The sequence below is a fragment of the Hakea prostrata genome, chromosome 5 (genome assembly GCF_041222555.1).
Source record: "Hakea prostrata isolate BN-2017 chromosome 5, UWA_Hpros_2, whole genome shotgun sequence".
NCBI lineage: Eukaryota > Viridiplantae > Streptophyta > Magnoliopsida > Proteales > Proteaceae > Hakea > Hakea prostrata.
Window position 1 is genome coordinate 1,003,419 of NC_142604.1, and position 72,089 is coordinate 1,075,507.

General features: G+C 39.3%; 2 protein-coding genes and 1 long non-coding RNA gene across 3 annotated transcripts; 2 read left to right on the forward strand and 1 right to left on the reverse strand.

Moving 5' to 3' along the window:
- Positions 1–325: 325 nt before the first annotated feature.
- On the reverse strand, positions 326–35,287 carry LOC149014277 (uncharacterized). Its single transcript, XM_089157022.1, has 8 exons — positions 34,818–35,287; positions 31,283–31,407; positions 24,840–24,877; positions 11,801–11,911; positions 11,627–11,706; positions 1,303–1,339; positions 925–966; positions 326–793 (listed from the first exon to the last, which is right to left on the reverse strand). The coding sequence occupies exons 1-8, from the start codon at positions 35,139–35,141 to the stop codon at positions 714–716; spliced, it is 837 nt and encodes a 278-aa protein (XP_089013148.1). The 5' UTR covers positions 35,142–35,287; the 3' UTR covers positions 326–713.
- Positions 35,288–62,177: 26,890 nt separating this feature from the next.
- LOC149014278 (uncharacterized) lies at positions 62,178–67,734 on the forward strand. Its single transcript, XR_016173399.1, has 4 exons — positions 62,178–62,639; positions 64,950–65,069; positions 65,167–65,226; positions 67,369–67,734. It is a non-coding gene; the product is annotated as an uncharacterized LOC149014278 (long non-coding RNA).
- A 999-nt stretch (positions 67,735–68,733) lies between these two features.
- Positions 68,734–70,758, forward strand: LOC149014279 (histone H2B.9-like; the record flags this gene model as incomplete). The annotated part of the gene is made up of 1 exon (XM_089155231.1): positions 68,734–70,758. A coding segment is annotated over one exon (453 nt), but the record flags the coding sequence as incomplete, so codon positions are not given.
- Positions 70,759–72,089: the final 1,331 nt, after the last annotated feature.

Genomic DNA, 72,089 nt, shown 5'->3' on the forward strand with positions numbered 1-72,089 from the left:
AAAGGCAAGAAGAGTCAAAACTCAAGACATCAAGAGCTCGCAGCACTTCTTTTGATGATTGTAAACTCGATTTCCCCTATTAAAGGTATAGGGTATTCACTAAATACCATTCTCCACAAAAAGCAAAGGCTCACTCCTGTTTTCTACTGGAAAGCCAATTGGAAATCCAGCTTCCAAAATCGACCATTGGTTATATTTCAAACCCAAACTCAGGCTTGGGTATTCTCGCAGTTTAGCTCACAGTTTGAGCGGGTTCACAGCTGCCCAAATGGGTTTCTTGGGCTGACAATGCCTCTGAACAACCCAATAATATTGTCACATAGAAATATAAACCAGATAACACCAGAAATGATACCAATCCGAATTTCTATATGTAATAATATATGTTATAAGGTTTTTGTTGAAGCTCGTTTACAGGCTTTACCCAGAATCAACCTAGCACAGCTTCAAAGTTGCCCAAAGTATCCAAAGTATACTTTTCTTTCTGGTCATGGTTTTATTGTAACATCTCTACTACTCATTGCAGTGGGGAAGACTTCTATTGTGAGCGTGGGCCAATCATGGGGTCAACAAGGTTCGACACTCCAAAGGCAGGTGAGTCAAACCAGTAATTCAAAATAACGGTCGCAGGCATGCTACTGGGTCAGCTATCCATGTACAGGTGATCCTCATCTTGTCTAGAAAACATGAATGGCTTAGATCATAAAAAGAGTTCACCTATTGCCCAACTTTGAATTTCTTCTTTTTGTGATCTCAGCCGCCCATTTCTTTCCTACCTCTGTTTGGAACTTCCCTGCAAATCAACAGACAACAAAACTTGAGGTACCGCAAGCACACAGAAAAACATATTGAAGGGTTGGGTACAAAAGTAACGATAGCTGAAACAGTAATACCACCAAATGTACTTGATGAAAGTTCAGGTACCTGCTGTAGATAGAAAAAATTCATCAAGCACCTTTCCATGCTCTGCCATGCAGAAAATAAAAATACTCTTAGGGACAAAAATAGCAAATACTTAAAATTAAAAAAACAAAAATTCAGTGTGCAATTCACAAATAGTTCATACCAAAATATCCAAATGTATGACAAAAAAATCTATTTCTAGTACATATTTTTTGGACATCCATGGAATGGAGTGGGTAAAACTAACCACATACACTGAACAACAGCATCATACCACTGAAGCATATTAAGGCATAATTTTCACTAGGATAGTTAAATTTTATCATTGATTTACTCGCATCCTCCAATTCTAGTCTTGAAGCACAAGGGCATTAATTGTTTCATGGACAAGAAGCTTACCCATTTCATATTCCAACGCTTGCAGAATCATTTCAACCTGGCCAGAAATGAAAAAAAAATCGTTAGAAGGCTTCTATTGGATGGCGCCAAACAAAAGGAAAGGCTATAAAATAAAAATAAACTGCAAATGAAATCTATCTGTGGGTCAGTGGGTGTTGGTATGAAGAAATTTAAAAGAACCAAAAAAGAAGCATCAAATCATTTTCCAGCACTAAGAATGGATTAAATTAACTAATTAAGGAAATATTAAAAGACCATTAAAGGATCTATTGTAAGCTTACCCAAGCTGTAAGTGGCAGAAGCTAATCTGACACCCACCAATGATGTCTTATCATCCGGCAACATTACCATGAAAGCCACAGAAACCTCACTGAACTAGTGACAAACATAGGATCTAATAATATTCATCTGGCAGATTTACCATGTTGTTAGATCATTAAAACCATAATGTGTCGCAAATCACTTATTATGTCAGGGGGTTTGCCGGACAACACAGATTAAAAAAGAAAAGATGGGGTTGGTGTTTGAAATGAAAACTGAACTAATATTAAGCAACATTTTAACAGGATACACTTTCTGCCTCAATATGAAGGAGACTGCTAATGGGCACTCAGGTAGGTTTACCCACACTGCCTGAGTGTAACCTGAAAAATAACAAGGTAGGGCCTGTCTTTGGCCTAGGGTAGGGACAATTGGATGAAGTAATGGGTAAAGACATCGGCTGTTATAGGATTTTTGGTTGATCTTGATGGGGTTTTTGAACTTCTTGGATGGATCGTGGGCCATTTCTCTTCTTTCTTTTCTTTCCATCTTTCTTTCTTCTTTCTTTCTTCTTTCTTTGTTTTCTGAATGTTTTCCTTTCTTCTAAATCAGCCGCAAGATCAAGAAGAGGGAAAAGAAGGTGGAAGGGAGAGGAGGAGGCTGGGGAAGGGTAGCCGCAAGGGTTAGGAGGGGTTGGGGAGGGCTGCGAGAGGGAAAGAATGAGTGGTAGGGGTGGGGGCTTGCAACCTCAAGATTTAGGGGGGGAGGGGGGAGGGGTTTGCGATGGATAGGGAAGGGGATTGGGGTTGAAGAGGGGGCTGGGAGTGTACTTTCTGGTTTTAGGAAGGTCTGAATTCTGAATTGAGTTGAAGAGGGCTGCCACCGAGCTTGAAAAGAATGAAGAAAAAGCTGGACTTGCAGACACCGAAACACTCAACCCAGGCCGTGGGCTAAGCTTCCCACGACTCCCAAGTCTTCAATTTTATTATTTTTCAACTCATTTTTTTTAAAAAGGAGGGGACTTTAAATAGCTTAACAATTGGAGGGAAAAGACTTGGACTAAAACATGGAGACCAAATTGGGCTCAACTAGGGAATCCTTTATAGACTAGGATCCCCTTCACAATTCAATAAATAAAAAACCACTAGAAAGGAATCTTAAAAACACAACTTGCAGAATTATTAACTAATTATCTAAAAGGAATCTCACTTTAAAATTGATTCCAATTGGGACTACATCTCTGACTAGGACTCTCAATAATAAATTAAAAAAATAAAAAATAGAAGTATATATAGACCCACAAAAATATGAAGAAAATTACTAGACTATTTTACTGTCCACATGAAGTGGGAAAAAGACCAATTTACCCCATGTAGGGTTTGGCCTGCCTACTTGGTGCGCCAATGGGCTTGGTTCTTGGGCCCAACTTACTTATTCAGAAGGGGGGGGGGTAGGCTTGCTTACATCATGCGGTTTCCATTACGAGAACTTGTTCAAAAATAGAGGAGATGAAGGAAAGAGATCTCTTTCACGTTTTGCAAAAATACACATTTAACCTGTGATATTAGTAAGGGTGAATAACCAGATAAAAGATCAGATTCAAGTGCAACTCAAACTTGATGTTCCAATTCCAAGTCCCGTTCTAACTTTGATTTTGTCTTTCTATATGAAAATGGGAGTTCTTTTATGTGTCTATGTTCAAGCGAGATCGGCAACAAGAAGATACACAATGCCTATTGTTGAGAAACACGATATCGGTAGAATGGCTTATTGATCAACGATCTTAAGCCCTCTATTTATAATTAAGTGGAAAGTACACTATTACATAAATATCATTACTTGAGTAACAAGAAATAGAGTTTTACATAAATACAAACTCTAATTGAACTCCTAGTAGAATCCAACACTCCCCCTCAAGTTGAGGTATAGATATTAGTCATGCCCAACTTGCCTACAATAGGAAGAAAATCTCTTTTTTTCAAACCCTTAGTGAAAACATCTGCTACTTGGTCTCCAGATCTCACAAAAGGCATACAGATAAGCCCTTGTTCCAGTTTTTCTCTGACAAAAAACTTGTCAATTTCAATGTGCTTAGTTCGATCATGTTGCACCGGATTATTAGCAATACTAATAGCAGCCTTGTTGTCACAATATAACATCATAGGGTTTCGAACTTGGACTCCAATATCTTGCAGCAAGCCTTTCAACCATAGTAGCTCACAAACTCCACAAACCATAGCTCTATATTCAGCTTCGGTACTAGATAAAGCTACTCTATTTCTTACTTCTCCAAGTAACTAGATTACCTCCAAAAAAGGTACAGTAACCTGTAATTGACTTCCTGTCTGGAGATCCAGCCCAATCTGCATCAGTGTATGCTTCTACTTTTAAATTATCAGTGGGTGACAAAAGTATTCCTTTTCCAGGAGTTCCCTTCAAATACTGTAGTATTCTGGTAATAGCCTTCATGTGAGCTAAATACGGATCATGCATGAATTGACTCACTATCCCCACGGCATAAGCGATGTTTGACCTGGTGTGGGACAAGTAAATAAGCTTCCCTATCAGCCTTTGGTATCTTCCTTCGTCCACTGGTTCTCCCTCTTTTTCTTTAAGTTTAGCTCCAACTTCAATAGGGGTATCAACTGCTTTACACCCTAAAATTCTCACTTCTGATAATAAATCTAGGACATACTTTCTTTGGGATAGGAATATACCCTTCTTTGATCGAGCCACCTCAATCCCTAAGAAATACTATAACTTCCCTAGATTTTTAATCTCAAACTCTCTGCCAAGAAAGTCCTTCAACCTTTGAATTTCTTCACCATCATTCCCTATGATGACAATATCGTCTACATAAACAATGAGAAGTGTGATGTTAGTCCCTAACTTCTTGACAAATAGTGTATGATCAGCATTGCTTTGCTTATATCCAATAGAAGTCATTGCCTTCAGGAAGCGTCCAAACCAGCATCTAGGAGACTGTTTTAGCCCATAAATTGACCTCTTCAACCAAAAAACTTTCTCTGCAGTATTGTCATTAGAGAAACCATATGGGATTTTCATATAAACTTCTTCCGCTAACTACCCATGTAAGAAGCCATTCTTTACGTCTAGTTGGTGCAAGTTTCAGTCTTTGTTCACAGCTACAGACAACAAAACTCTGACAGTGTTTAGTTTCGCAACAGGGGCAAAAGTCTCCTGATAATCAATTCCATAGGTCTGGGTAAACCCCTTTACAACAAGTCTAGCTTTCAACTTGTTGACTGATCCATCCATATTTTGTTTAACCACAAACACCCATTTGCAGCCCACTGGTTTTTTTCCTGGAGGAAGTGTAACTAGCTCCCAAGTGTCATTTTTCTTCATTGCCTTCATTTCCTCTACCATAGTTGCCTTCTATCTCTTATCAGCATAGGCTTCCTGCCAACTTTTAGGAACAGATACAAATGACAGAGAGGATATAAAAGCATGGTAGGAGTCAGACAAAGAGTTATAAGAAACATATTTAGCTATGGGATGTTAAGTACAAGATCTGACTCCTTTTCTAACAGTAATAGGAAGATCAAAAGAAGATACCTTAAGGGGAACAGTAGGATCTGATTCTGGAGCAGGAGACTGAAGTGGTAACGTGTCACCTTTCTCCACCTGCTTTAGCCGGTTGTAATTCTTCCTCTGATAAGTCTGCACCTCCTTATTCTAGGCAATTTGATTTTGAAAGACCTCAATAGTGTGTATCACAGGAATGGTCTTCCCCTGGCTAGGTTCTTCACATGGTTCAGAAAATGAAGGGGGAGTATTAGAGTCCTCAGGTATATTGGCCGAAGTCTCCCCCTGGTCAGGAAACTCTTCTTGAACTCTTAAGTTGTGTTGGTGTGTGATAGAAAGATCTAGAGTTAGAAAGAACACCTCTCCTCTAGGACTCTCCCCCTAGAGAGGTGTATAGTAAGGGCAAGACTCATTAAAAATTACATCCATAGATACAATAGTTTTCTTAGAAGGAGGATGATAACATTTATACCCTTTTTGAGTAGCAAAATACCCCAAAAATATGCAGCGTAGGCCGTGGGGAGCCAGCTTACTATGGTGGGCTATGATTCTAGCATAACACACACATCCAAAAATCTTTGGGGGAATAATAAAAAAAAGGCTCCCTGGAGAATCTCATTAGGACATTTAAAACCAAGTATCCTACTGCGCATCCTATTCATAAGGTAAGAAACAGTGAGTCTAGCATCACTCCAGTATTGGTCAGGTACATTCGTAGCAATCATAATTGAACGGGCTATTTCTAAAAGATGCTGATTCTTCCTTTCGGCAACCCCATTTTGGGCAGCCATATCAACACAACTAGTCTGGTGTATTATGACAGAGTCAGAGAGATATCTCTGAAATGCACCATCTATATACTCTGTGCCATTGTCACTGCGAAGGATCTTCACAGTGGCATTAAACTAAGTTTCAATCATATTATGAAAGTCACGAAAACATCGAAAAACCTCATTTTTTTTGTTTTAAAAGATAAATCCATGTAAAACAAGAGTGACCATCAATAGAAGTAACAAAGTACCTATAGCCAGTAATAGACACACGTCGGCAGGGACCCCACACGTCAGTATGAATTAGCATAAAAGGAATATATTTTCTATTATGAAGAGAAGATAAATAAGTAGCACAAGTTTACTTCGCAAAAATGCAGGCTTCACAAAAAAAATCATCCTCAGTACAAGAAGAAACCAAATCAGGAAATATTTTCTTAAGAGTTCCTAGAGGGGGTGACCTAGCCTACGGTGCCACTGATGAAGCTCTGATATTACCGAATGGACCTGATTAGAAGATGTAGTCAGAGCAGAAGTAGATCCTCCAATTGGCTCGAGCAAATAAAGTCCATTGTCTAGTTTACCATGTCCAATCTCCTTCCCCATGACTAGATCCTGGAAGACACAGTAAGATGGGAAAAAATCACTTTACAATTCAAGTCATGTGTAAACCTACTGATAGAGAGCAAGTTAGTAGAGAAAGAGGGAACATGTAAAACTTTAGACAAAGAAAGTGATGGAGAATGCTGAATTGTCCATTTTCCAGCAATGGAAGAATAGGATCAATCAGCAATTTGAACTTTATCATTTCCGGAAGTTGGAGAATATTGTAAGAAAAAGGAGGATAAACCTGTCATATGATTTGTGGCTCCTGTATTAATGATCCAAGGAGTAGAAACTGAAGAAACTTTAAAGCCTGTAAAAGTTTTACCTAAAGTAGCAAGGTAGGAGTTGGTACGGGTAGTAGAGGAAGCAGTGGTAAAGGCTGTACCGGCAGTAGAAGACTGCAAAATACGACGCAGAGTAGGTAACTCCTCCTGTGAAAAACCAACGTCTGCAGAGGGTGTTGTGGAAACTATCTCAGAAAGATTGGCCTTTGGTTTTCCCTTTGTTTGTGCTCTTTTTTTCTCAAAATCAGCAGGTTTCCCATGCAATTTCCAACAATTGGCCTTGATCTGATATGGTTTATGACAATGCCCACACTTGACAATCTCCTTAGCCGAATCAGATTTAGTGCGAACAGACTATAAGGTTGATTTCTCCATAATAGGAGTATGAAGTATGGCTAATCGACGACTTTCCTCACACTGAACAAGAGCATAAGACTCTAGTGTAGGAAAGAGAGAACGACTTAATACTTGCACTCTGATATGATCGTACTCCACATTCAAACCTACCAAGAAATCATATACCTGAATCTTATCAATGTGCTTCCTATAAGTAGTCACATCATCTAGGTTAGTGGGGTGATAATTCCCATAATAATCCAACTCCTGCCAAAGAGATCACAATGCGGCATAATATTGGGCTACATTCAGTTCCTTTTGGGTAGTCTCATAAAGCTTCTTTCGTAGCTCATAAACCTATGCATCATTCCCCAACTGTCCATATGTTTCAGTAGTAGCCTTCCAGATTTGGGCTGCAGTATCAAGTAATAGATATCCACGGGCAATATTTGGAATCATGGAATTCAAAAAAAATGACATAATAAGAGAGTCATTCGAGATCCATTCATCCTGTAAAACACATATGGTAGTAGGTTTGATAGTGGCGCCTGTAATGTGTCCAACAAGTCCTCTTCCGGCAATAGTCAGGTAAACAGAGCAAGACCAAATCAAATAATTTGGTCCATCAAATCTCACTGAAAGAGAATGAAGAGTGGGGTAATGTTCGGAGCCAGTGGGAGCAGGAGTACCATCAATAGTTGTCATATTGACAAAATTGTTTGTTGTTTTTCTGTCTTCACCCTTTCGAAGTAACAAAAACATCGCAGAATGCAATAGTCGAACAGCCCAAACAATTCAAAAAATACATATAAGGAACACCTTTTTTTTCTTTTTTTTAAGGTGCAAAAACTATGAAAGAAAAAACAAATAAACCAACCCTTGAGACATCAAAATATGGTTCGGTCAAAGGATGGATGGTCTGGTCTAGTGCACTGGTTTTTGGCTAATAGAACCAGAGAAAAAAATCTGGTCTGGTCTACTGGTTTTTGGCTAATAGAACCAAAGAAAAAATATATATGGTTATGGTCTAGTCTATTTCATGCGATGGGTTTAATAGGATTTCAGAAGCAGAGTAGGTTTACCTGTGAAGGACGATGACAATAGGGATGGAAGCAGGCGACGGCGATGGCAACAGAAGCAGGCGATGGGTTCTGGAGAGAAGTCTCGGCAATGGAGGTAGGTCTTCCTCAACGAGAATTTTTTTCTTCTCTTCCCTTCTCTAATCGAACCTAGGCTCTAATGCCATGTTGAGAAACATGATATTGGTAGAATGGCTTATTGATCAATGATCTCAAGCCCTCTATTTATAATTAAGTGGAAAGTACACTATTACATAAATACCATTACTTAGGTAACAAGAAATAGAATTTTACATGAATACAAACTCTAATTGAACTCCGAGTAAAATCCAACACCTATCTCCCCAAGGAACTCGTAAAAGAGATTCTTCTTGAACTATCTACTAAATCTTTGGTGAGGTTTCAATGTGTAGGTAAAGAATGATTTATCTTGACCAGTGATTCTCAATTTACAAAATTGCAACTCTAACAATCCCTTCCTATAAGTGGGTTCATCTATGAACGAAAAAAACCAGGCATCTTTACCTACATTAATGTAGAGCAAGGAGGGGAGAAGCAAATCAATTTCAATATTGGAGAACTCCTTAACGAGAAAAAGAAAGTGACCCTTCTAGAATTTTGCAATGGTCTCCTTCTCTTAGAGACCTCTGCCAAGCAATACTATGTTTGTAACCCCCTCACACATTGGTATTTGAAACTTCCTCAATTCTCCCTTGGCAACAATGTTTACATTTTTTTATTTTTTTTTTTGGTGGGGGGGATGAATAAAATATCATTACCAAAACCCCGAGAATAGGAGAGAAAGTGTGCAAACAGAGAGAGGGAAAGCGGGGCAAGAGAAAAAGAAAATGGTCTTTAGCTACTAGACCGCAATGTGGAACCTAAACCTCAGGTAACAACAATAAGCCTAACCTTGGGGTATCGCCAACAGGGGTGATGGGAGATAAATTGCAATTTAGAGGAGTTCTAGTCATCACCTTCAATCCAGTCATTTCTCCTGGAATTTTTGCCACGGTCAAATTTTCATGCCATGATTAGCATCACAAACAAGAGGGTAGGATCTGTAGTATCATTGGCAAGGTTTGGTTTTGACATCAAGTTGATGCAGATCAGGTGGATGGACTAATGTGATGGGCCAAATTGATGGAAGAAAAGAAATTTCCTTCAGTGATAGGCAGTTTTTTATAGAGTACCTAATTAAACAAACTGTTGAAGAATTTCCCAAAAGTTGACTGACTTGGAGTGTTCCAAACCAGTCCACTATTTCCATGAATAAATAGATAAAAAAATCCTAAGACTTAGATTGAAAATGAGGTTTGAGACCTAGAACCACAAGCATTTTGGAGATAAGATTTTCCTGGAATGCCGAAAGAAAGCTTTAAACCTCTTCAAATGGGTCTTAACAAATCTCAATTTTAGGAAATCCGGAAGATAGGAGACGCAAGCTACTTGAAGATCTCCAACAGGTCTCACAGTTCTTGGCCTGCAGGTTAAAGTTTGAAACCTGTAACCACAAGAATTTTGGAGATAATAATTGTTGATTCCCTAGAATGCTTAAACTATAAGAAAGCTTTAAACTCTTCAAATGGGTACAAATCTTGATTTTAAGGAATCTGAAAAATAGGAAATGCAAACTATTTGAAGATCTCCAATGGGTCTCTCAGTTCCTAGTTTGCAGGTCTAAACCTTCATTGGGCCATAAGCATGGTTTTGGACCAGAAAAATGACCCAACCAGAAACATGATCATTCTACTGCATTAAAAGCCATAGAGGTCAACATAATATCTGTGTTATGTCTAAGTACTCAGATCTAGAAATTCCCTTTAAATAAAATATACCTTAACATTGTAGTTCTAGATTGGATTCTTGGAAGCAATCCAACTAGAAACTAGAAGCCAATGACCAGGATCTGGGATGAACTAGTAGTTTCTGCTAGGTCAAGAATGGGATTTTATGTCAAATTAGGGTTAGGGTCTGGAAGTACCTTCGGCTTAATGGAACAACTAGGATCTGTTGACATAGGGGAGAGTCTATCAGTGAACATTATGTTAAATTTCAAACATGAGCCGAAAAGTCAGTTAAATTTTGGCTACCCAAGAAACCAAGATGGAACCATGGGTTAGTTCTAAACATCTCAGCTTTCGACAAGTTTTTGACAATATTTAGAAAACTTTAATGGTTTCAACCAATATTATGACATTTTTTAACCAATTTCAATCAACCTAGTTTCATTAGTTTCGTCTTCTTTCAACATGTTTCAGTAGTTTTGACAACTCTCGATGGTGTCAGCAAGACCAGTCCACATGCTGAGTTTCACTCCCAAGATCCCCAGTTTTGACCTGGTTTCAAGTTTCAACCATCTTGACCATATCTTTGTTCTGACTGGTCAAAAAACCAGCCTTGAAACTCAGATCTTGATCCTTGACTTTAACAGTGGAAGTGTGATCTTGATCCTTGGTTTTAACAGTGGAACTATGACCTTGATCCTTGGTTTTACCAGCGGAAGTGTGCTTGAATTCAATTGCATTAAATTAGAGTGTGGTTTCTGGGTTTTAGAAAGGAGAACAATGGTGAATCTAGGGTTTATGATTGGAATCCCAGGCACAGGTGTGGGTTAAGTACTTCCAGGGCTGTAAGGGCGTCGGTTCAACCATGGTGTGTCTCTGATGGCTGGATAGGTCAGTGTAGTATTTGGGTTTGTGAATGAAGCTTAGAGACAGGAGGAAAGCTAGGGTTTATGATTTAGAGGATTAAGAGAAGAGGAACTATTAAATTTATTGATTGTTTATGACCTTCTTGAACACAGCTTCAATGGTTGAAGTTTTCCTTGATCTTGAAGAGAATGTCCAGCAATTTAAAGGAGATTTTAAGAGATCAAACAATCAGAATTAAGTTGTAGAAGAAACTTGATGGAAGGAGAATGGGGACCAGAATAGCTAACTCAAGAGTCAGTAATGCTCAAAACAAACTCCCATTAAATAAATCACGGGCTCAACTGAGCAACTGAATTGCATTTATAGCCACAATGGTTGACAAAGAATTCAAACTCAAAATAGAGCTAGGACTCAAAATAAAACTTGAACTCAAACTAAAACTACAATTCAAGGGAAATCCCAATTAAGACTACATTTTCGAAGGTTTTTCCACAAGTGGAGTCCGGGGGGCAATTTCCATATGCAGTCTTACCCCTACAATTTTTGTTGGGAGGCTGTTTCGATGCCTTGACCTCGAGGCTACAAAGTAAAATTAAACAATCTTAAGATACTCCCATGATTTTAGTGCTGGCATAGAGGAAATCCCTACACCTATTCCTATTGTAGAGCTGGTGTGGGAAGAATCCCACACCTGTGTCTGTTTTTAGACAGCAAAACTATTTCATTTAAATATTCAACAAATGCCTTTCCAAATTGTTAATATCACAAGAATTCAAGAAAAGCACCTTATCAAAATCTTTAACAAGATTGGCTTCTAAAGATGCATTATTCTCATACTCTGCCCAAAGTTCTTGTATCTCCTCAGCTGCATGTAGCTCAATTATATCAATTAAGGTTGCCACAGAAAAAAAAAATACAGATATTAAAAACAAACCCAAAATATAGGAACAAATTGATACCTCTCAATCCTCCACCAAGGACTTCACACATTTCATCTAAAGCTGCTTGCTCACGCCTGCTCTTTTCTGCTTTAGGCACACCATCTGAGGGTGTGATATCTCCAACAATAGCTATAAGAGCAAAGGTTCATCTCAAACTCGGATCAATTAAGCTACCAAATCTAATCGTACTTACTTGTCAGTAAAAGGGAAATTTGGCTAACAATTTTTACAGATGAAACTGGTCTTGAAAAATAAATACTACATTTAAAGCAAAATCAGTAATGTTAATTCTTGTTAACAATAGTATAGACATACATTGTACCATATATTTCCTAATAATAGGCAAGCACTCTTCCAATAAATACCCTATCTTGAAACTTTATCCCAAATTAGTTTAGGCAGGTTCCACAATTACCTGGAATCGGCTTCCAGGGAATCGTGATTCTATAAAAAAAAATCATTTGGTTCCAAGGTGATTTGAAATCCAAGTGGTTCTATAGAATCGGGTGATTCTACTTTGTAGTGTAAAATTGTGATTCTCTGGAAACCACATATTGAGGTGGTTTCCAAATAGAATCACCAATTTTGGTTCCTCGTATAAATAGACAAGACTCGACAGAATCACCCGTGACTCCTTAGAACTTGAGGTTTCCGGTCTGAGATTCAAACGATACTCGTCCAAACCATAGTCGCAGATCTTGCATCTCTTCGAACACCGCTACAAGTCTTCAAACTCCGGTGGCCAGATCTCTTCGAACTCCCGTGGCTGGATCTATTCGAACACCAGTGGCTGGAACTCTTCGAACGCCGGTGGCTGGAACTCTTCACCACTATAAGTTTTCGAACACCACTGCTTCGAAAGCTTCATTCATGAAAGCTCCTGTGCAGAATTGAAACCAGATGTTGTGCGTCTTCTGATTCCCCAAAAAGTTGTACTTTTGTTCCTATAGAAAAGTCGAAGTCGGTTCCTATCTCCCACCTTCGCCTTGTGATCATTCCATCATCCTCGCATCATCACCTAGTGGAGTTGACTCTAATCGAAGAAGAAGAACAAAATTTTAACAAAGTGCCAAACAAGAAGACGAATCTATGAGGTAATTCCAACTGCAATCGAAATTTGTGTTTTTCTTTGTTAGGAAAAATTTGGAAATGCAAGCATTTGTTCTTGTGCTTCAGACCTGCCATTTTTTCTCCTCTTTTCCTTTTCTGTTCTAGGATTCTGATCTGTGTCAACTTCCCAGCAATCATCTCGTTTGGTTTCTGTTGTATGGTTTCGGATCTAATATCTCCCTGTTTGCAGCCAATGTAACTTCAATTTCATTGTTCTCGTTTTTAAATAAAGTTGATTTGTAATGTGCAGAAAATAATTGGATTCATGGTTTGGTAAAAGGTAATCACACCATTATGACTTATCTGCTTTATCAGTTTTCTCCTTGAATGGACCTAGTTGAACCTAGTTCTGCTAATCTGCTTGCAACTTCTCTCCTTTGGAACTGAATTTACAATATTTATACTGATGGAAAATGGTTGAGGTTGAAATGTTATTTTTTGATAGTGTAGCTTGACAGTGTGCAAGGTGAAGGTGTTAAGAGGGTTTTTTTTTTCCAGTCAAATTAAGAGGGGGTTACTTTGATTCTATTTTTATTCTCACTGACCTAATTACAAGTTGGATCGATTATAAGTTGGAGTTCACTTTGGGATTAGTTGTTTAGTAATGCAAATTTCAGTGATCAGCATGGTTAAATTTCAGTGATCAACATGGTAATTTCTTATAGCAGGGGTGGTTCTTGATAATTATTTTCTTCCCTTTAATGCTTGAATGACAGGTTGCATGAATGTAAAGTTATTTCATTTTTCCATTTTGTCGAAGATATAATGATAAGCCCCTTGTTATTCAGGTATACAAACACAAGGTTAAACAAGGAAAATGAGTATTACTTACAGCAGGGACAAGGGAGAACATAGCACCACTAGCATCTGAAGCAGGGGAGGGGACAGGTGGCAACTCTTTATTAGACAATAACCATGAGTCTGCTGTAGCCAGAGCTGCAGAGCAGACATCCCAGCTGGCAGAAGACGATTGGATAGAAGAGTAAAAATTAGTTAGAGTTTGTTAGGTGAAAGGGGCAGTATAAAAGGGGGAATGAGGGAGAGAGAAAAGGGGAGGAGAAAACAGTAGTTGCAAGCACAGCTTGCGGGGGAGAGGGAAGACCTCTGGGAAGCTCTGGGTGTGCAGAGGTTCTGGTTCTGGTTATCAGGGAGTGAATGGTTCTTGCTTAAGGAAGGAGAGCAGAACAGCCAGAGTTATGGATTGAGGCTGGTAACATGTATCGGGTGTGATTCTATTGTTCTGTTATTGTCTTTTAATTCCAAGAACTGCATCTCTTCTTTAGATATCTGCTGGTTAGCTGTTGAGGAAGTTTACCAGGTTTACTAAATTGTTACATATCTGTATTGATTGCTGTATTTGCTGTTTCGGTGATAATGAATGAAAGATTACACTGTTGTTAGTGAGGTTCTGAGTAGGACTCCGGACAAGGAGTTAGGACTTTGGGGAAGGTATAAGAGGGTCCTATCATATAATAGCATTTAAGGTTACACATGAATTCCTTAAGCCTCGATGGTACTGAACCTGGTTCTCCTAGGATTCAGTCAGTTGAACAATTCATCTGATTCATAATGGCTGTAGCAAACTGAATATTGAATGTAGAATCGGAAATTCTTTTCTTGGTTGGTTTTATTTATGTTTTGGTTTATTTTATGTCCAAAAACAAGGATTTTGTCCAACTTCACTTTGCACATCAATGAGATCATTGGGTTATGTTGTTGGCATCTCAAAATGGTTGTTCTTGACTGCATGATTTGCTCCATAAAGTTCCTTGGTTTGGTTGGTGATTCAAACTCTTGTTGTGTCTGTTGTAGATGATTTGTTTTGTTCAAAATGAATCCATAACTCCTTTTTATCTGATCTGAGGATATTGGATTTTATATATTGCTGCTACTACTACTAATTTTATTCATGAAACACAAATTTACATCTACTTTTCCAAGCGGATGATGCATTTGATGCCTTCTCCATTCAGCATATAATCAAAAGCCTTGTTGATGTTTGAGAATGAGACTTCATGGATAAGAAACTTCTCCATCTCAAGTTCTTGCAAAAGATCCACATTTATGGTTTCTCTGTTTCTGTAAATTTAGATTGTCTGCATTTCTAGTTTTTGCTTGGAAGATGGTTTACCTTGTTCATGTAAATTTTGTTTGAATGAAATACATCCCTCTTGCATTTATAATCCTTGCTGTAATTTTTTTTGTTGAACTAGATAAATCACCACAATTTGATGAAATTCATCTCATTTATAGTAATCCATGTTATTTCTTATTGCATATCAAATCACTTGAAAACAAGTGAGAGGTTTATTGCTATAAACAAATATGTCATTGTATTTTTTCCAAATCAGCCTTAGCACATTGGCCATATGTTTGACACCAGAGTGCAGCTTTGTTTTGTGGAGTTACAACAAACGAAAATCACAACTGTGGAACCTAATTCAATCACTTTGGTAAGCTTGGTCTCTGTCCCAGTTGCTGTGGGATGTTATCTCCTTTCTGTTAGCATATCCTAGTTTTGCTCTTGGAATAAAAACTGCATCTTCTATTCAAGACAAGAAGTTGGAAAAATGTAGCTGTATAAACGGTAGGACCTCTCACTCTTTCATTGGCTTGGTTATTGGCTTGCTGATTACATCTAGGAGCATATAAAGTCTAGGCTACCTTTCCCAACCTTCATTGTATATAATTATTTTTTCTGCTTCTATAACCTTACATGCCTTCTTATAAGATGATATTTGGTTAAACATATATATAGAAACCATGCATGTCTTAGGTTATTTCTATGTTTGAAAGTTACTAAATGTAAGTTCACTTGTCACTTGCAGGAAAGTCTCTATACCAAAAGGGCTCGACCAGTGGGACCAAGTGAAAGTTCCTGGACTCCATGCCTCTATGTCTATGAGTGATCTTGTGAAGCACATTGGACATTAACTGTCAGAGCACATGAATTTTGGCAATCCTCTTTTCTCTGATAAAGTTCTCAAAGAAGGCTAATGTCCAGGGTTGATGTAGGGAGTGTAAATGGTGTTACTATATGGTGATTAAATGTCATACATTTCCTCGAGTCAGTTTGTGTAGGTTGATTCAGATGGATTTTGTTAGTGCTTGCTTTTGCTTTTGGTCTTGTAACTAAGGATACCAATCAGTCAGGTTGGAATGTAATAAAGTCTGACAACTTTCTTTAATATAAATATTTTCATGTAAGACCTCTCTTCAATTCCTCTTAATTGATTAGTATCAAATCACTTTCTCGATTGATCCCATTTAATTTCACTTCTTTTCTGCACACTTGTTGCAATGCCAATAACAAAGCATGGACCCTGGATTTATAGCCAATGGCAGGTTAGTTATAAATGGAAAGAGATCCAAGAAGTTTGTCATTAGTCAAGTGCATGAAAGGGATCCTAATTAAACTGGGTATACATTAGAACTTTTATCTTCAATTATAAGACCAAAAGACATTGGACCCAGTACGTCAAGTTGTTGGTGGTGGTTTGTTTAATTTGGTACTCTCGCAAATGCAATATGTCAATTGTCAATAGGGGCTGCCATATATCATGTATGTGTGAGCTAGCAGCTAATTCAAAGTTTTGGTCTTGTCAGTTTTATATTACGTATTTACACTTATATTAAATTAATTGTTTCCCTTAACAATTAGGGGGAAAATAATCCTAATTAAAGAAAAAAAATTCTTACCCGACCCAAGAAAGGGAGAGAAAAAAAGTTCTTCCTCTTCCTCACAATAGCCCTCAACCCAGTAATTACCCCATGTATATATATAGATATCAAGTCGCTATATATATGATACAATTTATTAATCAGGTTGAATCCACTCATGGGGTAAACAAATGGCTTTTCAAAGTGATTTAGGTTGAATCCACTCATAGAATTAGGATAACCAAACAATTTTTCAAGTGATTTAGGTTGAATCCACTCATAGTATTAGGATAACCAAACAATTTTTCAAGTGATTCAGGTTGAATCCACTCATAAAATCAAGGTAACCAAACAGTTTTTCAGACAGATTCACTTTCAGAATCACAATAACCAAATGGTTTTTCAGACAAATCCACACATTAGAATCAGGGTAACCAAACAGTTTTTTTTACGAATATGATTCTACAGAACCTAACTCCACAGACTCATGATTCCCTAGAAACATGATTCTGAAGCCGATTCTAGGGAATTGCATAACCAAACACTGCCTTAGATTTTGAAAGAATATGATTACCTTAGCCTCTCTCTCTTCTGCTATAGTTTTTGCTCTAAATGGTTTCTCAGCAGCAAAAGTCATTAACCATTGACATATGGTGGTACAAAGATTTACTTACAAGAGGTTGCTTGGCAGCTGGATGATATGGTAACTCGTGATTATATTATGCAAGTCATGATTATTGCAAGTCTTGGACAGTTATACAAAGTTATTAGCAATGGAGAGGGTGCAGTTTTGTATGGATGAATTGAGGGGAAATTGTAGAAGCTGTTGGAATGGGAAGTGGGAACTCGTGACATCCAATTGTACACGTATTTATTGATGAATGACGAAGAAGAAAGGAAGACTTGAAATCCTTAACGTAGGCTTCCTCACCCAAGCCAAGATGGCAGAAATTGTTTGTAAAGCCAAGTTTCTCTATTTTATCTCCTATTTCTTATTTATATCTTCTTAGTTTCCTTTCTAACTTCTTTCCCTATTTTATCTCATCTCCTTGTTATGTTCCACTCATTTAGTATTAGAGCCAATGGATTACCAGATGCTATGTATAAAAACTTAAACAAGATCTTTGATATTCAAGCAAGAAATTTGGCTTCATCCGATGAAATCATGAAACTGATGCTAGCATGGTCTGATATTATTCAACTCCTCCGCACAGATGAATAGACCAACTGAAGAGGTAGCAATCAATGCGACTTGAGTTCTACCAATTGAAGCCCCAGAATGGTGCACCCAGAGCAGCCAACAAAGAAGAGGACGAAGCCCAAGCAATGCAAGTTGTGCACCACTTCCTCCAAGGTGATACCGTCCTCTACAACAAGATCAACATGCCATAAGCATTATCCAAAGACTCGCCAGGATCTTGGAAATATTTGTAAACCTGAGATGAGATGGGGTAGGGGCTAGGCAAGACCTAGGTACTAGACAGTACTTTTATGGATTGATGTATCAGTATTAGGGCAAGTGACTCAAGTGAGAGTAAAAGAGGAGTCAATGAGGTCTATGTTAGTATTGATGTATTTAACATTTTTTCTCTTACTTATGTTATTATACATTAATTGCATTCTTCAATTGCTTTCTGTTACTGGAAAGTCCTCATACAATTACGTAATAAATAGGCACACGCCTTGTCTCAGAAATAGAAGCTCTTTTGGAATAGAAACTAGCTGAAATAGAAACTCTTTTCTAGAGACCCAAAATTCAAGGTCAGATCTCTACCAATCTAACCATTTGTTGTAATGTGAAAAATTGCTCAGAAAAGTATATGATTCATAGACCCCAATAGGGTATTTATAGTTACAATCTAGTTAAGTCCCACACTAAGTAGAAAAAGGAAATGCAAAACAAATAGAAATAAAAAACTAACTCTAAACTTATTAGGAAACAGAATCCTTGTTAGGACCCTAGGATGAGGCCATGTAGAGGAGAGAGAGAATTAGGGTTAGTTGAGGGAATTAATAGAGGGACAAGTGAGTGGAGAGGGGTATCGAATGTTTTGAGAGTTTTCTTGGGCAGCCGTAGGCTGAGAGACACCTATGGATGCGGGGGGACTGGCACCATCAAAACCAGCTCCGTCTTGTTAATTTCTTGTAATTTCTTATTGATTTTCTAAGATATTAGAAAGAACTTATCAATCCTATTCTAATTAGAAAACCTTAGTCCATGCTTATAACACTCCCCCTCCAGTTTGAGCATAGATATCTATCATGCCTAACTTGCTTATAATGTAATTGAATACCTTTGTGCTCAAGCTATAGTAGCCATCCCCATGAGGGATACAATGCCCTTACAGACGATAGAGATGGCATAGACCTTCAATTTGAAAACCCTATGTATGAAAGAGATGATAGAGATACAAAAAGAAGGAACTGACATGTAGATAGAGGCACCTATCAAAATCGAGACAGTACTTCTCCTTAAAGCTTTGAAGAGCATGTGAGGAGCTATTTCACCAGTGGCAATAAATACAGAGGTTAAGGAGACACCCACAAAGTAAAGCTTGATGTGAAGGAGTTCGATGCTGAAATAGATCCATAGGTTATTTATGATTAGATTGCCTCCCGTGATGCATACTTTGATTGGTATCACTTACCAAAGGATAGGAAGCTAAAGTTTGTCAAACCAAGCTAACTTGTCTAGCCAGAGAATGGTAGATGAAGACAAAAGAAACCCTAGATACCATGGCATGCAGGCTAGGAACCCCTCAGTTGGACTGAGATGAAAAAAGACGTGAGCAAGAAGTACCTCCCTAAACACTACAAAGCACAGATGCAGGAGCAGTACCAATCCCTGAAGCTAGGAACCATGACTATGGCATACATGCAGAAGTTCGATGCCCTTTCTTGCAGAACAGGTATCCATGAAGATGAGATACAGCTAATGACCCGATTTAGACTTGGATTGAGGCATGACATCACAGCAGGTATAGGTGTAGTAGATGTACATGATATATTCATATAAGAGATCTGTATGAAAAGGCCCTGAGGGTTGAAACCATAGCCAATCAAAGGTCTTATCTCAGGAGAACTACCTACACTAACCCTAGACCCGCTACCACCTACACCAACCCTAGACCCGCTACCACCTACACCACCAAACCATTCCAATCCACCACCACCACCAACACCAACACTCCACAAAACCCAGGCTTTACAAGGGCTGACTACAAAGGGAAAACCCCCATGACCATCAACAACCAATGCTGTCTGTGCAGGGAAAAGGGACACTTTGCAAAAGACTGTCTCAATAAGAAAGAGGAAGTGTTGTCCAAGTGAAGGACCAAAATATGACTCACAAGTGAACCTCAATGCTGAAGAAGGTTCAGAAGAAGAAACATATGACTATGGCTCAGGAGGAGATTACACAACTGCCCAAGTAGTCACCAGAGTCCTAGTTGCTGAAAGACAGGAGGAAGACTGAAGAAGAGACTGTATCTTCTACAGAAAAATGAAGACTACTAATTGCAGTGCACAGGTGACAGTACATAGTGGTAGCTGCATAAATATTGGTTCATAATAATTTGTAAAGAAGCTAGAGTTAAAGACAGATGAGTACCCCAAACCCTATAAAGTCTCCCTTCTGAGTAGTAACAAAATAGAGGTAACTAGGAGATGTCTGGTACCCCTGAAACTTAAGTGCTATTCAGATGACAAATGGTGTGATGTAGTCCCTATAAGGTTGACTGATGTACTTCGAACTTGGATGTATGACAATAATGTCAACATCACAGGAAGAAGTAATGAATGCCACTTCGTGCACAAGGGACAGAAACTAGTCCTTCAACCACTGAACCTGCCAGCGGAGATGAAGAAGCGAGCTCTCCGTACCAACCAGAAGACAGAAAGCTTAGAGAAGAAAGTTTTGACTGTTCCAGGAAGACATTTTGAAGCCGAGAGCAAAGAGACCAGCTTGGTCATAAACTCACAGTCCCAGTCACCAAAGCAGAAACTGCACAGCCAGAGGCTATTGTTCCAACACCCATCAAAGAAGTGCTCCACGATTTTGCAGACCTGATACCAGAAGAGTAGCCTGATGAACTACCTCCACTGAGAGATACTCAGCAAGCCATAGACTTGGTCCCAAGTTCTATGCTTCACACCCTATCTGCCTATATGATAAGCCCTATAAAGCATAAAGAACTAAAGGGACCGGTAGAAGACTCGTTGAGGAAAGGCTTAATTAGTAAAAGCCTTAGCCCTTGCACAGTGCCAGCACTACTTACACCCAAGAGGATGTATGTCAACAAAAAAGTAATCAATAAAATCACAGTCAAGTACAGGTTCCCAGTTCTATGGTTGGATGATATGCCAGACATGTTGACTGTGTTTGCCATATTTTCCAGACTTTATCTAAGTTGTTACTATCAAATTCGAACCAAACCAGGAGATGAGTGGGAGACTCCTCCAAAACTAAAGACGGTCTATCCAAATGGAAGGTTATGTCTTTTGGACTAACCAACATTCCTAGCACATTCATTAATCATGACACAAGTACTCCAGACCTACACTGGAAAGTTCCTAGTGGTGGACTTTGATGACATCCTGGTGTACAGCCAAAATACAGATGAACACAGAGAGCATCTGAGACAAGTCATGAGGACCCTAAGGAGGCTGAAGCTCTCTCTCAATCTAAAGAAGGGTACTTTCATGCTACCTAAGGTGAAATTCCTTGGATTCATTGTCTCTTCTGAAGGAGAAGGTAATCCGAAGAAGGTCAGATGCATGGCAGAGTGGCCTATCTCCAAGACATTCACAGCGGTTTGAAGCTTCAATGGACTGTCATCTTTCTAGAGGAGATTCATCAAAAGCTTCAGCACCATCATGGCCCAGTTATAGAACATACAATTACCACCAAAGGAAAGTTTGAATGGACTCTAGCTGCCACCAAAGCCTTCAACCTTATCAAACATAAGATTACTGAAGTAGAGGTGCTTAGGCTCCCCAATTTTGAAGAAGTGTTTGAGGTTGCTACAGATGTCTCCCATATTTGCATACGAGTTCTAACGCAAGGACACCCAATAGCTTTCTATAACAAGAAGTTGAATGAAGTAATGACCGAGTACTTAACCAATGACCTAAAGCTCTACGCAGTCATCCAAATTCATAAACACTAGAGACACTACTGGGTAGGAGAGGAGTCCGTTCTGTACATAGATCAAGAAGCCCTAAAGTACCTTCACTCTCAGAACTCAGAAGTCCATCAGCCATAGGCATGTATAGTGGGTATGCTACTTGCAGGGGTTTGTGCTCACCCTAAAGTATAAGTCAGGAAAGGAAACAAGGTTCCAAATTCCCTACATAGAAAAGTCAAGACACTGTCAGCACTCTCTGCACAAGCCACTGTCATACAGAATACACAGGAAGAGTATGCCACAGACAAGAAGGACTTCAGATCAATCTACACAGAATTGGAACAAGGTGGACAACATCCAAAGTATTCAGTTCATGATGGATGGATACCTATTCATGGGTACAAGATTAGGCAGACCTGATTCCTCCTACAGCAACACATCATCAGGGAACTACATGGAGGAGAATTAAGAGGACACTATGGTAGAGACAAAACCATCGCACAAGTCCCAGACAGATGCTATTGGCCCTAAATTGTGTTTCGAGCATCTACAACAACCTCTCTAGTGCTGTTGGAGCAAAAGTTGGAGGCGCTACTTAATGCTTAGTGCCTCATTGATTTTACTCTTGTACTCTCATGGGGTAACTTATAGTACACCGATATTGTCAAGTGAAATTGTGAAGAACTTAACATGTTTGATGTAGTATTTGACTTTAATTCTTTATGTATTCATTTATATCAAGCAATGGTTGAGTACTTCATATTTTACAAGTCTACATGTTTACTCCTTCAGCATGTCAATTTCAATGTTAAGGTTGAGATGGAACTCACATCTACACTTGTTCTCCCACAAATCTAGGGCCACCAGTGTTTAGAAGGCCTCTAGGGTAAAAACCAAATTCCAGTCCAAATTGAGCCCTAAACCCCATCTAGTTGGCTCAAGTTGAGGTGGCCAATACCATATCTCGGTTTTCTAGGCCACCAAAATCCATTTTCAAGATCGAGATCTCAAACCATGGTTATAATCCCCTTCCTTAAATTTTCATACTCCTTGGAAAATCCAGATTTTATCCTTAGGAGTAACACCAATCTAACCATTAGAAAGGTTTCAAATTTTAGGGTTCATCCCTACATACCATTACCTAAGTTTTTGCCAAGTCTCACCCCATTTCATTAACTTTTCATCACATGTCTCAAGAACCTACCTCATCCATCTATATGCCCCATTACTCTAAATCTCTCCAAAATTATCCAACCACTATTACCTATGTTCTTATGTATCCCAATTGAATTTCCCAAAATCTTATAACCCTAAAGCCTTACCTTTTGAGTTAAGATCTTGGAAAGTTGGCTCTAGCTGAACCTCTTCAATTCAGGACTGCAGCATTATGTTCTTTAAATTTTGGGCAACCTTAGAACACATCAAAATGAAGTTAATTTCTGTCAATAGGCTTCCAGACTTCAAAATATCTGATGTGCCAAAAGCCTTCACAATTTTCAATCATGTCAGGTATTTAGACTTAATATGCAGGTCTAAACCATAGGAGTCCTTCATTGAAGATATATGTACCCCAACCAGACACATCCCCTAACAACCCCCTGATGTAAATCCAATTCTAGGGTTAGGGTTTCTTGAAAAGATTCCCTAGAATTTAGGATTTACCCAGAATCTTCCACACAAAAAATGGTCAAAGCTAGGTGGGAAGGTTAATATTGTTAAATATTGTGGGAAGAACAAGGAGATAAAATTGAGATCTAAATGGGTACGGTTTGGGTAAGATTCGGTTTAACAAAACTGAATGGAATGTAACTAAAACTAAAGGGGAAGGATAATAAAGATGAAGATCTAAATATGGGATGGATCTTTGAAAACCCTTTTTGAATAATTCTTTTTTCTCTTTTCTTTCTTTTCTTTTCTTTCTTCTTTCTTTCCTTCTTTTTTTTTCCCCCTTCTTTTCTTTTCCACCTTTTTCTATCTGTTTCAGATCTGCTGCAAGGCAGAGAGAGGAGAGAAAGAGAGTTTGAGAGAGAGAAGCGGGGGAGGGATGTGGGGCCTCTCGGGGGTTCGGGGATTGCTGCTAGGGTAGCGACAGCAGGAGGGTGGGGTTTCTGGGTTGGGCAGAGAGGAAGGAGAAGGAAGAAGAGGGAAGTGGGGGCACAGGTTGGGGAGGGGAATTACTCACTGGATTGCTGAAAACTCTTGAAGAATGCTTGCTGGATCTGTTGAATGGCTGCTGTTGAAGATGACTGATTGCTGGAACTTAAAGAATTACTGCTGTAGTTGAATAACTAAAGATCTACCGAGGCCCCCTAAAAGAGTCGGGGTTTTCCCACAAGTAATATTCAATCTCTATTCAATGTAGAGACCAATCTTTACATCCATATGTTGGCTTATTTATAGCCTTACATCAAAAAGAAAGAACTTGACTCAAAACTGGGTGACTATCTTAACTTAACTAGACTTAGAAATCAACCTAACAAGGGTTTCCTTTATAAGTTAGGTTACCCTTTTACAATTAATTAACCACCACCTAAATAAAAGACTTCGTTATGAGATAAAAGACTGACTTAAGCGTCTTTTAGGTGGGGGGACCCCTTACCTAACCACAATCACTAATAAAGACAATTTTCACTTAAAAACAAACACCGAAAAGATAGGAACTCTTTTGTAAAAGAGTCTTATCTTATCTACAACTTGTCTAATGGAAACCAACTCAAATTAAATGGACTGGAACTCTTTTAATCAAGCTAAAATTCTGGAATTTACATTCCAGCAGTAAAATAGGGTCTAAAATAACCAAATTGCCCTTAAAATAGGGTTCGGCCAGCTTGCTTGGGTGGGTCTTGGGGCCCACTTTAGGTTTGGCCCGGGGTCGATCCATGTTCACATCACCCACCCCCCCCTTTTCCCTGTAATTAAAAAAAAATCCACAGAAAAGAAATTCTCAAGTAAGCGGAAGAACATGGGTCCAATAGAAAGCTATTATTCATGCTGATCAATTTATCTCAGTTTTGGTGATCATAATTGATGGAAAACCTCCCAAAAAACAAGTTGGAAAACTATAAAGAAAACACAACACTATTTGATTATCAACTAAAAAGCATGACTACATAAAGAAGAACCAACCAAAAAGGCAAAACATTTCCACTAGTTCAGGATACCTTCTGCAATATCATGCACAATTGCAATTTTGATACACCTGTTCCCATTCAAACAAGAAAAGATAAATAAATAAATACTTTTAAGAAGAAAATATTGGATATCCAAAATAAGCTTCAGAAAACATAGAACTGAACAGAAATATCCTCACACAGAGAAAACTTATCATGGAAATAATTACTCAAACTTCCTTTCCTTTTAAAGTTTTTAGTAAAGTCAAAAGTTGGGGGGGGGGGGGGGAAGAAAAAAAACTATCAAAATTAATGCTGCTAACACATAAACAAACAAACTCATCCAAACAAAATGGGACTGCCTACATGGATCGTAACCTCCCATCATCGTATTCAAGATAAACAATATTTTGTGATCAGTATTTCCTTAAACCTAGAAACATAATTACAACAAGAAGGATAAGCCTTTTCTCAACTAAAGGGGGTCAGCTACATGGATCTTTGCCTTCCAATCATGTCTAGTTGAGGCCATACTAGATACAAAACCTAAGCTATGCAAATACTTTCTAGCACTTCTCTTAAGGTTATCTTAGGTCTGCCCCTCGTTCTTTTAATTTCTTCAAACTAAGATTAAGTTGCTTCTTTGCACAGGGGCATTTAGAAAATACCATTGAATGTGGTCGTACTACCCCAATCGACTTGTTGCAGCTTATAATTTATTGGAGCTACAACAAATCCAGCTCTTATATGATCATCCCTTAGCTTTTTCCTTCCTAATTTTGCCACTCATCCATCTTAGCATCCTTATTTCTGCTATGCTAAGTTTATCTATATGATCCTTCTTAATATCCCAATACTTTGCACCATATATCATAGCTGGTTGTATGACAGTCTTATTTTATTTTCCTTTGAGCTTTAAAGGAATACATCAATAACACAAGTCACTAGGCACACCTCTCCACTTCATCCTCCCTATTTTAATCCTTTGAAAAACATCATCTTCTGTATAAACTTTTTTATTTATGACTAAGTCAAGGGACCTAATTAATCGTTTTATGGAATCTCCTCATCAAGTCTCACCACCTCATCGTCAACTTGAGTATGACCATAGTTACACACTAGATATTCCATCTTTGTACTACTAGGTTTTAAGCCTTTTGATTCCAAAGTTGTTCTTCTTGGTTCTAACTCAGTATTAATCCCCAAAACAATATCATCAGCAAAAAGCATATACCAAAAAACCTCATCTTGAATGTCTTCAGTTGAATCATCCACTATAAGTGCAAATAAATATGGATACAAAGATGATCCTTGATATAGTCCAACTATAATCAAGAATTCACTACCTTGTCTCCCCATTGTTCTTACACTGGTCACCGTACCATTATACATATCTTTAATTATGCCCACATATTTATTTGCAGCATTTGTTTTCTTTAATTCATCAAAAAAAAATTATTTTCTCTAGAACTTGCCAAATTAATATTTTAAGGACTCTATCATAAGTTTTTTCTAGGTCAATAAAGACCATATGAAGATCTTTCTTACACTCTCTATATATTTTCAAAGCTCTCATAATAAAGTAAATAGCTTCCATTGTAGATCTTCTTGGCATAAAACCAAATCGATTTATAGTAATAGTGGTTTCTTGTCTCAATCGGGTTTCAATCACTCTCTCCCATAATTTCATAAAATGACTCATTATTTTTATGCCTCCATAGTTATTACAACTTTGAATATTTGTTCTATTATTGTAAATTGGGACCATGATACTTCTCCATTTATCTGCATTTCCTTATGCTCATAACCTTATCAAACAACTTGGTCAGCCAAGCTAACACATAAGTTCCTAAGCTCTTCCATACTTCTATTGAGGATTTCATTAGGACCTTGTGCCTTACCTACTTTCATCCTCCTTAAAGCTTCTTTTACTTTGGACATAATTCTACAAGGTTAGAAAATTGATGCTATGGCGAATGGTGTAATCATCAAAGTTACAGTACCAGAAGTATGTTCATTTAGTAAGCTAGAGAAATAGCTTACCATCTCTTCTTGATGTCCTCATCACGTACTAGTAATTTACCATCCTCACTTTTAATACACCTAACATGGTTTAGATCTCTATTCTTCTTGTCCCTAATTTTAGCTATCTTATGAATAATGTTTTCCCCTTCCTTCGTGCCTAGCTTATCATATAAATTTGGGTAAATATCACTTACCTCCCCTCTTAGCTAGACAAATAGCACTTACACCCCCTCTTAGTTGGATAATATCATTTACCTCCCCCCTTACCTAACAAATATATCAAACACCTCCCCTCTGTTAACTTTCTCTGTTAAATTTAACTTTTACCGTTAAATATTTTTCTACAACCCCAAACTACCCTTGGCTAAAAATATTTTTTTATTTTAAACCCTAAATTACCGTAATCACCTAGCAATTAAAATACTAAATTACCCTCAATTAAAATAATTATTAAAAACCAATACACCATAGTTAAAACCCAAATTATCTTTAATTATTAAAAGCCCAACATACCCTTTTTTTTTAAACATATATCAAACAATAAAAAAAAATGCATTTTTAATTTTACTTGATTGTAGTACGTGTTTTTTTTAATTGTTTGATAAAAAAAATTAAAAAAAAAAAAAAAAGGTATGTTGTGCTTTTAATAATTAAAGATAATTTGGGTTTTAACTATGGTGTATTGGTTTTTAACAATTATTTTAATTGAGGGTAATTTAGTATTTTAACTACTAGGTGATTATGGTAATTTAAGGTTTAAAAAAATATATATATTTTTAGCCAAGAGTAGTTTGGGGTTTTAGAAAAATATTTAACGGTAAAAGTTAAATTTAACCGAAAAAGTTAACAGAGGGGAAGTGTTGATATATTTGCTAAGTAAGAGGGGAGGTAAGTGATATTTACCTTATAAATTTTGATACTTCTTCTCCCTTATTTTTCCCATAATTTTGTTATCTTCATCTCTAGCCAACTTAAGCCGTTGTAGATCCTCTACATCTTTAATCTTTTGCCATGTCTCAAAGCTAGCTTTCTTATTCTTAATGGCTTCTTAAACCTCACCATCCCACCACCAAGTCTCTTTATGAGAATATTACTTTCTTTTTTATTCACCTATGACATCTTTAGTCATCTTCCTGATACACGTAGCCATCTCATTCCACATTGTAGTAGTGTCCCCCTCAAGTTCCCACCTTCCTTGTGAAAAACCCCAAATCTAGGGTTATCTTCAGGATATTCAAGTGAACCAGCAGAAATTCTAGGGTTCTAATACCTTGTGGTTGTAAGATTAGGACTGAATAGGGTGGTTCCAGAGTTGGGAATTTGAGTAAGTCAAGGTTCAGTTATGGCTCAGAACTAGGGTTGGTTGAATTTCAATCTTAAACCTTGCCGTAATTTTAAGTTCAAAACTGAAACTTCAGACTTAGGGTTTAGGAAGTAAGGGTTTACTATGAATTAGGGTTTCCAGGGGTGGCTAGGGCTAGGTTTAGGGTTGAAGGTAAAGGCGGGTTGGGTAGGATGATTCTAAAAGGAATTAAGGTATGGGTGAAGGGTTTAAAATTTATGAGTGAAAGGGGGTTAGGGATTCTAGGGTTTAGTGAAGAAGCTTAAGTATACGGTTTCCTGGGGTTTTGAGTGAAGGCAAGAGGCTGTAATTAGGATCAAAGTAAGGGGAGGGAGGGGTACTTGACTCCTGAAGGGGGTGGGAATTTGATGAGGGGTTTGGGAGATCTAGGGCTAGGTTTGGGAAGAAGTTGGTCGAAACTCAGGTTCAGAAACCTGGAAAATCCAATGCTGCCACAAGAGAGAATGAAAAGAAGAAGAAAACAGAATAGAGGGGGCCGTAAAGAGGGAAAATGGCTAGGGAAGGGGAGGATTGAAGGAAGAGGGGTAAAAAAGGTTTGGTGCTGCCACTGTGTTTGGGAACAGGAAAGGATGGAGCTGCAATGGGGTGCGGGCTAGGATGAGATGAATTAAGGTTTGGGGATGGGGGGTGTACCGCAGGCAAGGAGAGGAAAAGAGGGGCTGCAAGACAGAAGATGGGAGAGGGGTAGGGGATGGCATGGGGGCTTATTTGTACTTACTTGAAGAAGGGGGATTGAAGCACCAAATAACAGCAGCAAATTGAATTCCACAGCAGCCGCAGGCATCCTCTTTGGAATCTGCGACTCCCTTGAATTCTCCTTAATGTTCCAAGTTTATTAATTAATCATAAACTGCCTTCTTTATAATTACAAGCTAATGGCTATATTTATAGCCTTACATAAGTGTACTCACACTAGGACTCAATATTAGAAGGTGATTCAAACTAGGACTTCTACTTGGACTCAAACTGGAAACCAAACAAACCAAGACTCTTGGTAAATAAAAGTGCAAACACATACGGACATCTAATTTAAGAAGGAATCCCTTTTAAGATAGTACTCCATTCTCCAACGTAGAAACCCAAACAAAGAGGGACTTCTACTTTACTTGGGACTCCCACTCTACTAAGGATTCTCACATATATCATCCTAGCCTCCTAGTATGATTCAAATTACAAAACAAGAGTAGGACTAGACTCCTTGTAGAAATTGAAATACAACTAAGGAAATCCCTCTCTAATTGGGTCTCCTAATTTGACTAGCAGTCTTCCATAACTAATCAAAGACTAACTCAAATATCAAAATAAGAGTTAAGTCGAGTTGGGTTGGACCAAAGGCACTCAAAATGACCAAAATGACCCTATTCTGGCTGAATTTCCCTGGTTTGCTGGCAGGGCCACAGGGTATTGGTAAACCTCCCTGGGCCTTCTTTGGGTGGTTCCGGATCCAATCACATCCACTTATTTGACTACCCCATCACTAAAAGATTTCAAGCAATCTCCTTTTAAGTTCCACCACTTTATCCTAGGATAGTTAGCCTCACACCATGAGTTTGAGGAGTGAAGCACACATCCAAAGGAGACCATAGCAGTACTGATTAGAAAGCCTAAATTATAAAACAGAAGACCTGCCCCACGGAGCACATGGGTCATGTAACTCCTTAATACATAAAGTGGTTGATACTTTAACAAGATTGAAAATAAATAAACCCCTTCAAACCTTAATGAACCAAGAACCCAGGTTTGACCAGTTCCATCTTGGTTTGGATCCCAAAACTCAGTTATGCTGGTCCCACCAGTCTAACTACTACATCAACACTCAATAGGAATGGTGAACCTAGGAGCTAGGACCCCTAAAAATGTCAAAATAGTCCCATTGAAGAAGCCCAAAATGAAATATTTCAATGAAAATCCAATATCACTCTAAATGGTCCTTCCTACAATTTCCTTGTCATTTTCTGGAGGGATGGAAGATTCCTCAGATGTATACTCACTTGTTTAATATTCAGGATACTCTAGACCCATAATATGACCCACTTAAAATATTTAATATACCCCCTTTTTTCTCTTTTCCTTTTCAGAGTCACTGTTCAAGCACTCAGTTTTAAACAGAACTTTTTATTTTCTAAAGCATCTGACTTACTTAGGTGTGAAGGCCAACCAAGTCCTTCAGACTCTAAACCTGACTAGTACAATGTCCAAACCATACAATTTCCAGGTCCCCAACAGTTTAAAAGACCGATCTTGGTCATGAACATCCTTTGGTCAGGGATAGAGCAACTCAGAAACCAAAATGTCAATTCTGGTAATCTTAACACTCTGAAGAGAGTTACTTTAGATACATCATATTACTATCGTCAGAAAATCATGAAGCTAGCTTGTTTGCCTATCCAAAAGAGAATTCCACACATGAAAATGTTTCAAAACTACCCAATGCCATTTCCAGTCAAAAGAGAAATTAACGTTTTGGACAAACACAGTCACATTCTGGTTCATGTTATTTTATTTCAATCTCTAATTAGGAACAACTCATATCCACCCTTCAAGGACCTTGATTGAAACTTGCAATATATTCTTATCCAAAATATCATCTGGCACCACTATAATAATTAAGATCCTCAGCAGATTTAAGTAGAGAATTTTTGTTGTGCATTACATTTATAACAACACATAATAGCACAAACTACATAATCAACACTCAAAAGCATAAAAGATCTATAAAATTCTCTTCGTTTGGCTAGGCCTTTGTGCCACAGTAAGCTAAGCTATTGAGACTTAACTATAATTTCACACACCATAAGTTGATACCATTAACCCTTTTTACCCTTCTCTTCTTTAGAATTTAATTGCAAATGTCATTTCCACTGCATAGGAATCATCCGACTCTAATCCGTCTATGCTTTGAATCAGGACTACATATTCTTCAGCTGCCTTCTAGTATAATAGAGACTTCTAAATTATCCCTCATATTATGATAACATTAACAAGTGAAAATGATAACAAAATACTCTTTTATTCACATAACAAAAATTGAAGGAAAAAGAAACAGACAAGACTAAGAATATTAGAACTAGTTTATTTTTTAGTTCAAAATATCATTCTATTTCACCTCTCTCTGTTAACACCAGGAAGGTCTCCGACAATCAGTGCCATCAATGCCATGCGGTACATATGATCAGCAATAGACTCAGGGCCCTTTATCCCATGGTTGATCCATCCCTTTCTTTTAGTCGTCTGGAAAAAAAAAAAAAAAGCAGAAACACAGAATCTTTAAATTTTATTACCATATCTCTATATTGATAGCAAATATACAGATGCTATGTCAAGAACCATTTGCCGCAGTAAATAGACCAAATTATCCTTGTGCATTAAATGAAAAAGGTCAGACTGCTCAATGATAAAATCTAGGAGAAGAAGAATGTCAATTAGTGCAAAGTTGCATCTAATAGAAAATGCAACTTTACTGTAGACATAAAATTTGGTCTGTCCACAACATGCCCTCAATTTGATGGTGGCCCAATAAACAGATGTTTTTGAGGTCCTTTGGCAAGATGTAAGCAGGAGTCCTTATGGAAAAAAGAAAGGGGGGAAAAATAAAAAGAAAAAGCAGGAGTCTCATCTAAGATGACAGCCCACTACATGTAATCAAGAATTGTGATTGTTATACACAAAATGGATTACAAAGGACTCGGATGAGTGGCTAGTGACATCTATAAGTTTTTGTCAAATGCTATGGACAGTTCTACCAAAAAAAAGGCTATGGACAGAGCTATAGACATTGGGAAGTGATATCCCAACTCAATCTGCTATCTACACTTTCGAATCAATGGGTTGATTTGGCTATTGAAACTGATCCTCTGCAAAAGTATCTACTGAGACATATAAAACTGATCATAACAGACAGCAACAACTAACCAACAACTTGATTTATAAAAGGGCCAAAAATGACTGAATTAATGCTTATAAGAAATATAGAACAACAACACAGCCATATCCCAACTACATGGGGTCAGCTGCATGGATTTTGCTTTCCAATCAATTCTATACAAGGTCATACTATACAAGCCATGCATCTTCTCTTAAGGCTAATTTAGGTTTGCCCTAGCTCTTTTACTTCCTTCAATATGGATTAGATCATTTGGAGCATCAAAAGGCCCCATATAAACATGACCATTCCGCCTCGAAAGTTTTTCTAATAGTCTATCCTACACTAGGGAGCAAACCAGCTCTATTATGATCATTCCTCACTTTATTGTTCCTAGTTTTGTCACTCGTCCATCTCAACATCTTCATTTCTGCTACACTGAGTTTATCTATACGATATTTCTTAACTGCCCAACGCTCCATACTATATATTATAGCTGACCACATAACGGTCCTATAAAAGTTTCCTTTTAAGTCCTAAAGAAATAATTGATCACGTAAAACCCCAGATGCACCTCTCCCTTCCACCCATCCTATTGTAATTCTCTATGAAGCATCATCCCCTATATGACCTTCTTTATTTATGAATGAACCAAGATACCTACAATAACTACTTTGCAGAATCTACTTCTCATCAAGTTACACCTCCTAATTATTCATCCTTCTATAACCAAGCTATACACCAAATATACCATCACCATTCTACTTAGCTTAACACCTTTTAATTTCAAAGTCGATTTCCATAAGTCTAACTTTGCTTTAGCATAGTTTGAGAACTTGTAGTTAGAAAAGATATCTCATATTCTCTAAGTAGTGAAAAGCGATAGCAGGCAAGCCAAAAAAGTAATAAATCTCAGCAGAGATCTTGGTTAAGTTCAGGTCTCAACTCTCAACCCGAAAACTTCAATAGAACTGAAATTTTGACCCAAACCATTACTTAAAAGTTCTCCAACTCAATCACTCAAGATATCTCGACCCAATCTTGCTAAGAGATCACATGTGGTCAGTTTGAGGCATTTTGCTAATACTGCCTCAAGTCTTCAAGTTTTACTATATTTTTGCTGATCTTGTTCGAGTAGCTCCTCCGCAATAGTGATTAGTGCTTGGAGTTTGGAGCTGTAACTTAGCCCTTTCAATTGATCATTTGAATTTTGTAATTTGAACTATAGAGATAAACATGTGTAATGTATTAGACTTGTTTGAAGTTTGAACATTAATGAATTCGTAATTAAGCATATTATGTCTAGGCATTTTAGGGTTCACTGTGGTGTGTTCAAACTTGAGGTCCAAAATGAAACTCACAATTACATTACTTTGTTCCCCCTTAAATCTTAAGCGACCATAGTATAAATAGGTTGAATAGCAAGTATCAGCCCCAAGTTACCTAAGAGTTAGGCCATCAAGTTGGGAGGAAAAAATTCAAGAAGAATAACCAGTGCAAGAAAATAAGGGCTTAATAATCCTTGATGCATGTGATTCACATATATGTGTTCCCACATCCCAAAAAAATACAAAAGAAAAAGAGAAGGAAGTTGCCCAGTACATTTATGTGTTCTCATTCCAAAAGGAATTGCCAAAGCTCTATTCCAAACAAAGACAACTAGATCTGTCAATTAGTTAGGCTCAATATGGCTGGAATAATATCTACCACTAGCAAATCATTCATCTTCAAACTTATCCATTGATTCCATTTACAATCTATCATTTGATTGACAAATCTTTATATTGGAATAATGAAGGGTCATGTGTCTGTAATTCTCATGGGATGATCAATCTAGAGAACTATGATTAGAGTTTGATTAAAGCACTGGTGGCAATGTGAAGCCTGATGGTAGGTTTGATACCAAATCTGGCAATGCATACGATCAGGACTAACAAAGAAGCTCGCAGACAGGAGCTTTTGGGAAATCAATAGATATCAGAACCAAAAACAGAAACCTCAGCTACTAGAGATGTGAGGTTTGGTCCCAAATCGTCTATTAACTAGCTTACAACCACCCCTACACCACCATCCCTCTCTCTCTCTCTCTCTCTCTCTCTCTCTCTCTCTCTCTCTCTCTCTCTCTCTCTCTCTCTCTCTCTCCCCCCCCTGGAAAAAAAATGTAAAGAAAAGAAAACCATGTCTTCCCCATCTTATACACCCGGAGACCCTCCGCCTACAATCTTAATCCTCCTGCTGCTTATCTTTTAGCTCTCCCAATTATGTTCCTGATTCAACATTTGTGGGAAATGGTCACTGAGACCTGTTATGAAATAGAATTTCCCTCTCTTTGCTATGAACCGAATACAAATGAGAGTATATAAGTTTTCAGACTCTGTTTTTCATTTTCAATTCCGATGGCTGATCCTCCTGTGTAAGCATCATTTCATCCTTTTTCTTCTAAATCTGCCCATCCTTTTAGACTTTGTATATTTCTGTTCTTCTTCCTTGCGTCTATCCTATGCCTTTCATATTTTAAAACTTCCTCAGAGTTCTCCACACGTCCCAAAGAAGAGGTTGAACCACATTTTCCGTAGAAACACTTTTTTCCCCTCATCATCAAAAAATTGAATTCAGAAAGCAAAAATAAGGAAATAAGTTGTTCAGAATGCAGAGAACAGGCGACCATAAACCTACCATACAAATTCACACGACAAAGGAATATTGAATACGAGAAATTCGAGCAATCTAATCAAATTAATGTAAAAAGCAATATTTATTCTATCCAAGTCGTTCATGCCTTAAGCCGATGACACAGAGTAAGAAAATCGATGGACGCAGCAGGAGACGAGCAAGCCGACGACGCAATCACAGCATCGTTTTCTCCCAGACTCATCGATAGGCTCGATTCAAATCCATCACCATGAGAAGCCGTAGAAGATATTTTAAAACCCAAATTCCGCTCTTGAGTAGGGAGGGTGAGGATTCGTGCAGTTTCTCTGCAGAAACCGAAGCTCGACCATTTACGAGAGAGCAGGCATCGAGATAATGGCGCAGAAGAGTAAGAAGCAGACGACGAAGAGGAATACAACGAATGCGAAAGATATGGATTTGCCGCAGCCATTGTTATAGTTGCAGAGATCTCCAATTCTGACCAAGCAATACAAGCTCAGAAAACATTAAAACAAGCATTCAACCAGGTGACAGCTTCCAGGTATCTCATTTCATCGCCGGAAACACACATACACACAAAAAATTAAAAGTGAAAAAGGACGGATGTCATGCGATTGAGTTTCGAACGCGAGACGCGACGTTTCCGAGCTTTGAAGTGAAACCTTTGACGCCGTTGGATCCGAATAACTCGATGATTGCTTTTCCGAACTTTTTCATCTCGGTTGACAGCAATTGAGATGTCGTGGACCAGTAATTCTGCGTCAAAATAAAATTTTCCCTGAGGAAGGAGAAAGGGAGCCGCGTGGATCGCGTTATGTTTGGTAACGGAGAGTAAACTGTACCGGCCCACTGGATAATTGGGATTTAGAATCTCCAGTTCTGTACAGCTACAATGTAAGGTTGGACCAGACCAAATTGGGCTATAGAATTGGATGATCTTTGAACCATAGCCAACGAAATTGTTACCAACAAGAGAAGAAGAAGCATATTCCCAACTAAACAGGATCGGTTAAGAAAATCTTTACCTTTCAATCAATCTCACTAGAGGTAATATTATATAAGAAGATTGCCATGCAAATCTATTCTCACTAAATAGGGTGGTTGCGGTTGTCGAAGATGGTCCTCTCTCATAACATTTTTTTTTTGGATCTAAGATTCATTCGGGCTAGCTTACACGCATCCTCGATTAAATCTTAGGTCACAACATATTATAATCCATAATTAGAACCCTAAGGGTATAATTCCAATAGAGACAAATAAAATGATAGTAGATAGGTTGGGGAGTGGTGAAAAGAAGAGAGATTTCAACCTAAAGTAGGATTAGGGTAGAAAAGTTGAGTGTGTGACTATATAATGCACTTGCAAATAAAGAAGTGAAACAATCTCTCACTGGAGGGAAAATCTCACAAGGTGGATATAACCACTTGTAGATCACTACTGAATATTTTGATATAAGTATTTCACTTCAAGAACAAACGACAACAACTAGCACGAGATAGGCTCCAAATTTTCCTCAAGGATCTCCTTCAACTCAAGAAGGGGATCCAAAAAGAACACAGAAGGCATTTTAAACCTCATCTTTGCCCTCGACATCCAATTAGTAGTTTTATTAGCTTCTAGCCCGACATGGTTGAAGCGAACCTTCCCATCAACCACACCAACACCACAAATTTCTTCAACCAGATTTACTATTGTGCCTTGAACATGTGCGCTAGGATCCAACAAAGAAACGGCCCCCAAATATCTGGCAACCTGGAGCCGAACTCCTTCACCTAAGAACCTCTTTCGCCAAGCCAAGTAAAATCGTCCTCCTGAGAGTCATGATTCCACCAACTCCATAGTAGGTATAGAATACAGGAAAACTTCTCTAGCCAATCCACCCTCCATCTCAAAGTAGCCCCACAAATATTAGACATGAGCCACTCTTCACAAGAGCAGCCAAAGAACCATGCCCTCTTCTCTGCATGCACAGAATGCCACCGTATCCCTTTCTATAGCAACAATTTTGGAGAATATGAATAGAATCTTCCCTTCTATTTAGATAAAAGGAGCACTCATCATGGTTAGCTAACCCCATCCTGGCATTAGTAAGTAATCTATGGCCAACACAAAGCTGTTCTAGTGGTGAAACCAACACCTCTTAGTGAAGAGGTTGTGGGTTCGACTCTTGCTAAGGCATATTAATATCCCAATCCCCAAGCTTAATAAAGCCCCTTTGTACCTAAAAAAAAAGTAATCTATGTGGACCAAACAAACACATAAAATGAAAGATACAAAGTGGCACTCAATTGCCAGACTGAAGACTAGAATTTTTCAAGAAAAATAGGTACTAGTAGGAGCTAATTTGGCTTCTTAAAGGAGCCCATAAGCTGATGAAATAGAGAAGACAACTTCAGGTGTCGGCCTCCATACAATCAAATCTCTCTCATTTTTTTAACAAGGGATGAGTAACACTCTCCAGCCTTCTAGATGCATTTTTGTTAAGAACATGTTAATCCTACTCCATTTCCACTTCCCATCTCTAGTCACATATTGACTCACCATACCAAAAGCCATCTTGCTAGGGACTAGTTGTCTTGCTAAAGTATTAGTGAGAAATTCAGATCAATCCAATGATCCAAGCAAAAAAGCACTTTTTGCCGTCATTGATAATAAAATTGCAATTGTCTAGGCCTTCAGGGGCAACTGGTCACATACCTTTCCACAGGCAAGAGTTAGTTCTTCTCACCAAGAACAGCAAACTTCTCCGAGAAGAATTATACTTGGCCTTTAGCAAATTCGTCCAAAGGGATGTCTTGACGGATAAAATTCACAGTAGCTTCATAAAAACGCTTTGTTCAATAGTGATAATTTTTTGAAACCCAATCCACCGTCTTCTTTTGGGGCAGCAAAGAGAATTCCAATTGACCAAATGCATTTTCCTTTGAGAAGTAGACTCATCTTAGATAGAGGAATAGGGTAGCTTCTTAACTGCATTCAAGATTCTTTTTGCAATAGAATTTGTTTGTATGGAGTAATAAAGCATTGCCATGATCACCGACTTTGCAAGATTAGATTAACCTTTCTCGAGAGAGAGAGAGAGAGAGAGAGAGAGAGAGAGAGAGAGAGAGAGAGAGCCGTTTTTTTATTTTTTTTTGAAGCCACATAGTTAAACTTCCCCTTCCTCTAACTAGCCTCCCGTTGGGACGCCCAAATAGTGGCCAATATCATTAATTTCAAGAAATCCACTAATCTTTAACACCTCCTTCACTTTGGCTCTATCCACATTTTTAGTGAAAAAAAGACTAGATTTTTTTGCATTGACTTTGCTATCATAAGCATCACAAACCTTCTTAAGTAGTCAAGGATGATCTCCATCTAAACAATAGACATTTCAACAAACAAAATAGCATCATCAACAAACATGAAATAAGAGTGTTCAACCCTTTTTTTCAACTCTAATTGGCCACTAATCGCTATTAGAGATTGCATCATGTACACAGTCGGTGAATCTCTCCATACATAAGACAAAAATATAGGGGGAGAGGGGGTCCCCTTGCCTGATAACTCTAGATGAATAGAAACTCTATGTGACTTCATTATTCCAAAGAACACTATACTTTGGACTGTAAATACAAAGCATGATCACCTCCACCAAAACTAGCCGAAACACCAGCTTCCTTGAGAGACTCTGTTATAGAATTGCCCCTTAACCTGTCATTTGTCTTTTCCAGCTCAAACTTAATTGCCATTGAAGGCTACTTGAAAGCTTTCTTAACCTCCTGAGTAATAATAGTATTTTCTTGAATATGTCTTCCAGTAACAAAACTCACTTGATTTGGTGCCACCAAACTAGGCATAAAATTCTTTAGTTTGTTTGTGAACAATTTTGTAATGTTTTGAAATTAACATTACCCAGAGAGATTTGTCTAGAATGTCCACCTTATGAATCAAGGTCTCATTGAGACCCTTGTCTAGATTACCCATAAAAGTACATTGGCACTTCCGAACTGCCAATAGAATCCCAAGAGTGATGATAGAAAGCAATTTGGAAACCATCCAGTCCAAGACCCTTCGACGGACTAAATCGTTCATTAACTTTAAACACCTCCCCATAGTGATGTCCCTTGCAAGTTAAAAGAACCAATTAAAGTCCATATCAGGATAACTATGATTGGTCACAAGGGGAGGTGCCACATCAGAATCTTGAGAGACGAGATTCTCAAGAACCCCCACAACATAGTCCTTTAGAGCCTCTGTATCATTCAACTAGTGACCATTAGCATCTTTCAGATCCTCAATCCTATTCCTTCTTCTCCGAGTGATTGTGGATGTGTAAAAGTATTTCGTGTTCCTATTGCCTTGCAACATCCAGGCTTTGTGAGATTTCTATGCTCAATGGATCTCTCTCTCTAACTCCAATTCCAGCTCCTATTCTAATCACACCAGAAAAGGGTTATGACCATCAGACGCTAACTTGCATTGAATTTCTCCTAACCGAGTATATAATCTCTTTTAAAGCCTTTAATATGACCAAAGCAATTATTTTTCCACTCTTTCAAATGGCTCTGGAGATTATGCAGAGCATTAGGAAGCTTTAAATTAGTGTCAAAGTGATCTTCAACAACCTTTGAGAAGTCTCTATGCATCAATCACATTGCCTCCATTCTTGAATGTCAACGTTGAAAGGGACCACGAGATGGACACAAATCAACCAACAGAAGATGATTGACAAACTTCAATGGACAACCCTTACTGGAGCTTTAGGAAAAAGAGGTCCTCCAATCTGCCAAGCAGAGTCTATGATCCAATCTTCTGAATATATGCATGTAACAACTCCAAAGTGGATCCCTCCAAGTGAATCTAGGTTCAACAAAACCTAAATCCATCAAATTGCATATGTCAATATCATCTCAAAACTTCATGCATTCCTCACAGAGACTAGTGCACCACCTTGGGCCAATGAAAAATCCGCAATATCATTTAGGTAACCAACTAGAAGCCAAGGACTTGGAAACCTCCCTCGAGCCTTATACAAATCATTATGGAGAATTTGCCATTGGGTTCTTGAGGGCTTGCATAGACGGCCAAAAGAAACCAACAATTACCAAAACTATCCTTTACTTCAATCAACAAGAACTATCTGCGAGTAATACAGAGTCACCAAGTCCAGCTCCCATGCATCACTATGCACCAAATATCTCTTGTCAAAGTAGAGGCATCACTTTTAAAATTAGAGGAGCCTCTAATATTCTAGATCACCTTTTTAGCACGAGTACCATTGATTATTGGTTTGACAATAATAATATAATTCGTCTTATATTCATTCTTGTAATGCTTAAGGATGGTAGTTGATACGAAGAGATTATGATCAGACCGGGTTCATACATGGTCCGACCCTCGACCCCGGTCGAGACGGAGAGAGCCGACTCGCTCCCGAGCGAACCGAATCCAGAAGATGGCTTGCTGAAGAAGAAAGCTTATTCGGCTGCAAGCACGCCCTAATCCTACTTATGGATCAGGGTAATCACCCTAAGGATGGCCGACTCGAATTGACGGCTGCGGATAATCATTATCGAAGGGATAATCATCACATAACCTAAAGGTTATCTCAGGAGTCCTCTACTAGTCCAGACTAGTAGAAGTCCATTGCTCAACGGATCTAACTGTTAAGATCCAACGACTACCCGAAGAAGGCTCAGGTGCATCCAACGAAGGAGATTCGAAGGTACACTCTATATAAACCTCACTACCATACAAGGTGAGGGGATCGAAAAGAATACTATCTGAGACTCAGGTTCAGATACATACTGATAGACCTAAACTATCAGCGATCTGCTATCTAGATCACCTTTCCCAGTTCTTCATTCCTTAGCTCTGCGCTTCTAGTAGAGCCGTTTGTGATTAAGTTCATCAACTGACTTAGCCTTCGGAGGTGGACTCCCGACCCCAACGGTCGGGCCACATCTGACGCTTTCATTTTGCAGGACATCACGAGGAGATCTAAGGGCTGAGCAGATTTTGGACGGATCAATTGGCGCCGTCTTTGGGAAACAACTTGAAAAGCCATGGTGACTAGATCAGCGACAGCAGCTTGCTGCACAACGCAATTCCGGTGTTCGGATCCCCGGGTGAATAATCCGGATATTCCCCGGAAAGCCAAAATCCTATCGAGGTAGATGGTGGCCGGGGAGGATGTAATCCTCCTCCTGATACAATCCAAGATCAATTGGATCAGGTAAAGATTCAACTCTTGGAGGTGAGCCAAGCACTCCGCATGCTCACTAGACGAGTGGTTTTACCACAAGAGCCTGACCAGCGCAATTTAGAGAGACGTGCATTGCCACGTGACCAGAGATTGGCTGAAGACCGGAATATCGATCAGAATTTCCGTGAAGGAGACCGAGGACTTAGGAGGATCAATGATCAACCGAGGCGAGACGATCGGTTCGACAGGACCGCAAGAGAGTACAACCGATTCAAACACAAGGTTGGATACAGGGGTAAGAACTCACTCACCCACTGTCAGAAGAACCGTTCGTGATGATCAAGCAGTTCGCGACGAGTGGAATGCTCGGGAAGGACGGGCTGTTCGTGATGATCGAGTAGCACAGGATGATCGTGTTAATCGAGGTCGTGATCATATTGCTAAAGATCACCCGACCCAGATTGGTCAAGAATTGGCCAACATCAATGAGAAATTAGGGCAGTTGGCTAAGGGAAGAATAACTGAGGATATTTACTCAGTCATTCGGAAGACTCCCTTTGCCGAGCCAATTGCGGGATATCAGTTTCCCCGTAGCTTCCGTTTTCCTACCTTTTCAACATTCGATGGCTCCAGAGATCCAACAGCTCACATCGGCTATTACCAACAGACCATGGCAGTTTCGGGTAATTCTGATGAAATTTTATGCAAGGTTTTTGGTTCATCACTTACTGGAGCAGCACAAAAGTGGTTTTTGAACCTCCCCTCTGGAAGGATCGTAAACTTTGACGAATTGGCGCGCCAATTAATAGGGCGATTCCAGAGTGGAATACAGGTTAAGAAAACGGAAGAAACCTTGTTTACTGTCAAACAAGGAAAGAGCGAATCAATCAAATAGTTTCTGAAAAGATTCAACAAAGTGACGATGGAGATAGAAAATTTGGATGAACAAGTAGCCAAAACTGCTCTATTCACGGGACTCACTAATCGGAAACTCCTGGAGTTATTACTACGGGATATGCCTGCGACTTATGCTTTGAGTTGGTACGAGAGATGCCGAAGCGGCTGAAGTCATGGAGATTCTAGATGCGCGCCAAGGAGATAATAAAGTCTCCAATAAAGAACATAAGGCTCTGAGAGCGAAGCGAAAGCCAAAGAAAAATGTTCGTGACGGGTTGGAAAATCCCAGCCTTGGCGCCAAAGGTCCCCCGGTAAAAGTGAGTACACTCCATTGAATGCTCCTCGGGCTGATATTTTAAATATCCTCAAAAGAAAAAATATTTTAAAGTGGCCGCCTAAAATTCTTTTGAAACCCGGAGAGCAGCGGGATCGAGAAAAGTATTGTCGATTCCACAAGGACTATGGTCATTATACTAATGACTGTCGTCATCGAAGGCGAGATATTGAGAGATTAATATCTCGGGGACATCCGTCCGGTTTCGTTAGCGAGAAGAAGGGAGGAGCCACGTGAGCCACATGCGGCTGCTCCGAAAAGGGATCATTCGGTTAGTTCGGAACGATCAAGGGAGGCCCCGAAATCTAAGAAGGGCAAGGAAGTGATTGAAGCTACTCGGTCACCAATCCTTACCATCTTCGGGGGACCCGAGCCCGAATCACTCCGGAGTCCGAAAACAAAATCCAAATTTGTTGGAACCGGAGAGACGCGAGAAGCGAAGAAGCTGAATGGTGAAGATTCTATCACCTTTAGCGAGGAAGACGAAAGAGATGTTTGTTTACCTCATGATGATGCTATAGTCATCAAGGTAGAGATTGCACGACGGGAAGTGCATAGAGTTTTGATTGATACGGGGTTTGCAGCTGACCTAATTTCCTACGAAGTGTATCAAAAATTGAAGGTGGATCAGGACTTGATGAAACCTTCATCCACACATCTATATGGTTTTGCGGGGTCATCTGCGGTGGCGGAAGGATCGGTCCGGTTGGATTTATCCATTGGAAGTTTTCCTAAGGAAACAACTGTCCGAATCAATTTTTTGGTGGTTCGGGAACTGCCAGCTTATAATATGATCCTCGGGCGACCATCTTTATCTAAGATAGGTGCTATTGTTTCGACAAAGCACTCGAAGATAAAATTCCCGACTGATATGGGAATTGGTCAAGTCTCCTCGACCGAGAAGATCTCTCGGCGGTGTTATGTTGCCTATTTAAAAGACAAGGAGGGCCCGAGGAAGGTAAATGCCCTCCCCATAGAAGTTCGAGATGATCGGGAAGAGACAGAGATGCAAAGACCCGAACCAGTGGAGAAGGCTGGAACAAATCCAGCTTGTGTACCGAGGATGAGAAAAAGATTACTTATATCGGGTCTGAGCAATTTGGAAGAATTTAAAGATGAGTTGAAGTTTTTTCTTCAGCATAATAAAGATGTATTTGCATGGTCTGCTGAGGACATGCCCGGAATCGATCGGGCCATTGCGGAGCACAAACTCTGGATAGACCCTAAGGCGAAACCGGTGATACAGAAAAGAAGAAATTTCTCCATTGAAAAGTATGAAGCCGTTCGAAACGAAGTTGAAAAACTTAAGAATTTTGGTTTCATAGAACCAATTGAGTGCCCAACTTGGTTGGTCAACGTGGTAATGGTAAAAAAGGCGAATGGGAAGTGGAGGATGTGTACAGACTACACAGATCTTAACAAAGCTTGCCCAAAAGATTGCTACCCGATGCCTCGGATTGACCTCTTGATAGATGCGATTGCAGGATATGAAACTTTAAGTTTCATGGATGCCTACTCGGGGTATAATCGGATCCTTATGAATAAGGAGGATGAGAAGTATACGGCTTTCATGACTGATCGTGAGAACTATTATTACAAGGTCATGCCTTTTGGCCCGAAAAATGCGGGAGCAACATATCAGAGGGCCGTCAACAAGATTTTCAAAGAGCTGATAGGAAAGAATGTTGAAGCTTATGTTGATGACATGCTAGTGAAAAGCTTTACAAAACCAAATCATATTGCAGATTTGACTGAGGTATTCTCAATACTGCGGAAACATCAAATGAAGCTAAACCCAGAAAATGTGCCTTTGGAGTCTCCTCGGGCAAATTTTTGGGCTTCATGGTATCACGAGAGGGGAATTGAGGCTAATCCTGCCAAAATACAAGCTCGATTGATATGGAGGCTCCCAAAACTGTTCGGGATGTGCGGTGTTTAACGGGGGGAGAGTTGCTTGCTTTAAATCTATTAATCTCCAAGTCGGAGAAAAATGTTTGCCTTTCTTCAAGGCACTTAAAGACTCGAAGGGCGGTAAGGAAGCAAAGTGGACTGAAGAGTGCCGAGAAAGCTTTCGAGGAATTAAAAGAAGCACTTGGACAACCACCGATCCTGTCCGGACCCGAGAGAAGGGGGAAATATTACAGCTATATCTAGTAACGTCCCTTTCGGCGGTCAGTGCAGTACTTGTTCGGGAAAAAGATAAAAAACAGTGGCCGATTTACTATGTAAGCCACGTGTTGCTAGATGTGGAGACAAGATATTCACATATTGAGAAGCAGGCTCTGGCTCTCATGATGGCCGCCGGAAGCTAAGGCCATATTTTCAGGCTCATCAAATTGAGGTATTTACAACTTTTCCTCTTAGTAAAGTTCTTATCAAACCTGATTTGTCTGGAAGGATGGTGTCCTGGTCGGTTGAACTCAGCGAGTACCAAGTGAGCTTTAAGCCCAGAACTGCAATCAAGGCTCAGGCATTAGCCGACTTTGTAGTAAAAACTACTGCACCAGTGGAACCCACCATTGAGGATCCCATTATACCAACCACTTGGGAGGTATATGTGGATGGTTCGAGTAATAAAGATGGAGCAGGAGCTGGAATTCCATTAAAAAGTCCAGCAGGATTTATTATTCGATATGCTTTGAGATTCGCATTTGACGCAAGTAATAACGAAGCGAGAATATGAGGCTCGATAGCGGGACTTCGGTTGTCAAAAGCATTATCTATTGCAGATGTTACTATTTATAGTGACTCCCAACTTATAGTCAACCAAGTCCGGGGGGAGTATGGTATTAAAGAACCACGCTTGCGTAAATATCAAGAGATAGTGCGGCATTTCAAAACCAATTTCGGAATTTGAAGATATCTCGGATTTCGAGGAATGAAAATTCAGTGGCGAGATGAGCTATCCCGACTAGCCAATGCCAAGGAAAAGAATCTAGACCCTTCGGTCTACATTGAAGAGATAACTTTTCCAAGTTATCATGAGAAAGAAATTTCTTATATTGAAGCGAACGTTCTTTGGATGGATCCGATAATCGAGTATCTAAGGGATGACAAATTACCCGAGGATCCAGTAGAGGCAAGGTTGATCAAGATTCGATCAGCTAGATTTGTCATTCGGAATGGGAGACTATACAAAAGATCTTATGCTGGACCCCTTATGAGATGTATAGGCCCCGAAGGAGCAAAATCAGCTTTGGCTGAGGTTCATGAAGGAATTTGTGGAGCTCACATGGGTGGACGAGCCCCGGCTCACAAAATTCCGAGACTTGGGTTATATTGGCCTAAGGTCCAAAAGGCTGCTATGGAATACGTTCGTCGATGTGGTAACTGTCAAATTCATGCTACAAGATGTCGAAGCGCCCGGCGGAAACTATGACTTCAATTCTAAATCCCATTCCCTTTGCGATGTGGGGAATTGATATCATGGGCAAATTCACCAAGGCATCGAGGCGGACGGGAATATCCGATAGTAGCAATTGATTACTTCACAAAATGGGTAGAAGCCGGTGCAATCGGCGGCAATTCCGAGAAAAAAAGTGGAGAAATTTGTGCTTAAATCAATTATATATCGCTTTGGGATTCCAAAGATTATTGTCACTGACCATGGTACTCAGTTCGACTGTCCACAATTTGAGCAATTCTGTGGAACATATATGATCGAGCATCGTATGTCCTCAGTGGCATACCCCCAAAGCAATGGACAGATAGAGGTTACTAACCGAACGCTACTGGAAGGAATAAAGAGAAGACTCGAAGCTGACAAAGCTTCTTGGGTCGAAGAACTTAATAATGTACTGTGGGCTTATAGAACTACGGTTCGAACACCCACAGGAGAAACACCATTCAGGTTGGCATATGTATCCGAAGCATTGGCACCAGTGGAGATAATGGCGGGGACATTACGGGATCGTGAGTTCGAGGAAAAAGCAAATGAACAAGGGCTGCTTGATAGTCTTGATTTGTTGGACGAAGTTCGGGCTAAGGCAATAGCACGAACTCAACATTATCAAAGAAGGATAGCGTCTCATTATAATACTCGAGTGAAGAATCGTCGGTACTTAGCCGGAGATTTGGTGTTGAGAAACACCCTAGCTTCCGACCCGCAACACCAAAGAAAATTAGACCCTTCCTGGGAAGGACCTTATATGGTTGTGAAACCGGTCAATTCAGGAGCTTACAGGCTGAAGAACAGCAACACCCAGAAAGAGTTGGATCGTTCGTGGAATGCTAGGCATCTCAAAAAGTTTTATCCTTGAGGATGATTTCAATTTTGTTCGCGATGTAATCATTTTCAACTCAATCAATGCAATTTTTGGCTTTAACAAACTATCTTTTTGATTGGGGGGCATCATACACCACATTCAAGAACAAGATCCAACTATAAGGCATCGGATGAAAATTCGTGTGGGTCCTTCAACACTTATGGAAATTTTTGGACTTTCTTAAGTCGAGGCATCGGATGAAAATCCGAGTGAGTTCCTTTTGCAAGGCGTCGGTTTAAAACCCGAGTAAGTTCCTTCAAGACTTATTGAATTTTTGAATTATCCTTAAGTAAAGGCATCGGTTTAAAACCCGAGTGAGTTCCTTCTCAGACTTATTGTATTTCTCCGGAAATCCTTAAGTAAAGGCATTGTTTCAAACAACTAAGACCTAATGCAATAGCGATTCAAGTGGCTTGCAAAGTTCAAGATAAAGTTAATTTCTTATTTATTCAAAAGATCCAAAGAGGCCAGTATCAAAACAATTACAAGAGCTCGATACAATCTTCGGTTAAAAAAGAAAGTCATCATAGGTGACTGTTGAGAAGTTATACAAGATCGACGCGACTTTGCTAGAACAAACTTATGAGTCAACCATTGGTGGGGATTCAAGGAAAAGAAGAGAAGAAATGAAGATTACAAAAATATTTCGGTATGCATAAAATCCTCCGCAATTTCATACTCTTTGTCCAGGCTGTCTAGGAGAAGCATGGTCCTCGACCAAACTCGCATTCAGGACAAGCTCGTCATAATTGACTTCTTCCAGGGGAGAATAAACAAGAGAATCTTCCAGATAATGCATAATATCTGGATCGGAAGGTGGAGGATCAATATTATCCTTGGTCCGATCGGGAGGAGGAATACCCGGTCGGTAAATACTTCGGGATGGCAAACAGCACTGTAGGGAGTCATATCAAAATGAGGATCCTTCCTTAATATTGATTCCCATACTTCGTTCTCACCATCCCGGTACACCTGCAAGTTATAAGCATTCAGCATATCAACAAAAGGCTTACTGTGTAAATACTTGAAGACGCAAGCTCTGCGAACATCAGTCGGAAGGGATTCGGGCAAAGGAACGACAGCTTGCCTTTCAGGTAACGTTTCAGATCCTTTGGCTCCTGACTTTCCAACTGTTCGCTCCGATCGCCGGATCTTCTCCCTGGCATCATCCAAGTCCGACCGAAGACGACCAATCATCGAATTTTTTTCTCCTGCCACCTCCCAAGCTAGATTTCGAAGGCGAGCAATCTCAACATCTTTAACTTTGGAGATTTCCCGAAGCCTAGAAACTTCATTGCTCAATCAAATGAGCCTAGTAACTGCTTCCACTTGGCTATGGAAGTTACTAGCAAGACTCCTGCAAACAACTTCCGAGTTAACGAGGAGCAGAAAATTAATTTTTCAAAATCAGAGGATAATGAAGAAAGACTTACATCACCAGTGACTTCGTAAAGACTTCATCCGGAAGTTTGGAAAGAACTGCGCTCTCAGAAGTCATTCGAGCAGCAGTACACCATTCCAACGCTCTGTAAAACTCATTTGACACTAATTCAGGCGAAGGATGAGAAGGATGAGCTACACCAAGAGAAGGATGAGCTGCATCACTTGTCACCTGACGGCGCTTCCTAGTGGCAAAATCCTCCAACTCGGAAGGAGAGGAGGAGGATGCCAAACAAGCACTGGAGTTGGAAATAGGAGCAGCACCTGCTGGGACCACACCTTCATCAGTCACCAACATAGTTGCCTCAGATGCCCGAAAAGTCTCTTTCGGGGGTGCACCAACAGTCTCACCAGCAGGGGCGTCGGCAGCACCATCGGCAACGGAGTGATCAAGATCTTCCGGGAAAGACGAGCGATCACTTCGGGCAAAGGAGGCGCGAGGACGGCATCAATAGAAACTGTGGGAATCTGACTTGAAGATTCACCGGCAGCAGTCGCCTTATGCTTGGAGGATTCACTAGCTGAAACCACCGCACTGGCCCCAACCACCACCGACGGAACGATTTTCTTGCAAGATTTTGCTCTGATAAAGTTCGGGTTGATCTTGGGAGCCACTATGCAAATAAACAAGCCGTATCAGTACAGAAATAAACGACAACAACAAGAGGGAAAACCCTAGTTTTTTATTTTTTATCACTTCCGACAAAACCAAATAACTAAACCCCAAGTATAACTACTGTGCAGTTTACTAAGGGGAGAAGTGGGGAAAGAGATGAGTAATCAAGAAACTCACTTGTTCAGAAGTTGATAGAGCTATTGTTGGAGTATGAGGAATACGGAAGCAGGCCGAAGGACGAAAGGTCGCTTTAACACTTTAGCAAATCTAACTTGCGAGAAGGCGGGATAGATGGAGAGTACCCACGAAGGCTTTAAATAGCCTCGGGTATTAAGACAACGGTTGAAGGCTAAGGACAACCGACGACCTAGATCGAAATGACGCTTGAAATCCGCGAGAAAGCAAGATCAACGGACGGAGGGATGCCACATGGAAACATGTGGAAGCGAGCACTTGATGCAGAGATACCTCCAATCGTCGCATCGCCATTAAAATAATGGATGTATTTCCGATTCATTGGAAACAGTGAATGGTATACAAAGGCAAGAAAACGTTTGAACTTCGCGAAGGGAAACGTGCGGACTTTGCAATAAATGAAGTAGTGGAGAAGATTAATGCATCTTCCCAAAACGCATCTTCACAATATTTCTACAAGATTATTATTCGAGCGAGGAATGTAAAGTTAAGTGATGAGTTTTATCATTAATACTTTGATATTTAAGGCAAGATTTCGGCGGGAGACGGGGAAATATAAAGGCCAACATGAGAAAGAAATGTCTATTCATTAAATAGAGGGTAAATCTGTACAAAAAGATAACTCCCTAAGCCTTTTCTTCATTGTTGCCCGAGGGACCCTGGTCGGGAGGACTTTTCTCAGGATCATGAGAAGAGCCTTCCTCAAGAATGGCATCGGTGAGTCCTCTACAAAGAGCAACTTGAGACTCGGCTTGTGATTTCCCCCTTTGGAAGTGCCGGCTCGTCGACCCGGGTATGCCTCATATTGAGGGTCAGCTGGAAAAGGATCATCTTCTTCCCGAGCCCCGGTCAGGAGATCCATACCAACTTTCCCGAAGACCTCTTTGTGGCACACCTCACGAAAGGGAGCAGTTTCGAAGGCAGGGATTGATCCGAGGATTCGCTCCCAAACGTTGTTCTGCCCCAAGCGATAAGCTTGAAGGTTGTAGATACCTAGCAGCTTGGAGAAAGGTACGCTGTTCAGGTATTTCCGAACACACTCCTTCCGAAGCTCTGGCTTTATATGCTCGGGCTTGCTAGGGATCGCCAACTTCAGATGTTCTTCGAGCTCCCTACTTTTGAATTCAAGCCTGTCACCAAACAACGTGGCAGCTGCTTTTTGCTTCTTGGCCTAGCGCTCGGCAGCAGCGGCATGAATCTTCGACCCTTCGAGGGCCTCCTTGAGGGAGATCACTTCTTCCTCATGCTTTTTCTGCAGCTCCACGGCAGCTGCAGTCAACTGGTCTATTTCGGAATTGGCTTTCGCCAAATTCTCTTCACGGAGTTTGCGGCAAGGAGCTGGTGCGACCAACCCGGCTCAATGCTTCCATGTGTTGATAAAAGCTCAACACAACATTCCCCGGGAAGGCGGAAAATATCAGAAGAAGTCATAAGGAATTATGAAAAAATAACTAAGCAAGAAGACCGGTACCTTGTAGATTGACTAACAAGAGAGGTGTCATCCAGGGCTTCAAATTCTCGGCGATCAGAAGGATCAAGACTGAGGGAGCTCCATTCTGCAGCTTTCTCGGGATCCCGAGTCACCCTGTCGGTCAGCTTCAGGGTCCACTGGGGGGTGAAGACCTCCTCACCATCCGTTGAAGCTTTGGATTTTTTATTGGAGGGAGCATCAATTGTGTCATGCCTCCTCTTGGTTCGGGCGGAGGAAGAGACATTAGACCTCTCCACCATCGGTTTCTTCCCTTTACCCGAAGCATCAGCCATGGGCCTGATATTCCTGATACCCCTATAAGAGAGGTCAGGAGAGGGAATAGAAGCCTCTTGATCTACGGTCAAGGCTCTGGGCGATCGTTGCTCGGCTGTCACAACGGCCCTAGCGGCCTTCACCCGTAGGCTTTCAGGGTTCATTCTTGGAGGCACTGCAAAGAAGAAGGACAAGAGTCAGAATTAAAAACATATCACTTCAGTCAAATTAAAGGATGGTGGTTAGAAGCTCACAATGAGCCAAGCCCCAGTATTGAAGGATGGAGTTATACTCCACTTCAAGTCCATGTATCTCTTGATACCATGGAATGGATTTGATCTTCCTGATGGCCGCCTCATCTTCTCTGGATAAGGGAAGGCCTTGGTTATTCTCGGAAGAAGAAGTACACCTCCTCCAGGTGGTTGGGAAGTTAAGATCTGATGGAGGCGCTCAACAGAAAAAGTATCGTTCGCGCCATCTTTTGTGGTTAGAAGGGAAAGTTCCTTTGACAAGGAAGCTGCCCCTCCAATCAAGTTCAGCCTTATTGCGTTTGGACAGAAAAACCCATCCGGGAGGATGGGAGATAGAAAGAACATGAAAATGTACAAAGAGAGAAAGAGATGGCGTAATGCCAAGTTCAAAACACAAACCCAAGAAGCCGACGATAAGACACCAGCTATTCGGGAGGAGCATTCCGGGACAAATATTCCAATGATTCAGAACTGCGGAGAACAAAGGATTAAAAAAGGGAAAGCGAACCTCGCTTTCCAGTGCATCTATATACAGAGAAAATTCACCCGAAAGGGATGAATCAACCCTCTCATCGGGGTGGGGAGCCCTAACCTGATAAGAGGAAGGAAAATCAAAATCTTGGACAGCTTTGAAAGAAGGGTTTCCTCATTGTAAATGGAGGGAGCAGAGCCGGGTCCACCATCGGACCCGGAAGTTTGAGGCTGCCTAGAAGACTCGACAATCTTGGAAGATCCGGACTCGAGAAGGACGGGAGAAGTTTCGGTTTTTCTTTCTAAACCTTTTTGAGAAACTTCAGCGAACTCGCGCCGGAGAGGACGATTAGGGTTTTGTTATCACTATCCGATCTGTTCGGGAGCAGGAGAAGCAAAAGCCTCACTTGCTCTTACCAACACTGGTACCGAGAAGCCCTATCGTCCGCTATTACTTGTTTCGATAAACTACAAAAAGAAAAAGACCAAAGTAAACTTACCGATTCGGTGAGGCGGAAGCTTGAGAGCAAGAAGGCGCGAAAGCGAACAACAAAGGTTCAAATTCCGGACGGGAAGAATGAAACCTACGAAGACAACGAACCGCTTTTAAAACTCCCGCACGAGTGTTCGGGAATCTGAACGATCGAGATTGATTCAAAATCAACTATCAAGATTGAAAGACGTTTTGAAAGTTTGAACTTACGAATCCGAAATAGGCATTCGGAAACCGTCGCTTGGATGACGTGAGCCACGACAGATCAACTGCAAGGAGATATGTGGCCTTACACTCACAACGCTCGAGGAAAAGTGACCACCGCATTAAATGTGATATGACATTTAATGAAGCACGCAGAGATTATCACCTGACGACGAACCCAGTTAAAAACCAAGCCCTTGAGATCGACCGAACGCTTGGTCTGGGGGGCTCGTGATACGGAGAGATTATGATCAGACCGGGTTCATACCTGGTCCGACCCTCGACCCCGGTCGAGACGGAGAGAACCGACTCGCTCCCGAGCGAACCGGATCCAGAAGATGGCTTGCTGAAGAAGAAAGCTTATTTGGCTGCAAGCATGCCCTAATCCTACTTATGGATTAGGGTCCTACTTATGGATTAGGGTAATCACCCTAATGATGGCCGACTCGAATTGACGGCTGCGGATAATCATTATCGAAGGGATAATCATCACATAACCTAAAGGTTATTTGTCGCATCCACCTAGCCGGTACCCCATTTGGAATACCCGGGATGTGATCCACAGTCCAAGGATCAATGATCTGAGGTCCATGCCTCCCACATACACGGTAACACAATCATGAACAATAATAATCAATGGTAAAAACAGTTAATACTAAATATCATGAATAAGATAAGACTAAATAAATCAGAGTGCGGAAGGCAATAACATTAAAGCATAATCATAAGGGTGAGAGAAGGTATGATAACCACTCTCTCAGAACAGCGGAAAAGAAGTGTGATAACGTCAAATACATGCCAAGAAGTGTGATAACGTCAAATACATGCCTAAGTGTCAAAAGATAATCTCAAAGATAAGTTAGTTACAAGACCAATGGTTCCACAAATACACCAGGGGAATGGGGCACCATGCTAGGGTTTCTTCTATACTAATGGTAGTCTCCTCAACGATACGGATGAAGTAAACCCAGTGCTGCCGCTCCCCGCACAACTGTGGGGCTAACCCGGTGCGAATAATAATCCTCCTCGGCTCCAATATACGAATCCTCACCGACGCCACTACCCGGAGGGTAGTATGTGGAATCATAGTCCGCCTCATAGAAGGTGCCATCGTAATCTTCGGTACCTGGAATGTAATCTAAAACATTTGCACAAAAGGAATGAGTTCGAAGAACTCAGCAAGGAAGTTATTCCATAATTAGAAATCATACACATTCGAACATATAATAATGTAATGTGATATGGAACATATGATGCAGATATGAGCCTAACTCTATGAATGCTTTGGTCTCTAAGGTAGACATGCTTTAAGTCATAGCACCGTACTTCTCCGGGTCGTCGGTCACTCTCCCATTTCCATAACTTGGGAATGCCCGGGGAAGATCGGTAAAGTCATCAAAAACCATGGTAAGGGGAATCGGTCACCGCTCTCTCACATCACCATTTGGTCAAGTACTGGCGCATGTCACGGTAAAGCCTAGCCCAATGCAAGTCATCTACTCAGTCGGTCAAGTCGATTCAGATACGTCCATTCCTCGCCCCCAGCGATCTTTTCCGGTATCCTTCACACTAGAGTCAGCGAAATCCCGGATTTCGGACTCATCAACCCTATTGGTCATCCACATATAGTAAACGGGAAGCTCTCACGTCCTCTCACGGATTGGTTACCGGTCTTGAGCGCCCGTGAGCCCAAGTCTATCCATATGCAACTCTACCAATAAATGGCCCCTTTCAGGTATCCGTAGCATGGTTTATGTCCCCTACCGGATTGGCTACCGGCCTAGAGCGCCCATCCAACCATACACTACCACGGGTTGTTCGGTCTCAATGCCCTTCCGATTCGGGTCTGACACGACAAGGATGAACCTAGCCACACAACTAGACACTCCTATGTATGTCATCCAATAACTCGGGAGAGTGTCGATAGGCACCATTGGAGAACATCCCATACTATTCCCTCCGATGCCCAAGGACAGAAGTGTCAGTAGGACACCCTCCAATCCCAAGTCATACGTAAGCAATCACACATCAGATCTCATCATTTCTCATGCATCCAATGCATATTCATAATAGTACTCAAATCATGATATTGAAACGAATCATTATAAATATAAGCAAATCAAAATGATAGAGTAACACAACAAATGTATAAAGATTTAAATGTTACTGTTCTAACACATATGTATTAGTATCATAATGATTGAAAGAAATTTAGGGATTTCATTCTTTGAACAAAGCATAGTTCAATATTTAATGACGTATATGTTTATGGATATAACCATTCTTACCTTGGATGAGTTGATGATGAATTGGGAATACCAAGAATAGTCCAATAGAAGTGTTAAGGCCCTAAACAAACATCAATAATAAGTTAGAAAAGGAGTCGGGAAGATCGGATGTCATTTGAGTCAAAACTGACCAAGGTTGCTGTCAGCAATAACTTTGGTCGATGGTATCGACCAAAATGATCGACCAAAATAATCCTCGGGCAGAATAGTGGATTTTGGGGATCTTGGTTCGAAATGAGTCCTCCGGTGTTCGGATCAATCTGACACTTGGAGGCATACTTAACAACAGTAGTAGGACACTATAAATCAAGGAATTAACCCAATCCAATGGTCTAATTAAAAAGCCCCAATTTGAGCTATTAAGTTCAAGTGATAAACATCATGGCATGAGTTGGAATTGATTGCATTGATGAGGAATAGCATGCAATAGCTAGGGGAACTAATAGAAATTCGATTGGAATCATATGGCAATGTTAAACATGGACATAATACACTCTATAGCTCAGTTTGATATCAAATGGTATGATGTTAATAGGTAAATCATGGAATACATATGCTAGGCATGAGATATAAGCATTAGCATCAATGAATGGCTAAGGGAATCATGGACTGAGCATGAGTAGGCACTTGGAGTGGTGGTTGCAAGGTTGCAGCACCATTCCAAATGTCCCATCAGCAAGATGACAATAGGAAAGAATAGGAAATGGTAGGATAGAGAGTGGAATGAAGAGTCATACCTTAGTGTAGAAGATGAAGGCAAGAATCAATGATAAACTAAGTGTCTTTGATGAGATACCCTTCACACTAACCAAGGAGCTGCTTTGGGAAGCTCTCCCCACGTTCCCAGGTGAGAAAAATGATTGCAAAAGGCTCAAGGCTCGAGGTCATATTAAATAGAAAAGGAATATTCCATGGAATCATTAACTTGGCAGACTGGGACATTTTGGTCGATGGTATCGACCAAAATGATCGACCAAAATGTTTTCAGCAGAAAACTCAGGTTTAGAATAGCAACTTCAAGTAGGGATTTGAAAGGCTATACAAGGTCAAATTGAGTAAGGTTTTCTTCCACAATTCAATCAAGAAGTCTAGTTTCGGGGAATACCTTCGGATTGTGCACAGGAGGTCATTTGGTACATCAACCATATTAATCTTCTCCGATGCGCAGACTTTCCTTAAACACTGACAATGTATTTAAGCAAGGGGTATCATTGTCAATGTCCATGGGCTCGGTCTCCGAATCAAGATCATCAATCAGAATGGTCCATAAATCTCTTCTTCCACCGCTTTGGGTCCTCGGACCTGAATACAATAGTGGATCCAGGTCAGGGTCAAGGTTAGAATAGGGCTGGATATTACATTATCTTAGGAGTCCTCTACTAGTCCAGACTAGTAGAAGTCCATTGCTCAACGGATCTAACTGTTAAGATCCAACGACTACCCGAAGAAGGCTCAGGTGCATCCAACGAAGGAGATTCGAAGGTACACTCTATATAAACCTCACTACCATACAAGGTGAGGGGATCGAAAAGAATACTATCTGAGACTCAGGTTCAGATACATACTGATGACCTAAACTATCAGCGATCTGCTATCTAGATCACCTTTCCCAGTTCTTCATTCCTTAGCTCTGCGCTTCTAGTAGAGCCGTTTGTGATTAAGTTCATCAACTGACTTAGCCTTCGGAGGTGGACTCCCGACCCCAACGGTCGGGCCACATCTGACGTCTTTCGTTTTGCAGGACATCACGAGGAGATCTAAGGGCTGAGCAGATTTTGGACGCATCAGTAGTGAATTCTTTACTACTAGCACGCCTACAATTCTAGAAGAAAACCTTCATTATAAACCAAGGAAGTGGGAAATGAATCTTCATCCATCTCCATGTCGTCCTTAGCTCCTTGCAAGTGCGACCCCACTCTATAAATCTTGAAGAATGAACTTGTCCGATTTAGAATTGAGGAAATCAAGTTGGGCAGTTTAGCTTGCTTTGAGAGGATGACCATCTCCACTATAATTACCCTCTATTTAATCTTTTTCCTCTCAAATGTTCCACCTTTATTCCCTTGAAAAGCTAAAATTCTGCCTCTCCTTCTCATGTGATGTTGAAAAATGGCCAAATTACCCTTTCTTTATCTCTTTGATTGGCAATGTTGATTTTTTTTTTTCCATTATTTTTTCTTCCTTTTTGTAGGAAGCCATATACCTGGATGTATCTTTTAATATTTTACGTGTTTTTCTTTCTTTTCTTTTATAAAATTTTGTTTTTCTCTAATTTTTTATAGGAATCCATTAAATATCATTAGATGTTTTTTTTTTCTTCCTCCATTTTTTATCAAGATCCATTAGACCTGTTTAGATGGCAGTTTTTAATTTCCCCCTCATCAAAGGAAAAATGAAAATCATACTACTATATAAGTAGAACTTTGACTTAGTTACGACATACTTTTTTAGAAGCCCAAAATACCCCCATATTACAACATACCTTTTCCACAAACCCAAACATTGGTTCCATACCCTCTCTAAAGAACAACCCGCACCTCACTTAAATTCCAAATAGCTCTGGATAAGAAAAGGAATTTCCGTACGGCTACCCATCCAAACATCTCCTCCATTCAAACTGACAGAATGATAACACACTAAACAATGGCAACCTCAACTATAACTGAACACTAAAATGCACAACAACGACTTGCAACCGACACCTACCCTGCACCAAACAACACCACCCAAAAAGCCAACCAGTATTTGCATTTACGAATACCCACCTCGAAGTGGCATGACCCCAGGGCGAACCTCCCAAATAAATCACTCCTTTACAAGGAATAACGTAGTGCAAGCAATCTCCTCACCAAACACCACCTTTAGAATGCATAAATAGTAGTTGAACACAGTAGGCAAGACTCGGAATCAACAAATTTCTCAAAAAGGAATGCAAAGTAGACAGAAGCACAACTCCAACAAACCCTGCACTTAGCGCACACATGAACAAACCATGCCACATCAAGGTACATCCACTCAACATGAGACCAATAAGACTAGAAATTGAAAGTCACATACTTTAGAAAAGCAGTGTCCATGACTACAGCACTCTGAAGGGCTCCAACAAACTCTAGAAAGTCATACTAATAGACAATGAATACAATAGAAATGCTCACATTTTTTCAAATTATAATGTAACGACAATGGCATATGCTCCTAAATTGATAGAAATATTCCACCAATATGACTGTTTGTTCATAATTATGCAAGGAAACCACTATAGGACTTTGATATTGATGTCATTATTCAATCATCAGATTGAAGGTTTAAAAACACAACAAACGATTAAGAAGGACCGACTGCAACCAAGGGGGATACCCAGCATCGTGAGTTGCATGCATTATACATATGTAGATACATGTCACTGGTTCAACTTCCACCAATGTTGTAGACCAATGATTCCGTACCACTTTCATCGATGATGTTGATTAAGAGAAGCATGCGTAACAAAGCCCCAAAACCATCCTGGCAAAGTAGTGCGATTCTACTTTAATGGAGATTAAAGGTAGCGAACCCTACTGATGTGGCAAGTATTTTTAAGTCCACTACAACAACATATATTCCATGGCAGCATAAATTGAGGTCCAATGAACAGATGTCACCAAGACAATATCCTCCCACAAAACTATAGTTCATATGAACAGTGTGCCATGCTCTTACAAAAAGCTAGTATGAAGCTAGGACTCCGAATGTTGGTGGAATACTCTCTTAGATGCTACTCTTAATTTAGTTTACATTTTCCTTAGGGAAGAATTCAGTTTACATTTTTGTCACAATTTCCTAATAACTTATCACACTTCATCTAACAATTTCAAATTCTTTCATTCACATTAGTGTTATTAAGTATTCACAAGGCTACTACCTATAAAGCCTTTTTAGTTTGTATTTCCAATTTTGAGAAGGCTACATATATATTGGATTGTTCAAAATCCAAATATGACCTGCTTTAATTAGGGGTGTCAATTTTCAACCCGAACCGTTGAAACCGGACCGAACCGGTCCGTTATAGCCCGAACCGGCCCGAACCGAAACTTAATGGGCTGTGTTTGGGCTGTAGACCCTCAGCCCGAACGGTTTCGGGCTGGGCCGGGCCAGCTCGTGTGCGGCCCGCTAGCCCGAACCGGTAGGCCCGAACCCCAGCCCGTTAACCCGTTTGAATAAATAACAAATTTAAAAAAAAAAACCCTTATTCCTTACGGTTATGGCGCATTAACTCATTGTTCAACTTCAACCCACCCCACGTTTCATATTCTTGAGAATTTAAATTTTAAATTTCAAAATTTTCATTATTTTAATTTTTAAATTTTACCAAAACGGTAGCAAACCCTATTTGGCTATTTTATTTAATTTTAGAAACCTACCGCCTTAGTTTTCATTTAATTTTAGAAACGCCACGTTTCATATTCTTGAAAATTTAAATTTTAAATTTCAAAATTTTCATTATTTTAATTTTTAAATTTTACCAAAACGGTAGCAAACCCTATTTGGCTATTTCATTTAATTTTAGAAACCTACCGCCTTAGTTTTCTACCAAAAACAAAAAAGAACCTAATGCCTTAATTCCTTAATCGGTTAATCCTTACCGTTTCTGCCTTTGGTTTCACTTTTAGTTGCGAGAATTTCGTTCACTTGTTTACGTAAAGGATTTTCACTTTTACAATTTTACTTTCTCTGTTCAGCTACTTTCACATTTTACCACTCTCTAGCAAATCTATTTCTTATCACAAGTAATTTTAAGTTGAGCCTTCATATAAATCTAATTTCATTGGGTGAAGATTGTATGGTTGACCTACACATGATAGAAGAATCTAAATTTTTTATTTTTTGGGGTTTGGGGTGTTTGGATCAAGGCATCAAGCTAATGCCATCACTAGATTTACTTGGAGTCTTCTTCCTCTCTCTATCGTAGTTTTTTGTGTGAAGAGTTGAGGAAAAATAAAAATAAGTTTCAATATTGATTTTTAATTTAGTCCAAACCGTTAGCCCAAACCGAATCCAAACCGTTAGCCCAAACCGCTAACCAACCCGAACCCAAACCGCACCAAACCGAAACCGCATCGAAATCGTTATCTTTTAAATGGGCTGTGTTTGGGCTGGGGGGTTTTCAGCCCGAAATCGTTAAGCCCAGCCCGAAACCGCTCCAAACCGCACCGTTGACACCCCTAGCTTTAATCTACATTGCTATTTGGAAAAAAAATTCCCATGTCAGCAACCATCTACACAATATCTAGCTCTTTTCAGAGTTGTTTCTTGATATTCCCCTGAAAAGTATACAAAATTCAGCTCTAAAACATGACATGTTCAAAATACTACATCCATACAAGCATTTCAAAGAATTACCTCCAACGTGATTATTAAGTGCCAATTCTACGTATTTACTGTGCACTTGAGTATGACAGTTATAACATCCATTTATAATTCAAAAGAAGCCCAAGCTTGACAACAAATCAGGATGCAACTACAGACATAAGCAATATGTCTACAGATAAACAACAAACAAGTTGGAGACTCAATAGTTGAAATTCATCAGTGAGACTGAACAAATTCTATGTACGAATTACAATGGTAAACAAGTTTGAGATGGACCTATTTCCTCTGTGTTAAATTATTATGAGTTACATATTATTTGGGTGCCAATTAAATAATAAACGTGCTTTATAGTACGGCTCTTGTGGATCCTATGGAATTGAGGGATTCTAGAGAAGGCGAAGAGGAGTCTCCTTACTCAATTGGAGGAGTATAACTGATTACACCATTACTTACAACCTAACTTCACAGACCTAAAAAAAGATGACCTAAACAGATAGATGAATGACTGAATCTATCTGAACAATGCACTTAGAGACGTTTAAGCTGAAACAAAAAAAGATAGACATAAAAACCACTAGCCAAAAAATTTAATAGCCAGGCCCAGAGTGAGTTCTCAAATCAAAACTAAGGCAAGGAACAATGGCCACACAAAAGACAATGACTACCAAGCTCTCTAGAGAAAGAAATATGGACCATTATATTAATATAAATTTCCAGAATGCACCTACTATAGCCTTTACGTCCCCCTTTTGAATCTACAACTTAGCCATTGGAACTATGCCCTACTTCAACTAGTGAAACCCACTCAAGTATACTAGTTTGAGGTTTCAACTATTCAAATTGAAAAGGCGTCAACTGACAAACACCAAATGCCTATACACAGCCCAAGTATTTCGAGAAACACCAAAACTAATACCATTAGGAAGACGTCAAATTCAAGATGCAACTATCCCAAACAACAAAACGGACAACAAAAAACCAAACAACGCCAATGAGTCAGCAACATCCCAACCCCTAAACCTATAAAAGGTCAACCACAATGGAAACCCAACAACCACAGAGTCATCATGTGCCCTCTAAAACAACAGTGACAAATAAACAGAGAGGCACCTATATACTTAGAGTATCTCAAGTTTACAACACTACAACAACAGTCAGCCCAACTTGGACGAAGTGATCTTCACAGGTGCACTATTATATGTAAATGGCACTAGTTCTTTGGCGGATGCTAGAATACAATATGCATGCTAAACCCATGAACCCAAGGAATTCTTGAGTCAGAGGGCCAAACGCTAACGTCAATATTGTTGTTTTCCATAAGCATAACTATAATTCAACATTTAAACTTATTCAAAGGTTTTTTCCCCCCTTGGTAAAAAAAAGTTATTCAAAGTTCACCTACTACTCGATTGAGCCTGCTAGATGCCTCCATCTTTTCAATGAAAAGGAAAATGTACGTAGGGAGCCAAGAAACAATTCCAACAAATGAAGAATTCCCAAGAAATCTTGAGAAGTTTGAACTAAAAGGGAACACGTCAAACCAATATTAACAATTCTCTGTCACTTATCTACATGTTATATGGGACCACCACGTATACAATAACAACAAACATACGCCTTAGACATCCAGGAATACAAAACGAACACAACATTACAAGCTCGACAGCATGAGGTTGCATCCTGCAACTACTCATGAAGAGCTACCCGAAGAGAACCACAAACTCAATAATACCATTATCAGAGATTCGTATCGTATCAATCGTGGTGGAGAACACATGATGTCAATAGAAGTTATCAAAACAAAACAAAATGTCAAAAGCTAACACTAACCACCCTTTGGAGAGGCTACTGAAATTGCTCAGGAGGCTACAACTTTTGCATGTGAGGTATGACGTATTAAAAAAACACACAATTTGGTCTATCCATGAAACCACTGAAGAAGCATTTGTCAACAAGGGTGTCTTATGGCAAAAACCCTTTGCATTAATGAAGGCTAAAAGTGGACATTCTTCACATCTGAAAATACAACCAATGAAGCCCTGCAAAAGTGGAAGTAGGAGTTGCAATGAGATTAAAAGCGTCAAACGACAATAAGAGACTAAAACTTAAATAGAAAGCACAAAGGAAAAGCTGCAAGTATCATATCAAGAGGCTGATAATGCAAATAAAAAATAACAGGTCAAGATCATCAAGATGAAAAACATGCCAAATATACAAACCATGTAAAAGCACCCAACTAGAAAAAAAGACTGGTCCCATCAATAAAGCAAACAAAAAGAGATAGGTTAAATAATGTTGAATTCCGCATTCATAATAAAGTGCTCCTTCTACTACATAATCTCAAGTCTGTATGCAATTCGAACCAAACAAAATGAAAAACCAAAATAGGTTCAAAATCGGCCCAAGAGCCCTGTGCATCTGCAGATGATGTTTTTGTAATACACATAAAAGTAAAAACTAAAAATTTCTAATAAAAAAAGGGGTAAGGAAAAATAAAGAGTAATAACATAGACCGATATCAGATCATTTGATGTAGATTGATGTGACTGATAAATAGATTTTAATCATTTGATTGGTGTTGGAACACATGGCAAACATTTACATTTCTAAAATGAGTGGTCCATTTGATAAATTTATGTAATAACATACCTAATCAGCAATCACATAAAATGGATTATAAGTTATAACAAAAAGGAAAATAAAAGAAAGAAAAAAAGAGAGACGGTACTTCACTTCCGTTGGGACTTGGAGAATTTGAGGTTTTTTAAGATGGAAGTGTAAATAGAGAGCGACTACAGTGGTGAGACAGAAATTTCGGTTTCTTTCTTTCATTTTTCCAAAAGAGGTGGATCGAATTCGGGACTCTACGGAGCCATGCCTTGCGTAGCTTCCGATTGGGAGGAATTACTACTAGAGGAAGAGATTAATCGGCCTGTGTTTTTGAAGATGCTCTCCTTCCACTGAAGCTTTGCAAGAAAGGGTTCTTGATTGAATAGATAGGAGCAGAAGGTTCAATCGATCAGAGCTTAGGAGCAGAAGGGTATCATACCATTTGAATTCAATCGACCTGAGCTTAAGAGCAGAAGGGTATCATCATCATTTGGGTTCAGTCGACCTGAGCTTTCTGAGCTTTCGAGACAGGATGATGCCGAGAGAAACAGAAAACTTACCAAGCTTCTATCTTTCCAGCAGAAAGACAGTGAACCGGTGCGGAGGTAGAGACTTGGGCTTTGATTTTACTTCACGTTTTGGTCATCCTCCAGGAAAATTTATTAACTCTTTTATATTGATTAAACCTTAGAATTTACGTTATGCTTGGCCCTTGAGATAAATAGAGTAGTAAAAACCATAAACAGGGTTTAAATATGTCTACTTACACTGTTCCACATGATGTGAGCCCACTCTGAGACCATGCCTTGTGGAGAACTTTTCATATATATATATATATGAAGCTTCGCCCACAGTCCCAAGGAGAATCGTGACCTCTTATACTATGACGTGCTGGTTTTTGCCAATTGAGCCAACCTTTTTGGTTAGGTTCAAATTTTTGGAATTTAACTCAGTTGGGGATCATGAGATTGCAATTTGAACCCAAAAAAAGAAAAGGATCTTTAGATTGCAATCCGGCTGATATCAAAGCGCACAGGCATATGATAGATTGACTGACAACCTGCGAAAAGTATAGAAACTTGATCCAATAAACTGATTGAATATAGGCCAAATTAACCTGGTTCAATTTTGCATTTCATTTTAAGTTAGGTTTAGCTGGCTCAGGTGTTGATCAAGTAACGACTTTGGATCACCTCCCCATCAGGGGAGAACTAGGTGGTCTCCCTTGATGATTGGCGGTTTAAACCGCACAGTAGGGGGTGGGGCCCATCCGTAGCTATTAAAAAAAAATCAGAAATAAAAATCTCAGTGGTCCCATGTGGGCTGCACCGCCTACTATGTTGGTTCAAAACCGTCACAGAAGCACATTATTCTTTCCGGATGCGGAGCTGATCCGGACTCCAAAGTAATGTAAGTTAATTTTGTGTCCCATATTAAAGTAGGTCTAGCTGGACCCCATATTTTACCTACCCCCTGTGTGCCTCACTATAAGTTTTTGCCATCAACCAAAGAAATGTTATTTTAGTAGGATATATATTGTGGTTCAGGATGATTAGGGTTTCTAATCTACATCTGTTGTGACGGCCGCCTCTGCTATCCTTCCGTTTCTTTTTTTTTTTGGGGGGGGGTGTTAGTCTGGATGTTTCAATATTTATTCAACTTCAAGGTTTAACAACAGCAAGGTTCAGTCTACTCTCACTTTCTTCTATCCTTCAGTCCATATTTTTAGTATAAGGAAACTGAAATAATTGTTATTTGGGATTGTAACATTGATACATTTATCTTGAGCATCTGATCATCTTATAGTAGTTTAAGTTTGCTTCCCCTCTTTTTGTTTTACTTTCATATATGACTTCAGGTGACATTTTTTGGAAATTTTTTTGCTAAGTAGTCTTTGGTTTTCTTTTTTCCTTCTTATGATCTGCCTTTTGCATGTGTTTTGATGAAGAAATAAATATATCACTTCAAAATGGAAACTTGTAGATGTACTGCATACCAGTAGTTCATTGTGCCAGAAAATGCTAATTTGGTGCTAGAAGAAGTCTAGGGGGTTAGGGGCAGAGATATAGATAAAGAAGACCTATTCAGTTGTTGTACTAAGTTCAAAAACATTGGAACCAGTTTCCAGAGCCAGAAGACTTTAGGGCTACGTTTAGACAGAAGATCAAGAACATTCTTTTATTGCATTAAATTTCTTTGGCTTCAAGTTTAAAGTGCTGACTTTCTATAACACATCTGTGATATTTAAAATTCATGGCTTACTGAGTTATAGTTCTCAAAATTCCTATAGATGAGGCGACAGAAAGCCCATCTAACAAAATATTGTTGAGCCGACTTCCCCATCTCATTATAGAGTTAAGAATGCAAATTAAAATGGGATATGGAGATTATGAAAATTTATAGTAGAACCATCAAAAAGTTGGAAACAGTCAAATGAGTTCATTACATCAAGTGGTAAATGGTTGGGTTGGGGAAAAATATTCTAATGACTTTACCATCTTTGGGCATCGGATCAGCTTTTCAAGACTTACGGGAACATTATTTCAAAGTTGCAATTGAACATACTGGTAGCAATGAACACTTGGTAAAACAAGGTCAAAGTTTATCATGGAATCTACAAGGTGGGATTGATTGTAGAAACAATACCATTACTTGATAAAAAATGACTTCTCAGACTAAAGAAGGTTGTTGCCACTGCTGGACCTTAGAGGAAGCCATTGAGGTGGGCTGAATCTGCCTTTAGGTGTAATGCATTCTCAAGCTCCACAAGTTTTGTAAGGCATATTAGAGTACCACTTATTTAAAAAGTGTGTTGGCATACTCCTTGAAAGATGGGAGAGGTGGCAACAAATTATGTGATGATATGTTAAGATATTATTTCTATAATGATTTACCCTATAGTTGTTTTCTTGCAGATATTATCTAGCTAAATAGTTATGGTGGGGCCAGATCAATCTATTAAGTGGCACATCGTAGTTATTGCTATCTCGGAGTTTCTCGTAGAAATATCCTGTCCCCTGCATTGCAATTATGTGGTATTGGCTTTTCTTGTTTAATTCATCTTAAAATATTTGCTCAATTTAGTCATTAAATAGTGCAATGCTGGAAGTGATTATGATTTTCCTGTCTCAGTTAATCTATGACGTTGAGGACGTGCGCTCCAATCGGATGAACGATTTACCAGATCATAAGGTTTGCTTCATGTTTTTCAATCAGAATGTATATTATCTATGTATGTGTTTGTCTGTGAGTGCATCTGTGCTACATTTATGCATACATGTATGTAGGAACATTGAGAAGGCATTCTATAATGCATATATGAGAAAACAGAAATTCTTTGTAATTCAATAAGAAAAAATCCAACACCTGATTCAAAATGTCTTACAGCTAACATGTACAGCGGTTTTCCGTAAATATTGGCCTTCTCCAACAGTACAGAGAAAATTGCATTGCTGTATATAAAATTTCTGGATTGGTAATATGAAACAGCTGTTATAAGTGTTCAGCAGTAATGACATATTACCATATATGGCAGTGGATGTTACAGGCTGTTTATGATTTGTCCTAATAAAAACTGTGATAGCTTTAACAGCAGTGGAAGTTAATAGTTTGTTAATTCTTTAATGTCCGTAATATTTTCATGCTGCTATTTATTAGGGGTTGCCAATGACATTAAATTTCCACGTATCAGGGGTTCTAGTTAAGAGAAGTACGATTACCAATATGGAAGAGAATGTGTTTTATGTATTTATTAATTATAATATGTTACTGCTGCTACTTGTGAAGATTTTTCAGTGGCAATTAAATTACCATCTCTTGTCAGTCCTTATTAGAAGTGGAAAGTTTTAACTGAAACTGAAGGTAATTATTTTTTATTTATAACAGCAACAGTAACAGTAACAGCAACTAACTCAGCTTTCTCCCAAGTTAGGGGTAGGCTAAATGGGTCTAAGAACACAAGGTGGGTGGTTAAAATTTATTTGTTAAATAACCACTGTCTATCTGGCAGCGGTTAGTGTGGACTGGGGACTGCCTCTGATTTGTCCTTTCTTTTTGAGTCTTTAATCCTAGTAGAATAATTAAAGAAAATAAGCATATGTTCTTTCTTGTCAAAATGTCTGGAAAATTCTGTTCTTTTTGAGAGAAACCATTTGTACAGTTAGTGATGCCAATTATGAGAGTAATCGCTCAATGTAAGGTGAGAGAGAAGAAAACAAGATAAAAGCTTAGATGAGGAATTTGGCCAACTTTTGGGTTTTCATAATTCCTATCTTTCTTGCACATGCTATGACTTTGGTGATACAGTGATATCTCAGGTTTTGGCTAATTTGATTTTTAATGCATTTACCATGTTACAAGAACTCAAAAGATCTTGTGAGATATCTCTCTTTTCCATTTAGCAAGATTATGTGCAAGATGAGATGGTGCTCCTAGCACATGGGGTCTTGAGTCTTGATTGTTGACTCTTGGTTTGTAACTTTGATGATTGATTATCATTTGAGCTTTGTAATTTGATCTATGAATATTTTTACTGTACTAGACTTGTTTGAACTTTGAACTTTGAGCATTAATGTATCTAAGGTTTCACTTTAGGGTAGCGGTTTCGAACTCATATTGCATTATATTTTTCCTCCTTCTGTGGTTAAATGTGTTTAGAAGGGCTGAAATTGGCAGGCAGCAAGTTTCAGCTACAAACTGACCCTTAATACTCCTTGAGATTGGAAAAAGGTCCTCAATCTCTCGAGGTAATTCTCTTTTTTTGAGTTGGCAAGATGGGCGATCGAGATCTTGAACCATCATACATAACTTTACCTACGTCCAAATATCTATTTGAAACATTTCTCCTCTATTATACTTGCTATATTAATCTATAGGGACTTCCTCGCTTATAGGTTTTTTACGGATCAAAGAAAACTATATGAAAATCTGTCTTACAACAGCCTTTCTTTAGGTCTCTTAATTAAATAACTAGCTTCAATTATTGATCTTCCTAGTATAAAACAAATTGATCCTCCATGACAGCAGTTTCTTGTCTCAAAAGGTGTTTCAATTACCCTCTTTCATAATTTCATGGAATGACTCACCAGCATCAGAAACATACCCCTTGCCTCTACAGATGAAGGCTCAACCAAGGGGATGACAGATACATGGAAGATGAAAAAGAGCATGTTTATTATACTTCTTAGGGTAGTTTTATTTGGAATATAATTGATTGTAATCCTTTGGAGATTGATACTATGAATTCTTGGAAATACAATATATTATGTAAATGTGCTTTTATTTTAAGTTTGATTGGATTCTGCTACAGTGTCTTCTTTTTGGGTTGACTTTCAGGTTCCATCCCAATCAAGAAGACCATCTATTAAAGATTTGACGCTCAATGTCGTTAGTTCTTTTAGCGGTACAAGTTTAGACTTTCTTCTATGCACTAAGCTGGTAATGGAGTTGTGGCCTTGCGAGGTATGATCTGAGACTGAGTTTTCTCCTCCCTATGTTTTGTCTTTCACCCTCTTTGTAGGTGCTTTTCTCCCTCTCTCGTGCATGTGTGGGCCCAGATGGTTGTATAATGTTGAAAAAGGATAATTAGAGAAGATGGTGGAATGTTGTGTGATAGGGAAATTATCAAATATCTATGTTGCTTCGTTAAGATAATATATGGAATTACACGCAACTCTCTAGTGAGATGAAAAATGGGGGGAAAAAATAATAAATAAAGAAAGAAAAATACCTAGTCTGTCTTTTCGAGTAGCTAAATGTGGTCTGCCACTGGGTGAACAACTCTGCGCACTACCACAAACTAATGCTTCTCAAATTCAGTTTCATTACCATCTTTTGCTGATAGAGAATATCTAGTAGACCAAGAGAACGGTACACATCCCCAAATCCATTATCATGTTGGGGTCAGTATAGGTTCCTCTTCTCTTCTAATGCAAAATGAAAGTCAAGCATGGGAGGCATTGACAGTGAAACTGGTTCCTTGTCAGTGTGATTTGCTGCTTCCAATTTTATGAATGCACTGATTTTCTGCTAGTTCAGCTATTACAACTTCCAGTTGCTTAGATGAATCTAGTTTTTTAGAGTCCCAGAAAATACAGGCCAAGTGAAACCTGAGCAGAAACTTGTTGAGGTGAGAGGTCTTCTCTTTGATTTTTCCTGTTGGTTCGTCCATAAGATTTCTTCCAGTTTCATGGAAGTCAGATTATATTTACTTGTTGCTCCTGTGATATTTTCACCTCTTCACCCTGTAGTTACCAAATATTAATTAGACATTCCATTGTACTACATTTTTTGTGCTTTTCTTACTGTCCTTCATCTCCTTTTGGTTGGGATTTTGAAATATTAGGTTTGGGCCTTATTTTTTCTTAAATTTTTTTAACATGTTCTGTTAGTTTCAATGGTATTTTTGGTTGGATCTTGAGTTCAGATATGTTTGTCGCAAAATGTTTGTATGTGCACCATGTTTGTGGTGTCTGTGGAGGGGTTAATTCATTTTCTTTCCAGTGATAGAATGCCAGCTGGTACTGCTTTTGGCAAGTTTTCTTATGATTTATTTTACTTTAGATTCGACTACCATGTTGATTTGAGAGAAAGCTTACTGAGCTGGGTTATGTATTTGTTGACAGGTTCACAAGTCAGGGTCCTTCATATGGTTGCTGGACATCACCAGGCTCAGTGGCTCCAATAATTTCTTTCTGAATTTGTTCTGCGAGTTTCAAACTTTTGTTCCTGCTCAAGTTCTCTAGCTCACTTTCAGAAATTTACAATGGCACCGAAAAGGCTGAGAAGAAACCAGCAGAGAAGAAGCCAAAGGCTGAGAAAAAACCAGCGAAGGAAGGATCGGCCGCGGTAGACAAGAAGGAGCGCAACAAGAAATCAGTCAAGACTTACAAGATCTACATCTTCAAGGTGCTGAAACAAGTCCATCCTAACATCGGCATCTCTGGCAAAGCGATGGGAATCATGAACAGCTTCATCAATGATATCTTTGAGAAGCTCACCCAGGAAGCTTCCAGGCTTGCTCGTTACAATAAGAAACCCACCATTACCTCTCGCGAGATCCAGACCGCTGTTCGTGCTGTTCTCCCTGGTGAAGTGGCTAAACATGCTGTCTCTGAGGGTACCAAAGCCATCACTAAATTCACCTGTTCCTAATCTGTGCTTGTTCATAAATTACTGATCTATTTGATTCTTGCTTCTAATTTTATGATGATCAACTGCTAGATGGGTTTAGATTAGTGTTTCTAATTTTATTGGAATCAACAGCTTACTTTACTGTAAATTTGTTTTTTTTTGGGTAGAAAGTTTACTGTAAATCTGAGTTTCTAGTTGAATACAAGAGTATTTCATTCCCACGAGTTTTGCCTCTTATTGTGTATGGGCATTTCGGTGCTGGCTTTCGTTGACTAGATTGATATGGATTTTCCAGCAGGGACAGTGAGGGCGGTGGTTGCTGGCCGGGGAGTGTTGGGGTGATTTATGGCGGTGGTGGTCCGCTGAGGTGTAGCCGTGTAGGTAGAAGATGTGTGAAGGGAGTATCCCTTCACCCACCTAAGGGTTGGTGTGAGAGAATTAAAATGGGGGTAGTTTGGTCATTATACCATAATGACAAATTTTAAATGCTTTAAATAAAAGTAAGGGCATTTGGGTAATTTCATAATCCATTTTAACAGCAAAGTTAACTGTGGGTAACTTGTAATTTACATGTGGGTGCCAAGTAATTTATGAGGCATAGTGGGTAGTCAAAAGTTTTACCCCAAATATAGTGAGTGCCGTGTAATTTGCTGTTGATTAAACAATTGATCTTTACCAAAAAAAAAGATTAAACTATTGTCACGTTTGAAAAATTAAAGATAAGCTCTCAACCCTGTGTTTAGAATCTCACCATTAAAAGTTGGTTTTCACACTTCTGGACTGAAAAACAAATCAAGGATTGCTAGAACATTTCCATCAGCTGATACTCTTTATGGCTGTAAATTATCAGAGCATGTAATTAACCTAATCTTTTATGATAATATCAATTTCATCCCCTTCTTTTGCATTATTCTCCATCTTAGTGTTTATGCATGATACTTGTAGTTTGCACGTGCATCATTTTCTTGAGTGGCTTTTCCCTTTGTTTCCATCTTTATCCATGAAGAGTTGTAGAACAACAACAAAAGTCTCCCTTGAATATATTTGTGTATGACTGTTTCTTCTTTTAATCTTTTTGTTTTTGTTGTTATGTTCTTAAACTTTATTAATGAATGGGAAAATTTCAGAGACATCCCAAAATATACTTCAGAAATCACAATCATCCCACATGTACGCTAAATTGGCAATCACCCCCTTTTCTGTCATAAACGTGAGTTTGTTAGAAGAAAAGACGAATATACCCTTGGTAGCATTTCTGTACTAAAAATTTAAACTACAGCTATGTCATCTCATTTTGGTCTTCATCTTTTTAGGCTTTAGATTAGTATATCTTAGAATACCCTCTCTTCAAAGTTCTTTTTGCAGATAAAGAAAATGAAATGAAAACACAAAAGAAAAGGAAATATCTACAGTTCTCTCTCCTTTTTCTCTGTATATTTTGGGGTTTCTATGTTGGGTTCAATCTCTTCTATCTGGGATTAGATTTTTGCTGTCAATTAATTCCATTTCTTCTTTAGATTTTGACAAAACGGCTTCTAGGGTTACTGTTTTCGTGGTTTGGATTTTGATTTCACTTTTGTTGATGTATCATATTTTTATGCAGGAAATGAGGGATGATGACAGCAAAGCAGAACTGCAGGTGGTGTAGATAGGTAATAAATAATTTCTATATACTGAGACAAATTTAGGGTTCTTATTCCCTATCTCACTTTCATTATTATGTGCAGAATTATTTCGCTGAAACGGGGCCTGCGAAGATGATTATAAACAGAAAAAGGAGATTTTATGTTCGTCGTCAACCGCTTCAATCGCAGAAAAGGGAAGGAAAGTGGGTGACCAGATATGAAGTCGAAGGTGAGATGGAAGAGGTTTCATATGCTGCAAAAAGATGGATGGGAAGGGATGGAAATGTCTCTAAACTGCCCTCACCGGTCACAAGAGGATAAGGGCAGTATGAAATTATCCAACCATGACTTAACGGAAATTGCATTGGATAATTAGAGTAGGTTTTGATCTATAACACCTACTTGTTTGTTCAGTGAAGTGATGATCCTTAAGGTGAGTTACTTTAGATGGAGAATCTGCCAGTGCCTGAACTTGTATAATGCTTAGTTTTAGGTACATTGAATTGTAGGCACAACTTCAATAAGGGGATGGATCAAGTACCACCAGAATCAAGAAAAGGTAGATATATCTTCAATGCCATCATCTAGAAGCATTGGATAACTAGGGTGATGGCAAAGTGCACCACTGTTCACGGCTAGGCATAAAGGGTATGCAAGTTGGGTAAATGAAGGAGTGTGAGAAGGATTCTGAAGATGTGCGAAAAGAGGAGGTTTCTAAACATTTCCTGAACGAGAAACATGTAGGAGAAAAAGTTGGCACAACGCTTGTCTAGAGGATAGTTGCTGGGTTCTGTTCATTTTGGTATGTTGGAACTTAGATTGAGTTACTGAAGAAAACTCTACTGTCTCCTATTTTACAACACTAGAAGGCAATTAATGGGGCAGCTCACTTGCCCCTATCACAGAACTTCCCCCACATACGCTATCCCTTGAGAAATTTTAGTTTCTAGTCAATGGGTAGACAGCTTGTTATGACTCAAATAAATTTCTATGGCACATCTTCATGCACTGTGATTCGCCTAAGCAGATTTAGATGCATGGCTTGTTGGCTTGAGAGCAGATTCGACCAGATTTTATTCCCCAACAAAACTTGGAAAATCATTCCTTTGATCTTCTGTTTTCAAAAATGGTTCTTTTCAGATGGCCATAGAGTGATCAGATGTATCAATTTTGCTTCCAATATGTTAACATACATTGCCATTGCAAACTACTCTTGGGAATGACTGATAAGTTTAAATATGATTTAGAATGTCTACATAACCTACCATGCTTGAAGAAATGGGTTTTCATAGTTCCCTT

What these genes read in the sequence shown, in the direction of transcription:
- LOC149014277 (XM_089157022.1), bottom strand. Translation starts at nt 35,141, where the DNA reads ATGGCTGCGGCAAATCCATATCTTTCGCATTCGTTGTATTCCTCTTCG. An exon ending in TTGTTAAAGATTTTGATAAG is followed by an intron (nt 1,340 to 11,626) that starts GTGCTTTTCTTG and finishes ATTTCTGGCCAG; the next exon opens with GTTGAAATGATTCTGCAAGC. An exon ending in ATTTTTTCTATCTACAGCAG is followed by an intron (nt 794 to 924) that starts GTACCTGAACTT and finishes GTTGATTTGCAG; the next exon opens with GGAAGTTCCAAACAGAGGTA.